General features: G+C 42.1%; 1 protein-coding gene across 1 annotated transcript; it reads right to left on the bottom strand.

Moving 5' to 3' along the window:
* Positions 1–46,615: 46,615 nt before the first annotated feature.
* Positions 46,616–71,321, bottom strand: ANXA1 (annexin A1). The gene is made up of 13 exons (XM_006137822.5): positions 71,170–71,321; positions 63,418–63,497; positions 61,855–61,948; positions 60,677–60,771; positions 59,056–59,169; positions 57,846–57,936; positions 56,889–56,968; positions 55,383–55,439; positions 53,197–53,290; positions 52,141–52,236; positions 50,258–50,316; positions 48,942–49,064; positions 46,616–47,015 (listed from the first exon to the last, which is right to left on the bottom strand). Exons 2-13 carry the CDS (start codon positions 63,481–63,483, stop codon positions 46,956–46,958), a joined length of 1,029 nt encoding a protein of 342 aa, XP_006137884.1. The 5' UTR covers positions 63,484–63,497; positions 71,170–71,321; the 3' UTR covers positions 46,616–46,955.
* Between the last annotated feature and the right edge of the window lie 768 nt (positions 71,322–72,089).

The raw sequence follows: 72,089 nt of genomic DNA, 5'->3' as shown, positions 1-72,089 counted from the left end.
CTAATATAACTGCAATAAAATTGGCTACAAGGTATAGTGACCTATCACATACTAAATGTAGGATGCAGCCTGATGCCTTGTGCTTGATGAAATTCTCCTTAAAAACCTTATCAGTGGAAATGCCAAAGAAATGCCCTAGCTCTGCTGGCTTCACTTTCTCCCGCAGCCAGTGCTGCTCTTTTTGTGGAATATACTAGCTGCTGCAGACTTCCCTGTAAGAGAGATTTTATACTTGACGGCTGTGTATAGACTGGCAAGTTTTTCCGGAAAATCAGCCGCTTTTCCGGAAAAACTTGCCAGCTGTCTACACTGGCCGCTTGAATTTCCGGAAAAGCACTGACGATCTCATGTAAGATCGTCAGTGCTTTTCCAGAAATACTATGCTGCTCCCGTTCGGGCAAAAGTCTTTTTCTGAAAGACTTTTGTGCAAAAGGGTCAGTGTAGACAGCACAGTACTGTTTTCCGCAAAAAAAGCCCCGATCGCGAAAATGGCGATCGGGGCTTTTTTGCAGAAAAGCGCGTCTAGATTGGCCACGGACGCTTTTCTGCAAAAAGTGCTTCCATTAAAAGTGCTTTCAGAAAAATCATGCCAGTGTAGACGTAGCCACCTAGAACTGCTACGGCCCTCTCCCCTACCCCAGGCAGACTGTCCATCACTGAGTTCTCTAAAAGGATTTGCATTATCAAATGCTGGCATAAACCTTGAGTGAATTCAGGGTTATATCTGAACAATACAGATGAACTTCCCTAACCCTTGCATTTTTAGAATGAAGCTCACAACACTTGACACTCTCTTCACTCCCTAACTCCTCCTAGTCTGCAAAATAGAAATAAAAGCTTAAAAAAAAAAAAGATTCAAAACCAATATCATACCAGCAGAAGAAATTTTCACCTTGAAAAGGGAGAAAGGCCAGAGACTCCATGAGTCCACCAGGGACTTGGTTGCTGCATTGATCTTACATGGAAGGTGCTCAAATATCACCGTGATGGCAGGCAATATAAAACCCTAGAAAAAAGAGTCTTATAACAGAGCTTTATAATATTCCCCATCATATGAGATAGATACCGTGGGTAACAGTGATTTTAAAGAAGGGCTGGTAGAATGGTCCAAATGGACCCCTTAAAAAACTGCTTGAACTATCGCTCCTCAATGACCATCAAATCAATCTCAAAGAACACATGTTGTGGGAGCACATTGTCACTGTGTGTGATGAAGGCAGAGGGTAGCCAGAGCAATGGCTATGCTGAAATGAGCAAGAGCCATCCCACCAACCCTTGAGCACTATGATGAGATTGACCTATTGCTGCCACCTTCATGCGGCCTGGCATGGTGGCCTCTTCTGGGTGTCTCCAGCTCACAGCTGCTTCACCTTTGTGGGGACTGGCCTTTCCTTTGATTTGGCCTTCTAGTCAGGTCACTTTAAAAGTCTCTACTTTACTAGAGCAGTTCACGCACTCAAAAAGAAAGGGGAATTAATGTGAATCAGATAAAGTAATAAGAAACAGAGGAGAATTATTGTAGACTGAATGTATTAAATCCATGTATATGCAGAATAAGAAACACTGGAAATTAAAATATGTAGGAGAATTGTAATATTAGGTTTAGTTTAATGGTGATGAGTGGTGGCAATATAATTGTGTTTTAGGTGTTTTACCCTGCTAGTCACCCTTCCTGATCAGCAGGAAGGAATGGCCTGTGCTGCTGGAAAATGTATGCTATCCGCGCTTACCCCAGTGATGAGGTGTGGAAAAGGCCAGAAAAGTCTGACTTATTATGGTCACTCTTATCCTGGGTTAATGCTTTCCTTTGTAGTTTCCGCTTGATTCTGATGAAAAATAATGTTTCTACTCTGTCATGTAGTACTATTCTGTGTGTGAGTGAGGAATGCATAGTATGCTAATAAGTAAGACACAGAAGATCCAAGTATTAAATGGTCCAGATGGCCAAGGAAGAGGAAAAGTTTAAGAGGTGCCAGTCAAACTATCAGAACACAATAATGACTGAGAAAGGGCACACTGAGGACATAGGCATACACCTCCCAAGCCAAAACAACTGATGAAAGGGCAGAACCAGATATGGCAACTCCCAGAAGCAACCATCAAAATGATGATAAAGGATGATGATGTCAGTGTGACGTAGTGTTGGTACTTTGCTGGTTGTTGGGCTTGGGCTGTGGGTGACCCCCCACTCGCTGCTGTCTGTACCACGGCCCAACGGAGTAGCTGATGGGACAGAAAGGTAACCTGTTCAAGTTACCTCCCAGGGAGAGGAACAAAGGAAGGTGGAATGCTGCCCCTGGCCGGGGGGCAGGGCTGGAGGAGAGAGGTAGTTTCTGTGTGGGAAGCGGGGGAGAAGGAGCTAGGGAGGGGGCTGAGTTGTAGGGCCCAGCCACCCCTCATCTCAAGGGGGCACTGAGGCCTCCTAGCCCCAGTTCCTGTAACCAGATTACATCTGTGCTGTGCTATATCCTGGAGAAGCAATAAACTCCCTCTATTCTACTGTATGGTAGAGTCGGTTCGTGTCACTAAGGGGGTGCAGGAGGCGGGGACCCTGATGCGCCGCCACAGTCAGTGACCTTGGAATAAACACAACTTAAGAATTAACAATCACAGCATGACATTGCAAAATCCATAGGCTCAAATAGATGTTTCCAACTACAAAATAGGGGATAGTGCCATGATTCATTGAGTTCCTTCTGCAAAACTTCAGAGCACGAGATCGTGACAAACAGAACCTAGCTACTCACCCATGTGCAATCTAACTGGCCTTTAGATTGACTCAAACCATGATAGACTGGTAACCTATAGGACCTCTGTGTATGTGAGAGAGCACCTGTGTGAATGAATGAATGAATGTTTAAATGGATTTCTAAAGCTGTATTTTCAATAAATGTGGTGCATTGCCCTTTCTCCTGAAAAAGATCCTGTGTGCTTCTTATAAGCAGAACATTATTCCCTTTCAATGAGAAACTGGTCTTCTCAACCCTCCAGGAGAAGGGTTCATGCTGTGGTTATCAGGGAAGCTCCTGCTTTCAGTCAGCCTTTGCCTCTGGGCCTGAAGGTCTATTCTCTCCCTTAATCTGCCAACAAGTGAGCTGCTCTACTCCACTTTTAAACTCCTTTCCCATCCTGTGAATGCCTTCCAGGAACATTAGAGTGGAGTTTCATGAGCCCAGAACTGCTCCTTATCATCCAGCATGGGGAATAGTATACCCTGTCACAGCACCAAACAGGACACATCTTTGTTGACATTCATTTTCTGTCTGCTGCTGGTTTGTTGCCCTCCTGCATTCCCCACTTCTTCTCACTCTCCCAGTCAACAAAAGTGTAATGCATACAGGCAAGGTTCCCAAAATTTGGCCTGTTTTTTTTTTCTGTGCTTATCTGCTTATTTAGTCACCAAATCAATGTAATTGTTCAATGACATGTTACTGGTCTCCTGTGCCAGTGGAATGGTCCTTATGAGGCAGTTCTAGCTGGCCCTATTAGAATCATCCTAAGATTTTACAGGGGCTTTTTCAGTCACCTCTGCCTCTAGCATCAAAGAGGTGGAAAGTCATACTTCCCCCTCCCGAAGTGGACTAAGCCCAATCAAGCATACCAAAGGGTTTGGCCAGCAATGGGCTCTGAGATGAGGATTCTTTTGTCTAGAATTTGATGAACATGGTGTTGCCACATAGTGGAAATCCTTTAAAGCCAAATTCTGCCAGCCTTGTTTAGTACCTTATTACACCAGAGGCCCTATTGATTTCAAAATGCCTCCTAATGGAGTACTCCAAGTACCCAGCCACACTTTTGACTCCCAGCTTTCTCCATTACAGACTATTTGAGGAAGGTGGAGGGAGAAGGCAGGTTGGCCTCTCCACTTTCATATTTAGGAGCCCAGTGTTTTTCAAAATCAGGCAGTCAGGATTGACACTTGATTTTCAGGAGGACAGCTCTTTAGGTAGATGGTTTCCTAGTGCCATTTGGTTTAGCAGTAAGAGCAGCAGGAGCAGGAGAAGTGGAATAAAATTCTTTTTCTGATTTCCCTGATGTTAGAAAAGCTGTGTGGGCTTTTACATGCAGGCTGCAGCCAATTTTCTCTTTTTGTGAAATTGGCTGCAGCCAATTTCCTCTTAGGCATAAGTCTTCTTCTTGCCCAGTCACTGAGCTTTCGTGGAAACTCAGAATCAAAAGGGCCTTTTCTTCTGTTCTTGCCCTCAACTGGTTTTAGATCAGATCAAAATATATATTGGCACAGATTAAAAAAAAAAACTCTCCCTCTTTCTTTCATACTTTTGAAGGAAGAAAGCACTGAAAAGTATTATTTGCAGTTCCTACATTTTATGAGAGTCTCTTACAGTAAAGGTGTGCCCACACTGCATCCGTAGCTCAAAAGAAGCTACGGAAATTGAGCTATGCAAATTGCATAGCTTATTTCGAGTCAATTTCAAAATAGCTTATTTTGAAATTTGGTGCTGTACACATAGCACTTATTTTGAATAAATCACTATTCAAAAACATCCCTTACTCCTTTTGGAATGAGGTTTACAGGGACGTCGGAATAGTGAGCCCATTTTATTTCAAAACAATGGACATGCTCAAAAGACAAGGAATAGCTATTTCAGGACACCAGAGCTATCCTGAAATAGCACTGCAGTGCAAATGTATCCCAAGTGATTTTTAATAGATGGAAAGTTTTTAAATATTTCTTTGGTGTTTGCTCTACATGTGTGTGTTTACTTCTTCCATTTTGTTTTGGCCTGAAAGAACAATATCAACACCTGTGTGTTGTGTTGGGGTTCAACTTTCAATTCTAATTGATAGCAGTATACAGAAAGTCATGATTGGTACATTTCATAGAGGTCACAGAGAAGAAGAGGGAAGAGAAGATTTGGGAGGGAAGATAAAGAGCAAAACATCACACACACACTTAGGGTACGTCTAAACTACATGTCTCTGTCGGCAGAGGCATGTAGATTTGTTTGTTCAGCAAAGGCAAATGAAGCCGCGATTTAAATGATTGCGGCTTCATTTACATTTACATGGCTGCCGCGCTGAGCCGACAAACAGCTAATCAGCTGTTTGTCGGCTCGCGCGCTAGTCTAGACGTTCCCCCTGTCGACATTAAAGCTCTTTGTCGGCAGCCCCGGTAAACCTCATTCCATGAGGAATAACGGGGCTGCCGACAAAGGGCTTTGATGTCGACAGGGGGAACGTCCAGACTAGCGCGCGAGCTGACAAACAGCTGATCAGCTGTTTGTCGGCTCAGCACGGCAGCCAAGTAAATGTAAATGAAGCCGCGATCATTTAAATCATGGCTTCATTTGCCTTTGCTGATCTGTCTAATCTACATGCCTCTGTCGACAGAGGCATGTAGTCTAGACACAGCCTTACATAAGACATAGATGCAGAGGTATGACACAACCCGATGTCAATGCTATTAAGGTGTATTTGTGAATCATTGTCATGGGAATGATAACTGAAGTCATGAGATCCTTCAGGGAAACAAAACAGAGAGATAAATGTAAAGAACTGAAGATAGAACCTTAAGTATCATGTTAAAGATGAAGAGCAGAAGAAGTGGGGCCAAACGAGAGAATAGAAGTGTTGCTGGTGAACAGCAGGAAGAGAATGATGGAAGCTCATGGGAGTTGAGGGAGGAGAAAGAATAAAGTAAAATGGGATGATTCACAGTGTTAAAAAAAAGACAGTGAAGGAACTGCTGAGCTGAAATAGAATGACACACACCATCCCTTTCTAACTTGTATTATGGATTGATTTTAGAGCAAACCATTCACCTTTGCTGTATAGCGCTTGTTCTTGATTCACACTCCCTCTCTTTGACAAATATCAGTACAATAGACTCAACCTTGCTGTGTTCCCACATCAAAATACCAATAAAAATGACAAGAATAGGCTCGTGCTGATAGGCATTTTGTTCATTAGGCCTGTTGGTTCCCATATATATCAGTCACTGTGCTATAAATATATAAAGCACAGTAACTGGCATTGTTCAGTGAACTCAGAATGGGAGGTGTTAATATACATCTCGAGAAATAATTGTTGCAGAAAAGAATTTATCAGAGCAGAAGAAACATTTAACGATGATGTTCAATACAAAAAGAAAAATCAACAGGTGTTCCACATGATGATCAATCTGCCCGATGTTTAAAGCCCTAAATGGTAACTATTATTATTACTATTCTCTCTCTTTTTCTAATAATTGTGTGTATGTCCCCACCCCAGAGGTATCCTCACAGAGAGGTTAATATGATATCATCTGAAAGGAGGGTCCCAACTATGGAATATTTTCCCTCCTCTTCATGCATTAAGCTTCAGAGGTCCCAGGTTTCATCCCAGCTGTTAACAGTGGGAATTTGTTGATATTACATTATCTCTAGCAGTGGTTCTGGATTTATTGATTCTTGTACCCCTTCTTGAAAAATAAGAGATGTATGAAGTGCTACCCAGAATTTTCTTCAGTTTGTGCATATTTATTTTAGAGGCTTACGTATTCATGGATGCATGGTAAAATAAGCTTATGTGGCTAGTGGAGATTGACCTTGGGGAAGTTAAAAGAAAAAAGAGTTTGGATTGATGAATTAGAGGACATAAGGTTTAGAAGCTTTAGAGGACTAGCCGAGTTAGTCTGTAACAGTAAAAACTTAAAAAACAGAATAGTAACACCTTAAAGACTAAGAAAACATGTAGATTGTATCATGAGCTTTCATGGGTGCAACCCACTTCTTCAGATGACAGGAGTATTAGAAGTCCAGACCCAAAGGAAGGAGAGGGGGGAGAGAAAAAAAAAGGAGGGAGAGAGGACAAAAAAAAAAGAGAGAGACAGTGAGTAGATGGTTCAAATAGTTACAACAGGCTGATAAGAACAATTAGCACCTTCATTGTTTAGTTGGTAGGTTAAGTCATAGGATATGGAAGGTTGTGTGCAAGCCAGCCAGCCAATGTCCTTGTCCATACCATTTGCATAAGAATTAAACTTGTAAATGAAATTAAGTTCCAATCCTTCTCTGTGTATTTGGCTTGTGGAATTGGCCTGAAACAACATGGTGACTTGGAGATCCATTAATGAGTTTCCAGGTAGATGAAAGTGTTCTCCAACAGGTTTCTGTGTGTTGCCTTTTCGGATATCTGATTTGTGTCCAATAATTCTTTCCCTTAGAGACTGTCCAGTTTGGCATTATACACGACAGTGGGGCATTGTTGGCATTTGATGGCATAGATCCCATTAGTGGATGTGAAGTTAAATGAGCCTCTGATTTGGTGGCTGAGGTGATTGGGTCCAGTGATGAAATCGCTTATGCCGTTGTGTGGGCAGAGTTGGCACTGGGACTGATTGCAGGGGTGGGTTCCTGGATGACTATGATGGAGGTGTGTTGTGTGGTTATTGGAAAGAATTTGTTTGAAGTTAGGGGGTTGTCTCTAAGCGAGGATTGGCCTTTCCCTCCCCAAGGCCTCTGAGAGTGAGGGGTCATTTTCCATGATAGGTTGTAAATTGATAAAATGAAGAAGTGGGTTGTGCCCACGAAAGCTCATGATACCATCTACATGTTTTGTTAGTCTTTAAGGTGCTACTAGTCTATTTGTAAAGTTTTATAAGGTTTAGAGGCAGTCAGGAATTTTCTTCCCCTAAATGGTTTTTCATTGGAAAATGCAATCTTGTCAGTACCAAAGTTTGTCACAGGAACATACTTGTTTTGACAAAACTTTCATTGGAAAAGGCTTAAGAGGTCCAGGATTGAATATTTGGTCAAAACCAGAGAGAAAGACTCATCCCAGACTAGTCTGCTACTGAGGGCACTCACTTGTTACCTTGGAGAGTCAGGCTGAAGTCCCTAATTGGCCTGAGACACATTGAAGTTAGTGCAGACATTAGTAAAGAACAATTCTAGAAATAGTAAAATTTGCCACAAAATAAAATCATACAAGCAAATAGTGAACATTACAGTAAAGGATTTGGGGGTGGACAGAGGTGAGTGACAGTATAGTGAAATGCTATATCATTCCAGTGTTTAAGAAGGCCATAGATGGTATTGGCTGCAGCTCCTAACCAATGTTTATATTAACCTGTGACTATTGAGACAATACACATTTTGACATTTCTCATAATATAAAATAGCTTATAAAATGGCTCAAACATCATTACCTTCAACCATCATTACAATCAACTGCATGAAATCGAGGGAAGGTCCTTGAATGACTTTCTCCCAGCTTATCATTCACTGAAGCAGACCTCAGACAATTTTTGCCCTCTGTTCAGCTTATCTTTTACTCTAACCAGGATCCTGATTTGTTACACAAGAATAACAAAATAATTCTTTGTTATTGTGGGTTTTGATATTCTCATTGTGCCAGACATCCAGGATTTTACCAGCATGCCAAGAACACAGATCAAAGATGCCCGGTGGGTTAGTTATGTTAGATGGTATTTGTCTTGTAAATTTTCTGCTCTTTCTCCACTGTAATTACACTGTCATTGCAAATTGAGAAGGGACAGCCACACCCAGAAAACGACACAGGAAGTGTTTTTACACACATGCACACTCACAGTAGTTCATTGTCTCATTGTAAACGGTTGCCCCTTCTGTTTCCAAATAATTGTGTTGTAACTGAAAATACACATTGAGTCAGATTGAGCTGCTACAGGCTCATATGCTATACCAATAATAGCATCTCCAGACTTTAGTGTTTCATTTATAACAATGGTTTTAGCTTTTTTAATTGTGAAGATAATATTGCAAATAATGAACCAATGTCGTGTTATCTTCATAACTCTATCAGACCCAATCAGAAACAATGGGTCTAATTTTCCTGTCCGTTCCAACGGTTTTACACTAATGCAATTCTTGACTTCAGTGGAGTTACTCCTGGCTTCTGTTGGTGTAAGACAGAGGAGAATTGGGACCATTGGCTTGAAAACAAAAGTAACCTGATCAATCTCCACATTTATTGCCACCATGTGTTAACACTGAAACCTACTGATGCAGTTAAAAACATATCAGTGCTCCTGCCAGTGTCACTTCTGATCATTTTAGAAGAAACATCCAGTTATTCTTGTAGAGGAATTTGGAATCGGATTGCAGGGCTGGTGACAGTCTTTACCAGGCCTTGAACAATGTGTGTGAGCGGCCGAGGAAGGGGTGTCTTCAGCTCTGGACCCCCTGGAAAGGGTAGGGCCTTGGGTGAAAGGTTCAGAACTAGGGGCAGGCAGACATCACCACCACCCAGACCCTGCTGCACCCCCCGCCTTCGCCCTTCTCCGCTCCCCCTCCCCGCCAGCCCTCAGCACCACCTAGAGCATGGTGCACAGGGTCCAAGCAGTGATTTAAAGAACACGGGGCTCTGGCCACAGCTGCTACCATGGTAGCAGCAGTCCAGAGTCCTGGGCCCTTTTAAATTGCCATGCCCCAGGGCAACTGCCCCTTTTGCCCCACCCCCATCAGAGGCCCTGATAGACAACATTTGAATAGAACATTACAGTATTTTTTCCAGCCTGAATCCTGACATATAAACACTTCGCCTCAGAAGCACACCCACTAATCAAACATGACAACACAATATTTCAACATAGCATAGTAAAAAAAAACTGATTCCTATAATTCTGTTACCCAGTGCAAAACTCAGAGAAGACCTTGATACAAATAACTGAAATGCAAATAAATGCTGCCTAGTACCTTTCAAGATGGGTTTCATTTTGAACAGACCATATTACATCAGTGTACTTTTGGACGGGGATTATTGCATACTTGGAAGAAGAGAAAATAAGCCAGTATACCTTTCTGAATTTCCTATGGACTTTGTTGGCATCCATTTGTCTTAAAACCTGATTTACAGGAACAGTGTAAGGAAGTACTAAGAAGAAGGATCTCACCCTGCTTAGAAGTAGCCCTACAGTACATCTACACAGCAGGATTAAAGTCGAATTAAACTACGCAACTTCAGCTACATCAATTGAGTAGCTAAAGTTGAAATAGCTTAATTCAGCTTTTGGCGCTGTCTACACAGCAGGAAGTTGAAGGAAGAACACTCTTCCTTCAACTTCCGTTACTCCTCATGAAATGAGGGTTACCATGAGTCAGAGTAAGAAGTCCTCCAGCTCAACATTATTTCAAAATAAAGGCAGACATGCATTATGTTATTTTGGAATAACGCTAGTTATTCCAGAATTATGCTGCTGTGTAAACGTACTCAAGAACTTATTGTTATCATTTGTAACTCAGTGCGCAGGAGACACAATGCACTGAAGATCAGGTCCATTTATGTGATCTTTCTGTAAGTAACTGCCCGCGTCTACACGCAGCAGAGAAGCGGGATTCTGAGAACCCCTTAGTTCGAATTAACTGTTACTCCTCGTGGAATGAGGTTTAACGGTTAAACCCCTTAGCTCGAATTCTCAGAATCCTGCTTCTCTGCTGTGTGTAGATGTGGGCAGTTACTATGGGCTAGTCAGTTTCCAAAATGGCGACCGGCCGGGATTATGCTAATCAAGCATGGGATATTTAAATCCCGTGCTTCATTAGCAATTTCGGTCACCCTCATTAGCCTCCCTAGGTCAAACTAGGGGACTAGTGTAGATGTACCCTAAGAGATTCACAATTTGTGATTGTTTGAAGAATCCCAGCTGGTGTTAACAATCAAGAACACCTCTATTTATCTGAGTCTGACAAGGTGTTGTCTAGCTTTTCTTTAGGATTAGACCTCACCATGGTACGTATGGCTCTGTGATTTTAGGCTAAATTGTTGCCATGCACTTCTATGTGGTGATAATTTAAAGACCATTTGAAAATTACAATGCTGAATACAGCTACCTCTGTCGAACAATGGTAGCAACAGGAAGCTTATCATAGTAATTCTCCAGTATCTTTCCATGTTTCCTATTTGTTTCCAGTTGCAATTCAAGGTATTGACTTGGAACCATCTATATGCATCCAGGTGCCCTAACCTAATTTTCAACCATTCTGGAGATGTGACCACTACTCCACTACACATGTTGAACAGTGGAGTAGTGACAAGGGGTGGGGGAGGGCAGTTGCCCCTGGGCACCATTCTAGAGGGGTGCCAATTTAGCAGCAGAGGGAAGGACAATGCTAGGAGTCCTAGGACCCCTTGGGCACCAGCCGGACAGCAGAGAGAAGGACAGTGCTAGGACCCCGCAGGCGCCAGCCACTTCTGCACCTGCAGGGAACTGAAACTGAGTGTGAAGCACCCGGCCAGGGAGGTGCACAAGGCAGAGTTTCAGGCTGAGCATGCACAGAACACAGCTGGTGCACAGGCCCCATCTGTGACTACAACCCCCACAATTCCCTTCACTGCCAGTCAGTCCAAGGCACTGCCCGTTGAGCTGAAGCATCCGGGTACTCGCCTGTTGCCCACCCTGAGAAACCACAGCTGCCAATTGGCCACAGGAAGTGGAACGGTCCCATGCACCAGAGGGAGCTTCTTGTGGCAGCGGGACAGGCAAGGGTAGGGTCTGGTGGAGGGTTGGGGGTGCAAATTTTGCCTTTTCCCCTGGGCTCATAACACCCTCTCTACGCCTCTGAGGCTGAATTAACAATCATTGGAAATGCGGGGTTTCAAGCTTACACAAACATTTATTATTATTTGCAATATGTCTTACTTAGACTCCCAAACCAAAATTATCTAGGTTTTATGTGGATTAAATTATTTTCATTCTTAATGAAGTAGGCAGGAAAAGGAAAGCAGAAAAAAAAGCAGGTATTGAACTGAGTCAGAACTAGTTTGTTTTGTCTAAAGACAATAGACAAGACAACATGGCCATTTTTGCTCCCTTTCTAGTCATTCCGAGTGGGAACAAACTGAGTTTAAAACAAGGCAAGAATGCCAATGTGTTACATTCACATTCCTCTTTTGAAGTGCAGTTGTCTGGCAGCCACAGATTTAACTTTAGAATTGGTTTATTATAACATCTGACAGTGCTTTTTAGATTCCACAATGCACACTTCACCAAGCAAAAATGGGGATCTGAATGAGCTTCAGTTAAGTAAAAGTCCACTTAGCATAAAGTGGATGACTTTGTTTTATTGTCAAGTGACTAAGTCATTGCTAAAACTTTCAAGTTGTGGTGATTTGGTTTGATTGAATTTGCAAGTATCTTACAAAAAAGTGCAAGTCAGCCAATATTTGAAAGCTTCTTATTGAAATTATATAACACAGTGGGAAGCATCTATTGTACTTGTTTTATAACCCACTCACTATACAACAAGTGTATAAGATGACATTATATGCCACCCCAAACACTTAGCCCAAGGGAAGCAGGGGCTTTACGTCATCCCCAACTCAGGCTGTTCTTCATCCTGAAGAAACCTTGAGTGTAAATTATACAGCTCTAAGAAAGTGTCTAAATTACAGTAGCCTCCTCCCAGCTAGCTAATTTATGGGCTGCAGACCCATCTGACATCCCTCCCACTTCCAACACATTCCCTTATCAGGGATGGAGGGGTCCTTGGAAGACTGTCTGCCTCAATCCCAGTACTAGGGGATCCTCCTCAGTGTGAAACTAGGGCTTTTAGAACTCTTTATGTTAGGCAAAAGAGCTAAAGTGGAGTAAAGTGCATGGAGCAGGGTGAGGATTTCACCTACAATCTTGCTATTTCAGAAACAGCTTGTTTTCACGTTATTTTGTCAGTGGGTTGTGACACCAAGGCCTGATTCAAAAGGTCTGTTATCCCTATATATTTAATTGACTTTAAGGGAAGCTGCAACTGTTCAGGTTTTAGGCTCAGGGCCTATTAAAAATATTGTAGAAAGAAAGGGGTGGGGACAATTACTTAAGGAAAGTGAAGTATTTAATCCACAATGTTTTTTCAGCGGTGTTGCAAGTAACGGTCTGTCACATTCTTTGTAATGTAACACCCCAATAATTTCTTTTTTGAAACTTTATGATCCAAGCTCACAGTTACCAAATCTACTCTGACTTCAGCAGAAGTTTTCCTATCAAGGACTGAGTCTAGATAAGCAGGGCAGAATGTGGTGCTATTTTTAAATATTAGTGTGTTATAGTTGCTGGATAATGCCCAGTGCAAAAAGGATCTATCAGTATATTTAGAAAGCAAACCCAAGTACAAAATAAGAATCAAGGAGATGAAGGAATATATTAAAGTTCCAAACCCTGGCCTCCCTCGTCACAGCATCCATTAAAGGGTTTTCTATATCCTTCAGTCCAAATGCTCGTTCTCTCCCTCTGCCCCACCAGTGGCCTAGCTCAGAAGGGATTGAGTGGCTGCTGGAATCTCATTTTATATACTGGGGAGTGAACATATTGGCCGTGTCCACACTCAGGGGTTCTTTCGAAAAAAGTAGCCTTTTTTCGAAAGAACTTCCCCTGCGTCCAGACTCAAGCCGCGTTCTTTCGAAATTAAATCGAAAGAACGCGGCTTTTCTTTCGACGGCGGTAAACCTCGTTTCACGAGGAAGAACGCCTTTTTCGAGGGAGATCCGTCGAAAGAACATGAGTCTGGACGGGGGGAGCCCTTTCTTTCGAAATTATTGGCCTCCAGGAACAAGCCCTGGTGGACAATCTGGGCCATGGGTTGCACGTCTGTGCTTCCTGGCTGCAGCCATTCCTTAAAGGGACAGGCGCACCCTCACAGCCACTTGTTGCAGACAAGGAGCCAGAGCACACGGCGACCTTGCTGCAGCATGTCACAGCCCCAAGAGCGTCCTGGCCCTTCCTCCGAGCCTTCTGGGGACCCAGCCAAGGGCTCCAAGCGCCGGGCACCATCCTGGTCCGGCGCAGAGATAAAGAGCCTGCTGGAGCTGTGGGGAGAGGAGGAGGCCTTACAGGCCCTCAAAAGCCGGCGGCGAAACGCCGACATTTATGGCCGCATGGCTGAAGCCCTGGCCCAGAAGGGCCACTACCCCCGCACCCAGGACCAGGTGCGCTCCAAAGTGAAGGAGCTGCGGCAGGGCTACGCCAAAGCCAGGGAGGAGAGCTCCCGTTCTGGGGCAGCCCCCCACTACTGCCCCTACTACTCAGAGCTGGACCAGATCCTGGGTGGCAGTGCAGAAGCACGCACACCACGGAGGTTCGTGCAGTTCGGACTGGCAGACCCGGTGGTGGACGCTCCAGAGCGGGAGCTACAGCAGTCTGGAGACGGGGACATGGGCCCAGAGGAGGAGGACACCGAGGAGATGGCGACCCTCACCCTGGAGCCAGTCACCCAGACCTCTGAGGCCTCCCAGGCGTCATCTGGCGCGGGAGAGGAAGCAGCAGGTGAGTACAGTGAGTTTGTGTCACACCCGGGGGGGGGGAGGTAGGTGGGTGGGTGCACAGTGGGTGATGCACAAGGGAAACCTGTCATGCTCAGGCTGATGCCCAGGTCTCACACACACACACACACACACACACACACACACACACACACACACACACACACACACAGTGTGACCTTCAGAATGTCTGCTTCCCCTGTCTCAAGGGAGAGGGCATGCCCTTTTGGACAGCTGTTGCACACATGACTGATTGTGACAGAAATGTAGCCGTGTTACTCTGATCTGAGGAAGTGGGTCTGGCCCTGGAAAGCTCATCCCCTAATAAACCATCCTGTTAGTATTGTAAGTGCTACAGAGTCCAGTTTATAGGACTGATTGTGTCTTCTTCTTTTCCTCCACAGCCGGACCAGCCGTGGAAGAGGGCCGCAGCACCCCAGCCCCACCTCCATCTCCATCTCCACCTCGGAGACATGGGAGCCGCAGACACAGGCGTGTCTACGCCGACATCCTCCGGCAGCACGTCGAGGCTGTGCAGGAGCAGAACGCCATCCTGCTACAGAGGGCGGAGGCAGAGGAGCGGTGGCGTGATCGGCTCATGAATGAGCTGGTCCTGCAGCGCACGGTGCTGTACGCCACCCTGAGGGAGGTCAGCGGCTTGCCTGCTGCTGTGCCTGGTCCTGCTCCTCCAGCACCCCATGACCCCACCCCACCAAACCCCCCTTCCACAACAGCAGCCCTTTCCCCCCTTGGACCTCCCTCTCCCCCAGCCCCCCCAGCTCCCCAGCCCCTCTCTCCCCCTGGCCCTCCTCTCCCCCAGGCTTCCACGTCCCAAGAGCCCCCCAGCAGCCAGCCAACCGACAGGTGCATCACCCGATCCCGTAGCCGGGGAGCACCCCAAACACGAGGCCCAGCCAGGAAAGGGAAATCTGCCAAGCCCCGTTCAACTTGATCCCCTTCCCCCCTCCAGGTTTCCAGTCCCCTTCCCCCCTCCAGGTTTCAATCACCCCCATCACCCCAGTTAAAGCACAAACAAAGGGTTAAAGGAACTGTTTGTTTATTGTATATAGTTTGGCAACAACAAAAATGAAAAAAAATTTTGTTATGTTTGCCACATTTTGATAATATGTACAAAATTATAAATAAGTAAAGAGAACATTTTATTTTGAAACACACCCTGGTGTAAGTGATGTGTCCAAACTGGGTCAGGAGATGGGTTGTGGAGGGAAGCTTCTATTGGGGGCCAGGGCCCAGTCCCCAGGCAGAAGCCCCTCAGTGCACTCAGTGGCCTCCACTGGAGAATTGGTCCCGGAGGGCCTCCCGGATGCCAACTGCAGACCAGTGAGCCTGGCGGATGGCAGCTGTCCGGGGCTGGGCAAAGAGCCTCTCCTGGGCATCAGCAGCTCTCCCCCACCCTGGTAGGAAGGCCTCCCCTTTCCTCTCCATGAGGTTATGGAGGACGCAACACGCGGCCACCACCTCGGGGATGTTGGTCTCCCCCATGTCGAGGAGTGTGAGCAAGCACCGGAATCTGCCCTTTAAACGGCCAAACGCACATTCGACCTGGTTGCGAGCCCGGTTAAGGCGAGCATTAAACTGCTCCTTGCTCGCATCCAGCTGGCCGGTGTAGGGCTTCATCAGCCACGGCATCAGGGGATAGGCGGCATCAGCCACTATGCACACCGGCATGTGCACATCCCCAACCGCAAACTGGCGATGGGGGAAAAATGTTCCTGCCTGAAGCCTCCGGTACAGGTACGAGTTCCTGAAGATGCGGGCATCGTGTGCCCACCCTGACCACCCAACACAAATGTCCGAAAACTGTCCACGATGGTCGACCAGGGCCTGGAGGACCATAGAAAAGTAGCCCTTTCGATTGATGAATTGGGCTGCTCGATGGGGCGGTGCATGGATGGCAATGTGTGTCCCATCGAGCGCTCCTCCGCAATTGGGGAAGCCGAGGGCAGCAAAGCCGGCCATGACGCTGTCCAGATCCGGTAGACAGATGAGCCTGTTGAGCAACTCCGAATTGATGGCCCTCACCACCTGCAGAACGAGACAGACAACAAAGTGTTAGAAGGGGTGCCTTATGTCTTAGGAGGAGAACCCACCGCACACCTTCCCTCTCAAACAAACAGCCCGGGAATCCCCTCCTCAGAACCCCCCCCCACACACAATTCAGGGTGAGTGGAGGAGCTCCCTCCCACTCCCACTCCACTCGGCCCTTCCTGACAGTCTCCCTTCCCCCCACCCCAAACTGTGACTGTCCCCAGACAATGACTTACCTCCATCAAGACGGCCCCGACAGTAGATCTCCCCACGCCAAATTGGTGTCCCACAGAGCGGTAGCTGTCGGGGGTTGCCAGCTTCCAGAGGGCAATGGCGACCCTCTTTTCCAGGGGGATGGCGGGCCGCAGGTGGGTGTCTTGCCATTGCAGAGCAGGGGCGAGCCAGGTACACAGCTCCTGGAAAGTGGTCTTTCTCATGCGGAAGTTCCGTAGCCAGTCTTGGTCATCCCAGATCTCCATCACGAGCCGGTCCCACCAGTCAGAGCTGGTGTCAAACCTCCAAACACGCCTGTCCACGAAAAAGTTCGGAGGCAAGGGCAGTGTGGCTGCCGGACGGGGGAACCCCTCGTCCCTCTGGTCTGGGTCCAGCTCGGGAAGGAGCCTCATGATTGTCTCACGAAGATGCAGCAACAGCTGCAGTATGGTGGTGTGGGGCCATCGCCTGCCCAGGGGCAGCTCTGGCTCCATGCCACAAATAAGGGTCTGCAAGCAGAAAAACCTCAAAAGAAAAAAGCTGCTGGGGTGTCCCAGGAAGCTGAGCACTCCAAAGCAGCACTGCAATGGCTTGCAAAATTCCTCAAGGGACAGCAAAGGCAGCTGCAGGAGCAGAGCAACGGGTGTTCAGGAGTGTCCCTCTCACCACGCGTCTCTGCAAAGGGCAGGCAGGCAGCACCCGGAAGGAAATGCTGCCCCCATGCCCTGGCAGAAGCAGTTCCGGGTGGCTTTCAATTTTGAAAGAGCGTCCGGCAGTCTGGACGCTCTTTTTCGAAATAGCGGATCGATCTTTCGATCCGCGCATTGTAGTCTAGACGCGCTCTTTCGAAAGAGCCTCTTTCGAAAGATGCTTTCGAAAGAGGCTCTTTCGAAAGAAGCCTGCAGTCTAGACACAGCCATTGTGAATTCCGCAGGGTTACTGCTGCTACTGCAACAGCATCAGCTGGAAGTCTATTTCCTCCTGAAGATCACACTCCACAGCTAGGTGATGATAGGAACTTCTGCCCCACAGCTGAACTTTTAAAAAGAACCCAAGGAAGTTAACCACTCCATCGCCACTTCAATTCAGTGGCAGCTGGGACTAGAGCACTTAGGTGCCTTTGAATATCCTAGATCATGCGATTGTCTTATGGAGGAGAGGGTTGGGCCAGTGGGGTTCGTTGTGCACTGATGACACTAAAGACCAAGATGGAGAACTGCATCAGAATAAAAGGGCAAAGAAGGGATTAGTGCAATGTTCCTCTACTTTTTTCTATGTGTACCAAGGCATATGAGGATGTGTGCCACCAGAAGAAATACATACTGCCACCGGGGGGAATGTGGACATTCTGCTCATGAGGGGTACATCTACACTGCATGCTTATTTAAAAAAAAAAAAAAAAAAAAAGCGCAATTCTGGAATAGATATTCTGAAACAGCTTATTTTGAAATAACAAGTCTATACCGCAGGGAAGCCTCAAAATTGGTCAAAGGCAGACTTCCCTAATGTAGACGTGCTATCTCAATTTAGAGCCCCAGGAGGCACTGGGGAGGAATAACTTAGAATGGCCCTGATGAGGGGCTATTTCAAAATAGCAGCAGTGGAGCATCTACATGTGCCTTATTTTGAAATAGCTATTTCAGAATAGGCGTTATTCCTCATAGATGTTTACAGATTTTGGAATAAGCTGTGTAGCTGGAATCGTTATTTTGGAATAATGCTAGTTCTCTCGAAATAATGGTGCAGTGCAGATGCACCCCAACTGAGCAGCATGTGAATCCCTTGGCCACCCAAGTACTCAGCTTACAGGGAACACTGGACTGGAGAACAAAAAAGGAAAGAAGGGGAGATCAGAGTACTCATTGTGAGAGTTGAGAGAACTAAGCCTGGGGAATAAATTGACTTGGTTAAATAATATTTGTCAAGAAATTAATGAATTTTAGATCTCTTTTGGCTCAAAAATTATTTGTAGGCCATTCTATACTAATGTATTTTTTTAAGAATGCACTGAATTTCTGTTAAGGTACTTTTTTAAAAAATGCACTGAATAGTTATGCAAGTAATTGTCTCTATTAATATAACTCACAAACAGTTTACCATACATATTTGAGGTCTATGATTTATCATCTGTTATTGTTTCTGTTCTCAGGTTGCATGGCTGAATTTAAAAAGGAGGACTGTGAATAGTGAATGATGAGTAACAAACAAACAGTGATAATAGTGCAACCAGCAAGTAAGTACACAATTCTAGTACAAATTCATGACATTTGCCAATGCAAACGCTATTTTCTGAATAATCAAAGAATGAAGCACTGTATGACACACACCCCAAAAGCAGCAAACTGATTTTGGGTTGTTTATTTACAAATTACATGTTTTTTCAGTATTTAAACTGCTCAAGAAACAAGATTACTGGGATTGCTGAGAAACTGAATACATAAATTTCACTGAAAGTGACTTAAATGATTAATTCCGTGAAAAAGCCAGAAGAACCTGAAATAACGTATTGATCTTAAGAAAAAGCATCATTATTTTTCATTGGAACTCTGCAAGAGTGAATTTCATTCCGGATTAGAGGTCCGTACATATACTCAAGAAGTACCAATTAAATCTTCCATTACAGAAGAAGCAGCAAGAAATCCCAGATAAATCTGAATAGATTGTACCTGCTCTGAAGGAGCCTCAAATTAACAGCATTTCTGTGTTTTTACCTCCACTAAGATTAAATGAGATATAAGTAGTATACTAAAGTGGTCATGAAAGAGTTAACTGGATTATCCAGAGTATCGTGGAAGAAGTCATGCTCTAATCCCTCCCTTACTTCCTGTTTAATTAATTGGTGTTTTCCCCTAATTCTGTTGTGTTGTCATAGTTAATACCAAGCTTGAAGTCTTGTGAGTAGACTTGTTGCACTGAACAGTCCGTTTACAAAAATCTAGTGTGGGAGGCTTAGTGTTTGAACTGGGCATAGGATCAGCTTTTACCTGACGTGAATATTCCTTAATGTCTGCATATCAACTTTTCTATGTAAATATTTCAAAATGAATTTAGTGTCAAAGAAAGCGGTCAAAAGTGTGACCTATGCATCAGTTTATCTACCAAATCTGATACAGCACAGGAAATGGAGGTGAAAATGTCTCCCACCTGAATAGGGACTATGACTGGGAGAAAGGAATGGGTGTGGTATTTATACATCTCTGGGGTCCCTGCTTCACAAATGGTTCATGATAATCTAGGACAGTGTTTCCCAATTTTATTTGGCCATGAAACCCTTTTAAACTCAAAAGAATTTTGTGGAACCCCTAATAAGTCTTATATATGGAGCTAAAAAGTAGACCACAAATAAGGATAATAATAAACAAATGCTAAACAAGAGCATGAAATCAACGCAAATGAAAATTGTTTTCAATAAAATTCATAAATACTTAAATATTAATGATTTTTTTAATAATAAAATGTTATTGTAATGGAATTTTCTTGAAGAACCCTTATTTTCACTTCCCGGAACCCCAGGAAGGCCACATTTGGAAAATTCGCCCCTCACAATATTTGCCACTATACAAAACATGTTTTAGGAAAAAATAGATGCCAAATTCCTATTTGAGTCATTACCTCTTAATTTGTCAGCTCTAGTTACTTCTTGCATGTGGCTCGTTCATCCTGATTATGAAGTGAAAGGAATATGTCAATCCAAGGTAGAAATTGGTAACAGAAAGAAAAAAAATAGTATGTCATATTGTAAAGCAAATTAAAAATGATTTAAAGAACAACAGTTCAAATGCATGCAAGCTTATCTATGCAGTATCATTCCTATCTGTCACTGGTAGCATGGAAGTGTGAGCTGTGCACATTTTTCATAACCTGAAAGCAAGCAAAACTCACTGATCATATCTTGTTACAAATCTTGTTACAAACCTGAACCAAGATTTGTTTATGAATCTGTGTCTGTTGATGCTTGGAGGCAGAGACTGTGGATTATAATTTGAATCATGGTAGTGTAGAGAAAACCCAGTCATAGACCACAGCTCCCCCAATCATTTATTTTGATCCTCTTCAACAGCTTGGAAAGCTCCCAGTGTTGTGTGATTTATTTAACATACCTCTCAAGATAATCCAGTTTTATTGCACTAAAGTGTAATCTCTGCTTGATACTGGTCTTGATTCCTATGTCCTTGAACCAATACTCCATAGAAATTTTTTTCTGGCATCTTAATGATGTGTCCAAACCAGCGTAGTTGGGCTTTTATCAGTATAGGCTTGATGCTTGCAGCATTTAACTTTTGGACAACCTCCAAGTTGGTAATTTTGTCCTGCCAGTAGATCCCCACAATCGCATAAGAAAGGTCTATACTATTCTATATGCCATTTGTATGGAGTCCACGTCTCAGAGATGTAGAGAAGAGATGCGAGCAGAAAAGCATCATATTGTTTAATTTTTTTGAGGGGGTTATGTTGTGGGATTTGAAGACTTTGTTACATAGCAGAAAGACTGAACAGGATACAGAAAGCTTTCTTAACCCAGAAGCTAAGAGATCCATCATTGGAGATATAGCTTCCAAGACAGGTAAAAACTGTCAACTTCTTTAGTAGGATTCCACTAATGGATACGCTAGGACAGTGGTTCCCAAACTTTTCGGCATCACTCCCCCTTTTTGATTTGTGAGAAACCCTCATGCCCCCCCCCCCCCAGCATAACTTCTGTTGAGCAAAAGAAAAAAAAACACCACTGACCGGGGCCAAAAAACAAAAATAGCAGCACAACTTGGGGGGGAGGGGAATTGATGGGGGAGGCTGGGTTGTCTCACGCCCCCCTGGAATTTCTTCACGCCCCCCCAGGTCCCCAGTTTGGGAACCTATGGGCTAGGGGATATGACACAGATTGGTGAAGATGATTGATGCAACACCATAGTTTGGCCTCACAACTCACCTGGAGAAAACAGTTTTGATGCTTCAGTGAAGCAATCTACAATGCACTGGAGATGTCCCTCTGTGTGTGCTAGGAGGGCACAAACTGCAGAGTGTGCTACTCTCTTTAGTAGTTCTGTTACTTTTAGTTTTTGCTTTAAGCCTTGTAAGACTGATGACTGAGCTGCCATGTTTGTATCTGATGTGTAGGCATCTGTTGAGCCCATTGGTAGCATGGTTGAGAACTTGGATGAAGAAGAGATTGAACTTTACAAGCACACAGCCTTGTTTGACTCCATTTGAAATGAGAATGGAGTCCGCGAGACCTCCATTAAAAAGTACCTGGTCTTTACCAGTTTCGGTGTGCTACCAAGTTTCCTGAGGACCACCTACAATCCTTCTCTATTGACTATCAGATCCTTTTGGGAGATCAATGAGTGAAGACACTAAACCTTCAAAGAGATATAAGTTTTGTTCAATATACTTTTCTTGTGTTTGCCTGTTACAGTACTGAAAATCATGTCTATGGTGCTACCGCCAGGTCTGATTCCACACTGAGTCTCAGTGGATGGATTTCCAAGACAAATGAGATCAGTTGGTTCAGGAGGACACTAGTAAAGATGTTTTCAGAAAGAGATGCAATTGATCTCTTGTGGTAATAGAGACAAGTTGCAGCCTTTATTTATTTAAAAATAAAGGAGTTGTGGCATCTCTGAACTCTTATAGCATTTCTTTGTTGTCCCAGATATCAATAAAGATCTTCAGAAGTGCTGTTGCCAATTTCTAGGTTTCTGCCAGTCTTGATTCCTTTGTCCTCATCTCTGAGGACTTTCCTGAGCTCATCATGCTGACTGCCTTTTCTATTTTGTCAGGTGTGGGTGGTATCTAATTAGTGGCACCTGTTTCAGTTGAGCCTGGCCTGTTCAGTACTTGACTAAAATGTTCTGCCCATCTCTGTTCCATGCCACATTTGTCTTTGGTGATTGTCCTGCCATCAGCCATCATGAGTAACCTTGTGCCCTCCTTTGAAGGTCCATAGATTAGTTGCCATGAATCAAAGGACTTCTTTGTTTCCGCATAGATATCAATGTCTTCTCCCACCATTTATGTTGTATTAAATGTAGTTGTCTTTGAGCCTTGCTTTGTAGGAGTTTGAATCAGACTTTCTTTGGATTATCATTTTTTCTTTCAAGATTACTGTGATCTCCCCATCCTCATGATTTTCATCAAACCAGTCACAGTGAGCCCTTTACTTCCATCTGAGGACATCAGTTGTAGTTTTTTGTACTGTGTCTGAGTTCCTCCTATGCAACAGTGTTATCACCAGGGTTGGTTTCTAATGCATTTTGTAGCTGGTCTCAATAGGATGCATGGCTTATCTTAGCAATATCAGGGGGCATCTTGATTTTGGGGGCTCTCAGGCATGTGGGTACAGTGCATAGATTCAGTATAGATTCAGATCATTGAGTGATCTGTCCAACATTCTGGTCCATGCATGGCCCTGGTAATCCTGATATCCCTTGTGTCACATTGTTGGACAATGATGTAATCTATTATATGCCATTGTTTGGATCTGAGATGCATCCATGTAATTTTATATTTGCCTGCCTGTGTGAAAATATTTGTAATTGTCACACTACATCCGGCACACTTGCTTAGGAGTAGAAGACTATTTTCATTTATTTTTCCAATGCAATTTTTTCCAATGATACCTTGCCTGCTGTGATTTTAAATCAACCTAAAAGAGTTCAGTGCAAGAGTTTGTCACTTTGTGGTGATGACTTGATAAGAGAGTCGAGAGTAGAATAGAACCATTCCTTAGCACAGTCCTTTAAAAAGGGCTGCTATCACCTGGGTGTTGCCAAGCTTCTCTTCTGCTCTTGGCTCAGAGTTGGGGGACCAATATTCCAGTCAGCCTGTGGGTTAGGGTTTTGCAGGCTTGTGGCTATGACTGCCAGTAATCACTGTCACCTATCTGTTTGCCTCTCCCCCAGGACTTTTGTAGAGAGAGGTGCATGAATGACATGGGCATGAGGTTGATTAAAATGGGACAGTCATGGCACTGGGACAATCACATCCTCTTGGCAGCTGAAGGTTAGCCCAATGGCATAAAGGCTATCACAACTGGAGGCTTCACAATCTGGAGTGACTTCTCCGGTGCCCCATCAAACCTTTCATCTTCCACGATACATTGCTGCACTGCTTTTCAAGTTGATGGGCTAATATATGGTCTCTGGTGGCCAAGACATAAGAACATCCTTCATATGCTTGGCAGGGAAACCCATAAATCACTGTCAGTTTCTACACTTCTAGTTACCCTCACCTGGTTTAGCCCATCTACTGAGGCATTTTACCAGGGTGTGGCTGCTGTTGCACACTTACAACTGCTCAGAGCCACAAGTAAGAGATGGGTATTCAGTGAGGACCACAGAGAAAAAGAACCATTCACAGGGTGCACTCTATGCACAGACATGGAACTAAATGATAGTCATTGCCCCAAAGATCTTACAATCTAAGTATAACAGTAAAATAAGTCAACAGATGGATACACACAGACTGGTGATGAGTGCAAGGCAATAAGAAGACAATATTAAATCAACATGATAGGCCATGGTTGCTTTGCACACTGGCTGCCTAACTATTTCATTTCTACTTAACTAGCTGCCTCATTTTTGTGAGGTTCTATCTTAAGAACTTAAATGTTATTGTGGCAAGTTCCTTCGTGATTTTTCCCTTTACAAAGATGTTACATTTAATTTCATTATGGTCACTGAGTGGTTCAGCTATATTCCTCAGATCCTGTGTTCTAGTAAATTAAGAATTACCTCTCCTCTTTTTGGTTCCAGGACAAGCTGCTCCAAGAAACTGTCACTTAAATGGGTTCAGAAATTTTATCTCTATATCCCTTCCTGAGGTGACAACTCAATCAGTATGAGGGTAGTTGAAATCTTCCATTACTATTGCCTTTATTTTCTGCCTTTGTAGTCTCTCTAATCTCTCTGAGCATTCCACAGTCAAACTCACCATCCTGCTCAATATTCCTACTGCTATACTCTTATTTTCCAAGTATGGAATTTTACCCATAAAGATTCAATGGCACAGTTTGATTCGTTTATGTTTTTGACACATTTGAGTCTATGCTTTCTTCCATATTTATTGCCATTCTTCTATCAGTGCGACCAACTCTGTCACTAATTTTTTGTACTCTGGTATTATTGCCCCCTTATCCTCATTCCACCAAGTTTTCGTGAGGCCCGTTTCACATTGAACCTCCCTAGTCCAGCACCCCAGGAACCTGACTGTTCCCAAACCAGGGAATTTGCCAGACCAGTGGAGGTCAAAACTGGCCCTTTTGTTCCCAGCTACTCACCAGCAGATCCACTCCACTAGCTAGCTGGGGCTTAGCTCCTCTCCCATCTACTCCTCCAGATGGCTGGAGCTGTTCTGCTGGTCCCAGAGTACCAGGGTCTGCTCACAGCTGCTGACCCCTTGCTCTCCCTGTCCTGGCCCCCAACCTATTGGTTTTTCCCCATGAGTGCTCCAGCCCCAGAGCACCCACTGGGTCACTGACTATGCCAGACCAGGGACATACAGATTAGGGAGGTTGAACCTGTATTTCAAGGTCCTCATTTAACTGGTTCATCTCTCCTAGTATTTAATATTCTACCCAGATAGAAGCCAGGTTGAAGGAGATGTGGGTGAGAACTAGTATAGAAGAACTCCAACAAAAGTTCCATAAGGAGTAGAGACTGAGTGGAGAAGGAAGCTATCTCTGAAGTTGGAGAGAAGCATAGGCAGGATGAATTTTTGTTAAAATGGGAGAGACTATGGCACTTTCATATGTGAGGGAAAAGAGCTAGAAAAGACGGAGAGGTTATAGAGAAGAGTAAAGGAAGGAAGGAAAATGGGCATAATAAATGGGATCAGAACACTGGGACTGAGGGAGAGTACATGAGAGATTTTGGTGTCTGTTAAGGAAGGCAGGTATTTAGAGAAGGGTAGGCAAGCTGAGGGGAGAGGAAGATTACATGATCTTTAATCAGTTTTCTCTTTGAATAAATTGGCAAGATCCTGTGCTGAGAGAAGTCAGGTAGAAGGTTTGAGGAATAATTCAGATCTGGTAAATTGGAAAGTAGGATAGGAGCATGGACTCAGTTCAGATGGAGAAATAGAGTTGTTTAGCCAGGAAGCTGGCAGAACAAAGAGAATGAATTTGTAGTTGAGGAAGTCAACCTGAGAGATTTCTACCAAGGACTGTGCAGCTTGAGAGCAGGAAAAGCATAATCAGATATTAGGCCTCGGAGTGGGTATGCAGAATCTTGTAAAGCACCTATAGTGAAGGAAAGTGAAACATGGAGAGAATCAACAACTGTATCAACCAAAGGAAAGGAAGTGGATAGGGGTGAGATCAGAAAAGAAGTCATCTGCAGGTCTATGAATGGAAAGAGAGGCTAGATGGGTGATGCTGAGAGAGACCAAGTGGTAATCAGAGCAGAGGAACTCACAAAGGAGCCTGGTGAAGATCACGTTGAGTGAATATTTTTGGTTGAGCGTGTGAACTTCACCAGAGCTGCAGGACTCAGATGTCAAAGTAAGCAGCTGTGCCCAAGTGCACAGCTCTGGCAACAACTGGCTGAGCTGGGACAAAAGCCATCAAGAAGCTATTCAAAAAGCTGCCCGGGACCTGGTTTTCAATAGAACAGTACCTGTAAGAAATTGTAAGTTACTTTCACTGCTGCTGTAGGTCAAATGAGGCAGTAAAACTGAGGAAACTTGCAGCTAAGGAACTGGAAGCTGAAGTCATCAAAGATAAGTGTGGGAGATTGTGATGAAGGGACAAGAGACAGGGGATGGTGAAATGAGAGAGGAAGGCTGTAGGGGTGGAGAGAAGAAAGAAGAGGCATATGCTATAGTGCTGTTCAAATGAGGAGAACAGAAAACTAAGTATCTATAAGAAGAGGGAGTAGGAGCAAAGAACCCCAACACACCCATCACAAACTGAGCCAGGACAGGGAGTGAGAGAGGAGAGGCATCCATGAGAGAGTGGTGCTGTGAGGTAATGTCAAATGCAGCAAACCAAGTCTCTGAAAGCCAAGACCTGCAGGGAACAAGATATGAAAAGGTTGTGGGTAGCTGTGATTTTTGGAATTCCAACCTCATTTCTCATGAGACAGCAGGAGAGAAGGAAGCTGGGGAAGGAAGAGGTGAGGTGAGGTGAGGAATGAAGGTAACAGAGGTGGAGATGGGAATGGGATATTGCATGGGGTAGAGCATGTGCAGTCAGAGAGAATGCCCCAATTGTCTCAGACATCTCCAGAGGAGTGTAAGTGGATCCTGGATTTGTGCTGGGGGAAGAGGGACAACAGAGAGGGAGCCAGGAAAAGGAGCAGATAGAGTTGATGTGGACTGTTGGAGATGTGGTAATGAGGTGGGAAGATGGAACCAGTGAGGGCAGATGGGGGAATGGAGGTGGAGGTTTGAAGCTATGATGCAGAAAAGGAGTGAGGTGAAAGTCCTCCATGAAAGGCAGATAGGCATGATTTACAAATTTGGCAATGGAACGATCAATGGGAATCGATAGCAATGAGCTGACAAGCAAACAAGCTATGAGGTAAGTCTTAGAAGACAGAACTGTGATAAACAGAGATACAGGAAGTAACTAAACTAGTGGTGAGTGCTCAGTAAAAGCAAGAGCTCAACAAAATCAGCCATTTCAATGGGTATTTCTTGGAGCTGGGGACTCACAAAAAGAGACAGATATTAGTGCAGGCCTGCTGATAAAGGGGAGGGAACAAAAAAATGGAAATTGCCCTGGGGCCCAGAGACTCAAAGGAGCCTGGAGCTCCTGGTCTCCGCCACCATTACTACTGCCACCGTAGTAGTGGCCTGAGCCCGTGTGCCCTTTTTTGCCTCTGGACCACTGTTCTGCCACTCCATATGGCTCTGAGGGCTGTGGAAGAGGTTGAGTCATGGTCTAGGTGATGCCAAGGGCTAACTGCCCTTTGCCTCACCCCTTCTAAGCACAGAGTCAACCCCTCACCCCAGGGCCTACAGTAGCTGTTGGCCACACTGTGTCTTTATCGCCCTTTTCAAATGTTTCTGTTTTATTTACTATCCCCCAAGGTCAGGACCTTCTAACCGTGATGCAGTGGTACGACTCTTTGGCTAGGCAGCTAGAGAGAGCTGCTGAATCCCAGAAAAAGGTGAAGATGGCAGATGGACTTGTGTAACTCATGTTTAAAATAGATGGTCTGGAGATTAATTTTACTTTGAAATCTGAGGTTTGCCATAGCAAAGCTCCCAGGACCAAGTTTCGATCTAATTTACACCCTTTCAATTCTACTGACTTAGCTGAAAAAAATTGACTTCGAACAGAATATGGACCAGGATTTGTGTAACAGCAACCAGAGTGAATACATATTCACCTTGATCATGTGATGAGGTATTAATCATTGTAACCCAGACTCAGGTCAGGAGACTGGGGACAAAAATGAATGAAATTAATTTACTAGGAGCATACCTACGCACAACACCTTCTGCTAATAAAACTGGAAAAAAGATTTCTACTGAAGAAAAACTGCCAATCTTCACACATATGTAACAGTAAACATTTGTAAATATGCCAGAATCATTATCCTTGTCAATGATCCAGCATTAATGCAATGTATGTTAGCTTTTTACTTTATAGTAGTCTTTTTTCTGTCTGTTAGAATCAACCCATCTCGCTACTGTTCTCAGGTCAGCCTTAACATATGAAAACAAACAAACAAAAAAGCATTATTCATCCACCATCTTGTTCATTCTCCGTCTCTTTCTTTCTATGTAAATTTGAGCATTTTATGTTCCCATACATCATGGCAACAGCTGAGTCTAGATGTATGTACATACAAATATACTTCATCATAGCCATCATGAGGTCAACAGCGAAATGATACACAAACAACTTCATTTTTTTTCTAAGAAATTTCACACTTTTAAATGTGTTCTAAAAGTTACACTATTGTAACAAAATATATTTAAAAACAGAGGACCACTATTAAGTTTTTAATTTTTGCTACAGTTGCCATAATTGGGAAAAAAATTAAAAGGAAATATGATACAACGTCAGTCTTTTTAGAAGTGTATTTCCCACTAATAACATGGCACTGAACATGGGCACATTTGTAGATCACTCTGTAACAAATAAAATTTCATGGCATATTTAAATCCTGTTCTGGAAACATTCTCTGATTTGCTGCCAGATAGTCATTGAATTCAGTTATCTAGACAGATTACCATAGGGCTTCTATTTTTAGGGATCCGTCTGGTATTGTGGCAATTGCAGCTGATCGGATTACGGCTATATCCTAGCCATGTAAAATGCATTGATGCTGCAACAGAAACCGGCACTACACTACTGTAGTTACAATGTCAGGCTGATAGCTGGAAACTTATATCCTAATTTATTTTGGAACACCATTGCATTGGACTTCATAATTAATTCATGAGAACTCGTGTCAGGCTTAAGTTTTGCACTTTACTTTTTGACAGCCGGTTTTGTTTTTTTATTGGGAGGGGAGACTGGTAAATGCTGGTTGAGTGATTTACTTAGGAACATTATGGAGCCCCTCACACAATCCCTGAAACCTTGCTGAGAAAAAAAAAGTGTTTCTGGTAGCAAAAAGACTCTCCCACAAGTGTCAACAGCTACATCTAGTGGGGATAGATCATAAAAACAGTTTTTCTCCTAGAACCAGCTGGCTCTTAACAAATCCTTGTATAGGAAAACACTATTTACCACGCTAAGAGGAAAGGTCGAAATACTTTCCAAGGCTGAAGGACCAATCTTGCTTCTTTGATGAATTATCAATCTGCTGTAAAGCTTAATCGTATGCTTGAGTGCTCAGGTGTCATAGGGCCTTATTGTCTTTGCATATATGTTTCATGTGCTTGGACATGTGTATTTCTCTTATTAAAAACTATCAAACACTGTCATATGAAAAAGTATGGTATGATAATTACAAATTTTAAAAATTAAATTCTAGCCATTGGAGATTAGATGATGTAACTATGGCATGATTTAGAGTTTTTTTCTTTTTATGCAAGATTAGTTATGTTAGTTTCTATGCTGTCACCTGCAAATAAAGGTTAAAGTTACTAATTTAGGTACTTGGAACACTAAGGCTCATTGAAAGTCAGAGGGATTTTAAACTCGGGAGACTTAGGCCACACCTCCACTTGTCACCTTGGAGATTAATCTTCTTGTTTTCCAGTATAGTAAGGAACCACTAAATTGAATTGTGAGGGTGCCCTTGGTCAGTGCTGGTGCTCATACTCCTCTGAGGAGTAAGGGAAGCAAACAGGAGTGTTTGCTCCTCATCAACCTCCCACTGTGGAGACGGCCCCAAGCTCAGCTTAAGGTCTATTTGGTTCCAGCTATGTTATTTATGTACCTTAAAGCCAACCTTCCGGGTCTAGTATAGACCTGGTCTTAGACACATATGGATCCCAAGGATGATTTAGGCTTCTAAAACACTTTGAGGCTCTTAATTTTATCTATAGTCAGGAAGTAGTAAATGAGGTCACAGTCCTGCAATCGTGTTGCAAATTAGATTGCTCCTGACCTCTATGCAAGGTACCACTACATTCAACGGAACAGCAACACACAAGAGTTGTCACACCTCTTTGGAGTTCAGGGGCCTAAATTTGTAAACATGCATCAGTGTAAATACATAAACTCTGGATTAAGGTTACAGAAAGGAACCTCTCTGTAGAGTATAAATACTATACACAGCAAACAGATTTTTACTTGTAAAAATGGAATAATTCCTAAAAACTTCTGTACTGATTTGTATCTAAATTTATTTTGTACTCATTGATTAATTACATAATCATCATTATGAATACTACCATGAAATAGTTCCTAAAATGCCATTCATGGATCAGAGCCCCAAAGTACTAAATGATATTTAGAAAGGTCCTTGCCCCAGAATATTTGCATTCTAAGGATGAAATCCTTACCCACTGAAACATATCAAAGCCTTGTTACTGGTGTTGATAAAGCTAGAACTGGACACCACAGATCAGACAGGACATGGCAGATGGATTAAACAGGGTTTGGTCCTCCAGGAGGAGGAGGAAGAAACAACATAAACAGAAAATAGTAGCATAAAATGTTAAGTCTTCTGTCCGTGCCTAAATAATGTGGGACAATAATGATTTGTAGTATCATATCAAAGGTGATTTTTAAGGGGAGGAATTTAAAGCATGACAAAATGGTGACTTTCTCCTTTTCATGAGATGTGGCATGAAATCAAGCAGGGTGTTCTTCATAAATTTGCATTAAAGTTTATTACTCTAGAGATATGTCAGACCACTTCCGGATTGCACTAAGACTATATCCGTTTTATAACCAGTCTCATTTTAAAGGCAAATAATTATTTCGTAATAATAATTTGTTACTCTCTGCATGCCTTCATAAAAATAAACTAAGAACATTTCTGAAAATCACTGGGCATTCTGCCAGAAGGCAGCCCAGTGTGAGAATCAAACTTACAAGGAAAAACGAAGACTCATCACAAACATTAGGATCTGATACTGCTGCTCCTTTTATTTCCTAAGCATCTGGCCCCAAAACTAGAAAGGAACCAGAAGTTCTTTGGTCCTGAGATGCAGAATGCTACCTATACACTTCAGCACAGGGATTTCTAGAGCCACAGGCCACCATCAGAACAGCTTCTACCTCCCATTTTCAGAAAACTGGAATGTAGGATGTCTAGCAGTTCCAATACCACTCAGTTGTCACAATGGGATAGATTGTCACGCAACGAGCAGAGCCTCAGGCATTCAGGTCTTGTATTATTTTAAATATTACTAATAAGACGTGAATCACATTCTCTGGATCATAGGTAGCTGGTGCAAAGCATGGTCATTGGAGAATAGTCCTGCTGCCACGTTCTCTGATCATTGTTGCTGCTTAAATAGTTCTTTTGGTCTGAAAATATTTTCAACAAGATTTAAAGAACATGTTTCTGACAAACTGGTTTCTACATTTCGTTATAAGCTCTATGCGGTTTTTTCCCTCACCAAAGATATATACATAATTTATTTGTGCCTAGTCACCAGCATTGAAAGCAAAAAGCACTAGGGCAAATACAACCCAAGGAGAAGAATGAAACTTTCAAATAACCCAGAGAATAAGATAATTCAATTTAACCATCCAGAAGCAAATACCATAATTTTGGTAACAAACTCTGATAAAAGAATTCTGCTGAAAACTATGAACCAAAATGGCATGTATTAAAAATATAACAATTTGTACTAGTACAGATTGTCCTCTAGGAAAGAGGAAGTTAAGAAACATTAAATATATCCCAAATTTGGATAATTACTTTAACATATGGTGAAATTTAGCTGAAATGATCATTAAAAATAGAATTCTAAACCACCAAATCAACACCACATGATACGGACAAACCAGCATGACTTCTGCAAAGGATCTATCAGTAAAATAGATGAAAGAGAAACAACTTACATAATGTATTTGAGCTTCCTAAAAGTCTATCACATGGTCAATTTTAAAGGCTATTAAAGAAGCTACATTGTAATAAAGTGAGGACTATAGTTCTGTCAAGAATTAGAAAATGTCTAAGAACACATCTGCTCTTCCTCAAATAAACGCAGAAGTGCAAAGACGGTCCCTGGATGCAGTGGAGTTTTTTCAGAGTTTTTTTCCACAGTCTAGATGTACTATGGGACAGAAACATATGTAGGAATAAATGCTCAATTTCAGTATAGATAAAAATTAATATCAAGGGATCTTAAGTTTCTTCACTGGGACTACAGTCCTTTAGCTTATTCAGCAATGATCTTGAAAAATGAAGTGGCCACATTTGTAAATTACTCAAATATTTAAGAAATTTAAGGAGAGATGACTTTGAGGCATTTCAGATAGACATGGCAAATCTATGTGAATGGACAGCACAACTGAAGATGCAATTAATTGTGAATCAATTTAAAGAAATTCACATTGAATTGTTCAAATGATTCACTTCCCACATATAAGGTAGGTAATAGACAATAATGTCTGAAAATATATCTTGGCAATACTGAAAACTTCTACTACGGAGTACAAAAAATAAAACCCAGCAGGCACAAGGCCTCATTCCTACAACGTGTTATTCACAGGCAGATGTATAAACAGACTGTCCACTCACAGCTCATTGCATGACTGGGGCCCATATGTTAAGATGCAGAAAGAGTGGGACATAAAATAGTGCTGAAAATACAATGACATCCACCCTTATTTGGAATACTATGTCAAGTTCAGGTCACTTTCAGGCAAGGTGGGCAAACTATGGCCCACCAGCCATTTTAATCTGGCCTTCAAGCTCTCACTGTGGAGCAGTCTCTGGGGCTTGGTCCACTCTGGCACTCCAGCTGAGGAGTGGGGTCAGGAGTTTACCCTGCTCCATGTGGTTCCCAGAAGCAGCAGCAGCATGCTTCCCATCTACTTCTTGGCTACGTCTACACTGGCCCCTTTTCCGGAAGGGGCATGTAAATTTCAGCAGTCGTCGTAGGGAAATCCGCGGGGGATTTAAATATCCCCCGCGGCATTTAAATAAAAATGTCCGCCGCTTTTTTCGGCTTTTAAAAAAGCCGGAAAAGAGCGTCTAGACTGGCCCCGATCCTCCGGAAAAAGCGCCCTTTTCCGGAGGATCTTATTCCTACTTCAAAGTAGGAATAAGAGCCTCCGGAAAAGGGCACTTTTTCCGGAGGATCGGGGCCAGTCTAGACGCTCTTTTCCGGCTTTTTTAAAAGCCGGAAAAAAGCGGCGGACATTTTTATTTAAATGCCGCGGGGGATATTTAAATCCCCCGCGGATTTCCCTACGACGACTGCTGAAATTTACATGCCCCTTCCGGAAAAGGGGCCAGTGTAGACGTAGCCCTTATGTATAGAGGCAGCCAGAGGGCTCTGTGCACTGCCGTGGCCAATGGAAGCTTCAGCTGCCATGGCCAATGGTGCCTGCAGATGGGGAAATGAGAACATCCACCACTATAGTAAAAAGGAGAAAACTGTAAGTAAACCTTCATGCTGGTGCAGGGAAAAAACTAGCCACCAGTTGCTATGGTTTAGATAGAAACTTTACCAATACCCAAATTATTCTATACATGTCTCTCTGCATAGTTTTTTCTATTTTCTTCTAAAGCTTCTGGTACTGGCTTCTGCCGGAGACAGAAGAATGTTCTATGGGGACCACTAGTCTGACCTAGTCTGTTCCTACATACTTACTGTTCCCCAATTATTAGACATGACTGCCCCCACAACAATTTCATACTTTCTCCTATTAATCCTTTAAATCCATCAAGTTCAGTTTTTCACCACAGAAGCCAAATACCATGTCACCTGAAAGTACAACCCAGTTGACAGATGTTCCCTAGACAGCTCTTGGCTGAGGACTAGAGTATTGGGGAAGCAAGGCAGAGAGTCAGGAAGTTTTAATCAGCTTCATGAAAGCTTTCCCCTCTGCCGTGGAGACTTCTCCCCATTGGGGAACCTCCATTTGGGAGAGATGCTGACAGTTTATGCTCCTTTTGCACCTCATGAGCAACACAAAGTGAGCAAAAGCAAGATCATGGGTTTTTCCTTATGGCCAGATAGATTTTGGGTTCTCAGTGAAAATTCTCCTGAGCCATCATAGATTTAAGCTGGGTTTTGTCATAATTTAACCATTTTTTCCCTGAGCCATTTTCCTTTTTCTTCAGAAGTCCTCCTATTTTCACACTAAGTGCAACACTGTGCAGTACAACATTATATGGTTTACTTAGCTGAACACATTTTCTATTTTATATAGAAAACCGGTCTGGGAAGTAAAAGTTTCCAGCCCACACCCAAAAAAATAATACTCATCTAAGGTAGGAAAGGGAAGACTAGGCCCTTTAAGGATGGCCTGAATTGTTATATTTCCCTCAGAAAAATATTGTGGAACCATATGGCACCTGGTGGATACAAAAAGGCAATATTCGAAAAAAAATTCCTCACAATTATATTGCTAATGCAGGGGTGGGCACGGAGGAGATTTTGTTTCCAGAAAGGCCTTGATCTCCATTCATGCACTCAGCACAGATACATAACCATAACATGACTATTTTGTCAACTTTCTATTCTGTTAATTATTCAAAATTAACTCTCCGCCTACCCCCATTCCTCTTAGCTGAAATTCTAGTTTCAGCTATCTGCACACTCCTCTTTAAAACCACCAAGTTATTATGGGATGAGCTTATCTCCCAAATGCACACATACCACATATCCATCTCTAATATCTTCTGTGCCCCATGTGACTGAAGATACTCTCCATTTAATTACAGTGCCAAATTCAGCCCTGGTGTGAGCACAGCTCTACTAATCTAGTTGAGATACTCCAGGGCATATTTTGTCCCACAATAATTTATCTGTAATTTTCATGGCAGTTATTTCTCTTTCCAACCATAATTGGGCACTGGCTAGATTATCTAGTACTGTTCACATTTTTCTTCCTTCCTATTAAAATCCACAGCTATAAGAAAAAAAATTGAAAATAATAAAAATCACAACTTCTACAATAAGTTAAATATTTTAGTTGAGTATCTCATTAAGATTGTCTTCTGTACAAGCAGTGTCTGATACTCAGGTCTCCACCAGCACTCTGACTTTTAAAACATGTGTATTTGAATGTCTGCTGAAATACAGCATTTTCTTTTCTTATTATGAAGTCACTCCACGAGGTGGCAGTACAGTGCAAAAAATGGGGAACGCCTACTTGGAAAACCTGGGCCTGATTTTCTGTTGACCTTGCCCTGCCTTTGCCCAGTCATTTACAAGAGTGAAAAGTGAGTACTACAGTTCCTTTCCACTAGAGCAGGCATGTCAAATTCGAAGGCTACTGCGGGCCACACAAACAAAAACTGATAGCTTTCAGGGCCACTAAAGAAAATGTACTTTATCAGAAAGTCACAATTATTTATTATTATAGATTATGTTTTAGGTATATTTAATAATATTTTTGCAGATCTTGTTTTAATATAACAACAATTTTACACATCAAATTATTGTATTTGCTCATAAAATATTTTTTAATTTAAATATAAATTTGAAGGACTTTTAAATTTTGTATAGGATACATAACTTGTTTTGTTGATTAATCAAATAGAACGTGTCTGAAAATTTCAGAAACTTTGTAAGTTTGAGATTTTGCATAAACATATAATTATTTGTGCAATTACAAAAAATGGACATTTATTGATATCAAATTAATATGCATTTTGTGATTTTATTTGGGAATAAATAAATAAATAATAACCCCCTCTGCTCCCCCAGAGCCAGGCACCTCCAGTCTAATGCCTCCCTCCTCCCCCAGAGCCAGGCACCCCAACCTAATGCCTCCCCCCCTCCCCACCCCCACTCCCACTCCCGAGCCAGGCACTCCCAGCCTGGGGTGGCGTGAGAACAGCGGCGAGCTGTAAGTGCATGCTGGGTGCCATGCACAGAGCGGCCTGGCTGACTGTGAGCGCATGCACAGAGCACCCAGCGCAGAGCAGCCCAGCCGGCTGTGAGCACACTGTGGTGCAGAGGAGCCCGGCCGGCTGTGAGCTGCACTCAGCCATGTGTTCCGAGTGGCCAGGGGGCCGCACTTTATTCCTTTATAAAAATGTACTGGCAGGCTGCAAAAAATTTCAATTGGGCCATATGCGGCCCACGAAATGCCAGTTTGACATGCCTGCACTGGAGTTTTGTGCTTACATCATGCTGGTGAAAATGATTATTCAAAGTGCAAATCAGTAGAAAAAAAATCAGGCCCATTGAGGCCATACAATAACTTAGCCGTACCTAACAGATTAAATAGAAACATGCATTTCTTTATCACTGTTGTTGGTCAATAAGTAATGAATGAGAGATATTCCAAGACATTTTTCTACCCCAAAAATTATCAATAACTTTTTTATTCTATTTATTCAAAAATTCCATTTCCTAAACATAGCTTTCCTTCTCCTGCAGTCACCTTAGACAAAATAGTTGCCTTCCTTCATATATATATGGTTGCTTTGGAGCCGGGACAGCTTTTATGCATCTTTTCATTCTTAGATTAAAAATTTGCACTGATGAATGCAGACTGAGATACCTTGATTTCTTTTGCTCCTTTCCCTGCCCCCCTTGCTAGTGGTTAGCCTCCTTAGTTGATCCTCAAATCTCCTCCTCCTCTTTGTTGCTTCATTCTATTTTTTCCCCCTCTGCTCACCTTATTCACCTCCTTTTAACTCCCAAATACCAATGGTAATTTCCCTTCTTTTCTGGATCCCTCAGCATAACAATATCCCTTCCAAATTCGGGGGATGTTGTGGTGCCCCTTGTTCATGGATTGTGGCAAAGCCATGATTGCATCTTCAGTATATTCAATCTTAGACAAGGTTCACACTGGGAAAGTTTGGCAACAAAAGTTCTGTGACATGCAAAAGTCACCAAAAGCAAAAAAAATGGTAACCACTTTTTGTGTCTCCCATTGTTGAGATTTCATGGTCACATTGCAAGCACCCTGTCAACAGATAGAGCAAAACAATGTGGGTAAGCATCCCACAGTGTAGCACTGTGGAAAGACAGCGCTGATCCCTGCACTTTTGGAATTCCCTTCAAGTTCTCCCACAGCATTCTTAGGGACTGAGAGTGGCATTATGAGTAGCAATCCATGCTGAGGAATGTCAAAGCAGCACAGCAGTCTCCCCAGCCCTCCCCCTGCAGCAGCAATCTACCTGCTGCTGTGTTGCTAGTGTGTGTGTGTCGTGGGGAGGACGGATGGCACAGTGGGGAGTTCCAGCTCCAGCAGAGTTTCTCTGCCCCAGGGGCCGGGGAGCTCTAGCCTGGCCATGGACCTCTGGCCCCGGCCAGGGCGCTTTGGCCCTGTCCCTGGCTGCAGAACTCTGGCCACTTTCTGGCTCCAGAGGCCAGTGAACTCCAGTCCCAGCAGCACCCAGGGAGCTCTGGCCCCATTCCTCCACCCCGGCTGCAGAACTCTGGCCCTAGCCACGGAGCCAGATGGCTGCAGAGCTCTGTCCACTGCGGAGCTCTGGCTGTGAAGCTCCAGCCCCAGCAAAGTTGGGGAGAGCCCCAGGCAGCAACGGGAGCAGGCTGGACCCCTAACCCAGTGGCAGCACAGCCGGGAGGGACTTTGCCTGGTCTGGCAAATCCACTCATTCGGTATCAGTCAGGTCCCAAGGGTGCTGAACTAGTGAGGTCCAACCCACGCACACATTTCCAAGAGAGAATAACCACTTTAAACCAGGATTTCTTTTCTTCCTATCACCCCCTGGATGTCTCCTTCTCCTCCACATCCAGCGCTGGGTTTAAAGTTCAATGAAATTAGTGTAATTTTTGCTTTCTTTATTCTGTTATAAAAGACTTGCCACCACATCATGCCATGCGGGGAGGGGAGAAGGGAAGCTGATGAGATCTTTCCCATAAGGCCAGCCAAAAATAAGGAAGATCCAGATGGCATGGTTAGCCTGTGACTCTCAGCAAGCATGACACCACTACATAGTTTGACAGCCTTAGCCGAAGGGAGATAAGAAAATATGTGCAGTTTATTTTTGTGACATTTTATAACAGCTTCCCTCTTGTTGCTGATCTTAGTGCTAATATCATAAAATGGATGGGGAAACTTTTCAGAAAAATGCCTTTACATATAGAGGTATGTGAAGTACATGTGCTGAAAGTGAGGCACAAACTTGAACATCTTGCTGGATCAGGGCTGTGACAGTCTGAAAATTTCCTGCAAGGTTTTCAGTGAACTAAGTTAAACTTTATTGAAATAGGGGAATACCTTTGGGGTCCATTGTATCAAAATGTATTTCCAGAGCTATATGTATTTCCATAAGAAAAGTAAACTGGAGAACAGCTGTGAGTGATTAGGCACATTCACTCTGGTTATAACATCTCCTGAGCAGACACCACTCTCCCCCCCGGAAAAGTTTGCATCAATTACTTCAGACTGGAGATTTTCCATGGACTGACAGGCAAAGAAACAGTTTTTGGATAAGTAACCTGGTTTTAAACTCTCATGTGTTCTTCCTGATCCAGCAAATGGACAGTACCTATGGTCCACAGAAGACTCCAGTCCTTAGGGTAGGTCTGAAAGCCTGGATCTGCCAGAATCCGGCTACGTCTACACTGGCCCCTTTTCCGGAAGGGGCATGTAAATTTCAGCAGTTGTTGTAGGGAAATCCGCGGGGGATTTAGATATCCCCCGCGGCATTTAAATAAAAATGTCCGCCACTTTTTTCCGGCTTTTAAAAAAGCCGGAAAAGACCGTCTACACTGGCCCCGATCCTCCGGGAAAAGTGCCCTTTTCCGGAGGGTCTTATTCCTACTTCAAAAGGGCACTTTTCCTGGAGGATCGGGGCCAGTGTAGACGCTCTTTTCCGGCTTTTCTAAAAGCCGGAAAAAAGCGGCGGACATTTTTATTTAAATGCCGCGGGGGATATTTAAATCCCCCGCGGATTTCCCTACAACGACTGCTGAAATTTACATGCCCCTTCCAGAAAAGGGGCCAGTGTAGACGTAGCCCATGTTTGGACTGGGGTTAATTCTGACATGCAGGTTCCTTTCCTGTTTTTAATGTATTTTCTCCATAACAACTTTTACCTTAAGGATAAAGGAGGTTTGCATAGGAAGTGCTGCATAGTAACTTGTAACTGTTCACAATCATTCTGTTATCAGTCTCTGAAGAGAAAGCAAGGAGGTGTCCTTGGATAATTCATCTGTGCTGGGAATATACACAGTGAAGTCAGGGAGTTGTGCAGCCTAGAAATACTTCACTCAACAGGGAGAGACAGACATGGGTCTCCAACCAGAGAGGCAACTGCTGGGGAGCTGGAAGCAGAGAATTTGTAAATGCAGTTGCCATTGCCCTGTACCACAGCAAAGGCTTAAGATATTAGCCATACAAAGTCATTGGCAGTGAACAAAAAGAGGAGTCAAAGCAACAGCACTTCCTTTTAGCAGATGGAAAGATGGGAGCAAATGGGATTTGAAGTTACTTTGGTTTGCTTCAAGTTAAAGATTCCCTAGCAACAATGATTGCCTTAAGAAAGTTCCTTTTAAAAATCCACTGATGTCATGGATCATGTTAATTTGTACAGAGAATTCTGTATTTCTTTGCCCTTCCCTTATCTTAAGCTACTTGTATCTCTGTACATCTGAGAGAGCAAGGATTGTCCCATCTCATATCAGGAAAGCATCTAGTAAATCAAGGATGCCACCCAAATAAAAGCACTAATGCATTGTATTAGGAATGGCCCCAGCTTTCCTAGCAAAATAAACTTTTGAGAGGATTATAATTTCCATTTCACTAGACAGTTATATAGTAGTCATTTTACTGTTTCCACCATGTTCTAATCTACAGCATTTCAAATTTACCTGACATGTCACTATAATCCTTCAAATCTTTTAGTGAAGAAAGATAGACATGTAATAATATTGCAAACGCTAATCTGATGGGATTGGGAATTTACCCCACTAGAATATATTTCTCTTTTAGCAATGAGCATAGTTACTGAGACATACATCAGTAGGTCTAGTGACCCCTTTATGATATGCACATTTCCCCCCCCCCCCTCACCCCCTTCTCAGAATCTGCAGGTTTATGACAGAAGTGGAAGATTGGGAGAAACAACTAGAGACTAGCAAGAAACAATTAGAAACTACCAAGAATCAACCCAGGACTTTTAAGCCATCTGTATATGACCCTTCATACTTTTCACTTCTCTGGGGCCTTGAGCAACTTCTCCTGTGCCATGTTGATAATGAGGTGATAGTTGCCAAAAACAAGAGCAGCCATTTAATGTATATTAAAACAACAGAAAACAGACACAAATAGGGTTAACTCCATGTTCGCCCACTCTAGTCACTGAGTTGGGTCAATACAAAATTCTGCCATGTCGTCTTATATTTAGGAAGGGTGTTTTAAAGCAAAAGATCTACTTTAACAGCCTCCATATTTGCAAAACCTCCACTCATGTGAGAAATCCTTATTCATTTGACTATCCCAATTGACTTCACAAGCCACCTTCTTATAATTATGCTTTATAATAAATCTGTTTTAACCTGTATTTTTGTTTCAAAGTTGACTCATCTTATGTGTCCCTCAATGAAACAAGGTATTTTTGGCTGTTAATGGTTGCGCTAGATAAGTTTATTTTGACACCTGAGCATACATTAATAGTTATTGAGAGAGAAGCTAGTTTGGATAAAATAAAAATAAGACCTAACTTTGGTGCCAATCCTGGAGCCTAATTTGAAATGAGCTTTTATGAACTTGACAAATGTTTTCTTAACATTTTGGTTTTGTTAATTTTTGTGCAATGCTGTACCCCAAGATTTCACAGTGACCACAAATGTTGTAATCAGGTTCCTTTCCCCACAGACCTCATCGGCCCACAACATATAGACTGGGTTGTGCTGCGCCTTGGTTCTCAAAATTTAGGCCTGCTGGTGTAATTTCACTTTTCAGGCATCAAGAAACAACACAGGTTTCAACTCTGAATACAAGCCTCTATTGTAGGGATGGCTTTGATAAGGGGTGTTTGGGGACATCTGTAGCAATAAGTAACACTATAACTCATGCTAACTTAGCTGGCCAAATAGTACAAATTTTGTTTGGCAATAGAGGAAGTTTGAGGAGCCTAACAAAAGGGGAGGAAAAAAACCACCAGAATGCCATCTTTATTTCTTCATATTCATTAATCAAAACATGTCCTTCACATAACCCTATCCTTTGCTGTCACATGCAAGATGTGTCACCTGCTGTAGGTCTTCTGAAGTATTTGAGCAGTTGATGTTTGAATGATGGCGTCTTCTACTGAACAGGCAACTTTGCAAACACACACTTATACATGCACAGACTTTCTATGGGGACTTCCACTTGTTCCAATGGGATTTTCATGTGTAGCTTCCATCCCCTGCATATACAAGGTGTTGGAAAATATTCTGTATTTGTTCCCCAAACTATTCTAACCCAAATCTTCCTACCTACCTACCCAGAAAAGAGAAGGTTCACCCAGTGAGTGAAATACTGGCTTCTCTGCAGCCTAGGAAATCAGTTTCAAACACATTTATTGAACAGTGTCACACAGGTTAGTCCTATCAGGAGTCAGGCATCCAGCCTTCCTGTAACAGGCTCTGCTAAGGAGAACACTCCATCCCAGATTTATTTGTGAATAGTAAATGGATAAGTGGGGGGTGTGGTAACTAATTATTTAAGCCAGAGAGAGACTATGAAGGTTTCCAGGCAGGTAGGCCAAGAGGTACTCTAAATTAACAGAGCGGTTCAGGCAGAGAGAGATTAGAGGTACTCTGAGACTACAGAGCTCTGGGCAGCAGAAAAGCTGCACAGAAGAATAGCAGAAGACTTATTTACCTGCCACATTTGGCAATTGATTAAATAAACTAGACCCTGGTAGTAGTATTTTTCACTGCACGCAACCTCATAGAAAGTACTACAATCCCATTAAAGGTAAGGGAACCCAAGGCAGCAACTTAACTGTGGCTTCACACTGGGCCAAAAGAGGGTGAGGGCTCACTTAGACAGACATCAGCATGGTTGAATTCATGGCACCACTGAGTTGTCTTGGATCCTGAGGCCAAGATTTCATCTTATATGTTTCTCGTTGTACGTAATTCACCCTTTCCTGAAATCCAGTACCATTATACAATTTAATTCCTGTATAATATTCTAACGGTATTGACTCACCTCGTGGCACCTCCAGCAGGAATTCTCTCTGCCTGTTAGCACTCCTCCTGCTGTGTGTTTTACTTGTCATCAATCCACACACCTGTCTCCATCCTCTGGCTCTCTAGACCCACATCACCCACTTCAGGACACTGCCCTCCAGCAGTCCTCACCACTCCATTCTCTCCCCTTTCTGTGAGCTGGGGGTATCAGCTGTCTCTAGTTCACACTCCTACCTGAGCAGCCAACTAAAGTCCCAAATGTCAGGTGCAAGAGGCAGTCCCCAAAGACCATGTTCCATGATTACTAGGTACAGTGCCAGGGGGACCCAGGTCCACCCACTTCTCCAGGTCCCAATCCACAGACCCTCTATAGCCAGCCATTTCCTGCCCCCCCTTGTCTTCCCTCACCTCTCAATGTTCCCTGGGCCACTTCCTCAGGACCCTTGCACTTTCTCAGACCTTTTATTAAGCCCTGACTGGCAGGAGCTTCTCTCCAGCTCCCTAGCACTATTCTATGCTGTGCCTTTACTGCTGAGAACCAGTCCTTCACCCTCACTGGTCAAGGTAAGTATAAGAACCTTTTTGCCCTGCAGCCTTTTTATAGGGCCCAGCCTGACCCTGATTGGTTGTCTCTAGCTGTACCCTGAATGGCTGAGTTTGCACAGGCTTCCTCTGGCCTTCATTTAATCCTTCTGTTGCCAGAGTGGAGCAGCAGCTCCTCTACAAATACTAATATACTTGTGACAGTGACTTTGAAACATTGCATAGAAGGAATGACTCATCATGGGTTTTTTTTTATTTACAGTACTATTTGTACCTTTTCTAAACCACAACAGGAAGCACCCCTTCTGCCTCACCAGGAGCCAACATCAGCTTGTTAGAGGCAATGTCTACATTTCCACACCCAAATTCATAATAGTCACCCTGTAATGAGTGCTAATTGCTATGACAATTCAGAAACATGTATTTGGATTGCTCAAGTTAACAAGCATGGACTTGAAAGTGAAAACTGAGGAGTAGCTATTCATAACTAAAGTTTGAGGTTTTAAACAGGGTGTATATAAACTGTAAGAATGAGCATAGCATTCGCAACCACTTAAGGTTATTGCTGGCCACGGTGTGGGTGCCAAAGTGAGCAAGAGGGCTCTTCTTCCCCCTGCTCCTTCAAATAATGTTGGGGTCCCTGCATGTGGGGGGGATTGCGTGGACTCTCCTTCTTATCATTGGCAGGGAGGGACACAAAGGAAGTGGTGATGAGGAAGGTAAATCGGCTTTGCCCTTCCTTGCACTGACTCATGGACCAAGCTGGGGCATTCATCTTACCTCCCAGAGTATTCTAGGAAAGCTCATTTTTCCAGAGGTGTTATCCCTAGAGTTCTGCCTTCAGATTCAGCCGATGTTCTGCAAAGTCAGAAATCACTGTTCTCAATGCATGACTTGGTTTGACCTTGTTACACGAGGGGGCCTGGAATGGATTCACAGGTGGCTTTTGTTCACTACAACAGGCTATTTAGGACAAACTAATAGGGAAATGACATCATTTCCAGTCTGGGAGAGTTGGCAACCCTACAAACTAGGAGCTCTATATTTTTCACTTTGGGGAAACTCCAAAATATTACCTCTGCATTTATCATTTTTCCTTCCCATTTTTTTTCTGCTGGCTGTTTACTCCTGACATTTCTTGAGAGGCTGAGCTTAGTTGGCATGCTTGGTTCAGCTGAGGGGAGAGAGATGCAAAGGTGCTTATTTACATATCCTGGGCTTAAACGTATGCCATAAGGCTGTTAGGAACTGAGTTAAATAACTGTAACGAAAAGCTTTTTAGAGTAATCTTATTTACATAGTTGCACAATTCTTACCAAAATGGAAGCAAACCTTTGAAGTCTTGTTTTTTCAGCAAACTATGTGAATTAAAATGTTTTGCTATTGGGGATACTGAAAATGCAGACTACATTTTGCACTTGTCTTCACATTGCTTGGCTGAGATTGGTCACAGGTTATCAATTCTGTTTTCAGATTAGCTAATCCTATTCCACACGACATGGAAGGCCAATAGAAGTAAGTTGGACTAATTGTCAACAACATGGAGTAGCAGCATCAAGACATTACCTTTAGGATGCTGGCTGCTATAGTTAATAAGGGAAGGCTGCCTATATCTCCAGCAAGTCAGCCAATATTTTAAATAAGCCACTGACCACTGCTATCCCTGAAGACACCAGATGTGAGAACGGTATGCCCTCCAAAGATTTTGGAAGACAGAAGCAGGTCAGTCTTCCCTCTACAAAATATAATATCAGATGAGTTTGAAGGGTTATTGTCCTACTCACAAACAGGGCTACAAAACTTAAAGGGTTCTTCAATAGGTTTGGATTATTATTCAGTCTCTGAACACTTTGAAGTTACCCATCACTAAATTGATATAGAGGTTAAATTATGTTCAGGCTGATATGTAGTTAGCTATGGCATTGCTAGTCTATTTCATTTTTGCTTTCAGCTATAGTGATTTGGTATACATTGTGCTTTTAATTTTATAATTCAACCATGATAATATAACCATGCTGGGATTTGCATAGTATTTATATTAGTCTCCTTGCAGTCACAATGTTTAGGCGGTGATGCTTTGCGGATAGAATTGGTAAAGCTGTGATTTGACAGTGATGAGAAATATTGAAAGAAACCAGACTGGCTTACATGTGGACATACCAAAGTAACTAAGAAAGGGCCATAAATCTCTTAACCTACTACCTCTGGATTTTCTGAGGTTCAGAACTGGATAAAAGCCAATGATTCAAGGAGTGCAGCTTGACCAAACTGGAGAATCCAATCTTAGTAGTTTATTCCCCCATTGTATTTAGAGCTGTGATGGAGTGTCAGTATCTTGCTGGTTGCTGTGCTTGGGCGGTGGAGGACCCCTACTGGCCTCTATCTGTAAGCACTGTCCAGCGGGGGGCATCTTGAGGGCCATGACAGTGACCGAACCAGTTCTACTAGTTAAGGGAAGGGATGGAACAAAAGTAGTGAGTGTTGGGGGAAGGGTGGTTGCTGGCTGGGAAACATGAAGGGAACAACCTGAGCTGAGGGACTAGGGGTGATGGACCCTAACCCAAGAGATCTGAGGCATCCTGGCCCTGAATCCTGTAACCACATTACATCTATGTTGTGCGGTATCCTGGAGAAGCAACAAACCCTCTATTCTACTGGCTGGCAGTGTCTGTTCTTGCTGCTACGGGGTGCAGCGTCAGGGGAACCCCGATGTGTTGTCCCAAGAGGGTCCCCAATCACTTAACTGAGGTATCCCAGTTAGACCATGTAGGTTTGGTCCTTAAGGGGAGGGGTGGGGGGGAATACTGACTTCCAAAGGCTTAAATGGCTTCTAGTGGTCCTAAAAGATATCTTCTGCAGCACAAAGTGTCTGACCATTGGTTTCTTGAGCCTGAAATCTCTGTAGCCCCTGAGGCCAATTTCATTAAATGTTTTCATACTGACAGGTATATGAAGAAGTGTCAAATCTGTCCTGCACAACCAGCTATGCTAAGCTACTGCTAGACTCGAGTGTCTGTAGCTGTGAAGCACGGCCTGCAATGAGAGAGGCGTTTTGGTGGTGAGAGAAGCAATCAAGCCCACCAATTTAAATTTTGTGTTTATTATTATTTAGATTAGAAGTCACAGATCCTCAGAGGTAATTAGGTGCCTATCTTTCATTGATTTGGATTTGTTAGGCATGTAAATACCTTTGTGGATCTACATATTTCATATGTTTGTAAAGTGCCTAACAGAATGTGCCTAAAATAATAACGATAAATAAAATGTTTCACAACTGCATTGTTTTGCTAGTAAAACTGGTTTAACACAATGAAACATCAGGACATTCATGGTGGGTTTTGTGTTCAGCCTTGTGAGTTAGATACAACAATACCTCAGAATTCTGGTCACCTCAGGAATGGCAGCTGGAACATGGTAGTTGTCACCACCACAAAGCCACCAGAATGATTTGTCAGTTTCAGAGGTTACCAAACTTTTCAGCTGCTGCCTGATTGCATATTTCTGGATCAAAATTAGATGTGCATTTGACTGGTCGGTTTTTACTCCAGTATTCGTAAGTCTGAGGTTTTACTATAGTTGTTTACATGTGAAAACTTTGCTCAGAGCACAGTTCGATGTTCATTCTAAATTTTGAAAAAGTCTAAATCTCATTCCCCATGCACAGCCTTTGCCATGGTGATAGCAAGACAGAACCAGCATTAGACCTTCTTGATGCTGTTTTATCGTTCATTTTAAAAAAAATACATTACATTGCTAGATAACTTTGTGATCTGCTTCTGAGACTGATTTATATCTGTTTTATCTAAGTTGTGGATTTAACTGTGCTGCCAGAAGCTGTTAAATTCTCCTCTTTGTTTTAAATTCTCATTCAAGCTCACACACGATAATCAACCACAGCAGGTATAAAATGTAGGGAAGCCACAAAAAACATGAGACCTTTTCACAGGTTAATTTTATTTGTAAAGTTATACTTGCCTTACTCACTGAAAAAGCTACCTTGCATATGTTTAATTCTTTTTAAAGCAAAAAGAATCTAAGTACACTTTGGCTTTGGATAAATAGAAAAATAAAGGATTAATAAGGACACAGAATAATATGAAATTACATGTTCCAGGCTACAAAATAGATATTTTCCAGATAGCATGGGTCTGGACCTTTGTCCAAACCAGAGATCCATCTCTGTTTAAAGCCTGTGTTATATTTTGTAAACAGCTCAGACAAAGGGAATAACCACCACAGTGACAAGGTTGGAATTCATCCGAAGAGCATGAAGCTTAGTTGTCACCACAACACAAAGCCACCAGAATGGTTTCATAATCTCCTTTGGTTTCATCCTGTCAATTTAAGAACAGTAAAAATTATTACAGTTTTGACTAAAGATCAAGACCCCACTGTGCTAGACACTGGATATATACCTCATAAGAGAGACTGTCCCTGTCTCAAACTAACCCCACTATCCTGCAAAGGTTTTATACACATGATTAACTCAGTATGGCTGATCCCACTAAGTTAATGTGAGTAATCAGAGTGCATAACATGAAACCCGTGTGAAAGATTTAAGGACCATAGTACATACAGACTAGATAGACAGTTGTGGAACCAGAATGGATTCATGGTACTGATGGAGCACAAAGACATTAAGTGATTTGCCTAAGTTCATACACTTATTAACATGTGCCTTAACATCCCTACCATGGACGAAATGGAATATCGCCCTTGACCAGTGAACATGAATGTTTATTTAAACTATAATAAACACAACATTGGGCTATTCCTAACTTGTATTAGAGGGTTCTTTTGAAGTGATTTAAAATGTAATGATATGCCATTTCCACAAGCATCTAATTTATTAAGTGGAATGTTTCCACAAGTGTGACTATGCCTTGCCTGATTCAGATGGCATTCACTCTATTAGATTCAATTTTCTACCATAGTCATGTACTTTTGCATCGAGATGAGATGCAGAGCACAATCATGTGATGTCGTGTAAGAAAGTATAACGTATATATTAACATACTTGTAACTTGCATAGCTGTGTTATGTACAGTATTTTAAATGTGAAATGGCAGATAGTAGTAAAGATTAATGTGTTTTAATTCACGTTCCCTCTAAACCCTCTATATTTATTATTATAAGTACTCAGTAGCCTTCAAAAAGTTATTTGGCAGTGGTACATTCAGTGAGATACTGGAATGAGTTTAAATTTTCCATAGTACATGCTAGTTTTTGCCTTTAAAAAAATATACGCCTAAAGACACAGGGGCAGATCTGTAGCTGGTGTAAGCTGGCATTGCTTAGTGATTTATACCAGCTAAGGGGCTCACCCCCTCTGAATTCTGCTGAGAATATCTTTCTATTCTATATTAATTTGTCTTATTTACAGGGTTTTTTTAAAAAAATAGTAGTTTAATTAGAGAGAAGCTGGATGAGGTAATCTGTTATTGTAACAACTTCAGTTGGTAAGAGGGACAAGGTTTCTAGCCACACCTTTCTTTTTTGGGGGTCACAAGGACTCAGTGGCTAGAAAGCTTGTCCCTCTCACCAACAGAAGTTGGTCCAATAAAAGATGCTGCCTTGCTCAGCTTGTGTCTCTAATACCTTAGGACCAACAGTACTACCACTACATAACAGAGCAGTAATTAGTCATGGAAAAGTGCCATATGGACAGAAGGCTCCAGTCTTCAGGGCTGCCCATCTCCAGAATCCTTACAGCAAGAACAGGGGTGGTGCAAGCATTCCTGCCCTGCCCTGCCATTGTCTCTCATATGGCAGCACCACTAAGCAGGAGTAGTTCAGTCTATATCCATACAATCTTGTGGCCTCCAGGCTGAAACTATTAAAGAGTGCTATGTATTGCTATTTGCAGGAGTGGCCTGAGGCTGGCTGTAGCAGCTGGCGCCCTAGGTGGGGCGGCACAATTGGCACCCCTGCCTGCACAGCTGTCAATGGCCGTGACATCATCACAGGGCGCCTGGCCCAGTGGCGCCCTAGGGAGCTGCCTAACTCACCTAGGCTCGGCCTCTGGCTATTTCCAATGGCTTTTGTGACACATGCTCGTTCACCAGGAAAGGACTCAGCCCTAAAACCACTTTCATGTGGGTCACTGAAGAAACAGCAGCTAGTAACTATTTTTCATCTCCACCTGAATTAAAATTGCTGACCTAACAGATAGCTAGATAGCCTGCCACCAGCCTTCCGAGCCAACCAATTACAACAACATTCAATAGTTAATATAGCTTCATCAGAAAGGGAAAACATACCAAGATGGCCTGGCAGAGAGATTTTCCATACAGCTTATTATAGTAGCCCTTGATCTCACTCATGTCAACCTCAGAGCGTGAAACCATGACTCTGTTCAGTATTTTCTGGCGTGTCCCAGAGCCCTGTTGAAAATAAATCATGAGTACATGGGCACACAACGTTATTCTTAAATCAGTGTGGCACATGTTTATTTTTGACAACCTGTAGGATTTTAACAGCAAAAGGAATTTCATGTTAAATAATGTGGAAAAATTAACTGTTGGAACAGAAGTCAAAAATAGCCATGGATACATGTGCTGCTTGAATGAAGCCCAGACCTGCATTGCCTCTAATGCCCTTTTCGGACCCCTGAAAATCTGGGGACAGGCTAATAATGCTTCTTTTGCCATCTGCTGTCCCTGAACTGCATTATTAGCCTGTCCCCAGATTTTAAGGGTTCACTAGAGTAGCAGATTTCTCTCTCAAGCGTGGAGGCACAGGTGAAATCTGACTTGTTTTCAACGCCAGCGAAAGCACAGGCTCTATTTACATTTAATAAAAAGCATGAGGATGTGTCTTCTCATATTGATGCACCTGGGTTTCCAGGCATAGAGCCTATTAATGCTAATGGGAGTTATTTGAGTCATCTCCTAAACACTGGAATGGGGAAACATCCTCCTAACGGTGGCCCTGATGGTTTCATGTGATCCCCAAAATTCTACAATTATAAGGCCATGTACGTTACTAAATACAGATGACATTGACATGCTCTTAAATTTCATTCCAGGTGCAGACACATTATGGTTACGCCTACGCAGAGGAGTTATTTCAAAATAATGTGAAAATACTGTCAAGCAAGAGGACTTTTTACTCTAAGTCCTGTAATCCTCATTGCATGAGGAGTAAGGGAAGTTGGAGGAAGAGTACTCAATTTCAAATAAGTGCTGTGTAGACACTCCCAATCTCAAAATAAGCTACGCAATTGACGCAGCTCAATTTGCGTAGCTTATTTTGAGTTAGGCTGTGTCTACACAGCAGGGCTTATCAGTTCTAGCAGTAATCCCCATTTTATAGCATAACAAACAACATTAATTTTTAAGTGTGTCCATTGTATGTAGGTAGATGCAGATGTGTTCCTTTAGAGGGGGAAAAACAACCACCCCAAATCTGACCCAGTTATACCAGACAGGAAAGTGTATGGAAACTACTGAATTCTCTTCCTTCTGACTATCTCCTGAGGGGTTTTCCATGGCAGGATACTCTGACCCAATTTGTTATCATCCTATATTTTAAAAAGTTCTCCCTCCCCAAACAAAATTTTTTCATCATCATCTACCTTCATTGACAAGTAGAGCTTTTCTGCAAAGAATGCTGGTTTGCTTGTGGCACACTTCACTGCAATGAAACAGAATGCGACAGAGTTAAATATGACACAGAAATAAAGCGCACTTGCAAAATGTGTAAAGATATCACTTTTAAAAAGCAAAAGCAACCTACTCCTATCATGTGTAGAGTGCCTCCATCACCAGCATCTTTTATTTGTTTACTATTTTTCCGTCTCCCTTCAGAAACCTATGATGGAATTATCAGTTGCTTTTGCACTCACTAAATTCATACAGATGTAGAGTCTCACTGAAAGAAGGGTAGCGTAGTTGGTTCCAAGTTGGATTTTTCAGCATGAAGTTAAGAAAGTTGCTGCAATTTCTAAGGTGGCAAAGTGAAGTAAAATGTTCACTGTATAATAAAGTTTATATGACATGACCCCTAGACAGAAGAAATGAACTATACCAACCATATGCCTAATGTGATATATTTGAGAGTGTGCTGGTGGTAACTTTGCCATTTTTTGTGCCCAAACGAAACATAACAAAGGAATAAATCTAATTGTTGTGTTACATTTGCCCCAAACACTAAAAGCTGGGTTGGAGTGCAGTTATATTTCACATCTATGCAACAATTTGCATCCCTAAGGTTGCGTCTACACAGCACCCTAAATTTTAAATAAGATATGCAATTTGCACTACGCATATTGCATATCTTATTTCAATTCTATTTCAAAATATCTTATTTTGAAATGTGGTGCATCTACATAGTGCCAAATTTCAAAATAACGCACTATTTTGAGACATCCTTTAATCCTCGTGGAATGAGGGTTACAAGGATGCCAAAACAGCAAGCCCATTGTTTAGAAAATATTTCAAAATAATGGGTGGCTTGTTAAGATTCAGGGTATCTATTTTGGGATACCTCTGCCATCCTGAAATAGCCACGCTCTCTGGTGCACAAGTGACAGGCCAATTTCATCACACCATAGGGAGAATGCAGTTCCTCTATATCACTGGCCAGATCCACTAGCTGGTGTATGGGAAGAAAACATGTTTCTGTTTCCTCTCTCCCTCCTTGGAAATGCCATGTGGAGTTGTTAGAAGAAAGAGTCTTGTCTATCAGCAATTTGCCCAAAGTTACACAGAGTCAGTGGCAAATTTAGAAATAGAATCCGGACCTGTTCATGCTCAGGCCACTGAGATGTGGTGTTTCAAGTGAGGATTCTTCAGTCATAGGGTAGTCCCCCACAATGTAGCTAGACCCAGTCTCCCATAATTTATACTGTTCATAATTAATAGGGAGGTTAAAGGACATAACAGGCACGTGGAAATAAGCATCTGCCTTGAATCACAAAAATATTCTCCTGAGCAAAGTCTTAGTTGGATAATTTATAATATTTTATCAAAATGCAATGTAAATCCGGGTGGAGAATGAAAACTTTACGGACCTAAATTTATTTACACTAGAGCAATTTCATACCAACTCAGGCAAAGAACCTTAAAGTGAGTTTAAATTACTTTTTATGCTTACTCTATGGGCCTTTTGCACTGCCACAAGGTATAAAGCAATTATAGAACAAATGAGAATCAGAGTCAATAGATGGACTTCAACAAAAACATCTGTTTATGAAATCTGTATTTTCACACATTAATTTATATTTTATTGATTGGGAAGAACTCCTGCATACTCCATTTTGTTCCAGTTGGACCAACTAAAGTGCCAAATACCAACCTATCATGTACAGTACCTATACTAGCTTTTAATGAAGCCAGTAGAAGACTAGGATTCCTTCTCATTGAGGCTGTGAAAGAATTTACTTCTGACATTTATAGAGTTAATATGGAAAGAAGCATAGTTTAGAAGCTGAGTTACTCAGTATGGAGGGGTACATACCAATCGCTGTCAGGCAGCTCTCAATGTCACCTTTCAGTTCCAGGTCCAGTGCCTTGTTCATGTCATGTTTGCTGTATTTGGTGTATTTCTGAAAGACTAAAATATCGATAAAAAGCTTAGTGAAAATTGAGAAAATACAGTGTTCTTGCTCATTTTTCTCTCTCTATATAAAAAAGTTTTTCTTGACACACGACAGAGTGACGTCATCAGACTCTCTGGCTGCAAAAATGGCCAGATGGGGAGGGGGGTTGCCAAGCACAGTCAGCAGAGCACGGACCCCTAGTATTTTGTTAATATTAGACAGTTCTTTTATGTCCACTATATAGAGTAGACAATTTGCTAAGGGTTTGAGTTCTTCAGATTAGCAAGAGCTATGCAGTATGGCAAATAGGGTAGAGCTTGAGTTTTCAACTGCAGACACAAGTATGGCTGTCTCAGATCAGATGATGGAAAGTGTTATGTAGTTGGCTCATTTAGCATAACAGCCTGTTTCTGACAGTGCTCATTCTCAGATATTTCAGAGAAAATGACAAGAAACCCCATTATAGTTCATTATATGATAACCTGCCCAGATGGGGAATTTTCTTCCTAACTTCAGTCAGTTCATTGGATTGTTTCCTGAAACACAAAGTGTCCATCAAGAAGTTAAGACAGATAACTGATTTTATTCTAGAAGATCCTCCAAATGTGATACAGTTCAACCTATAGTGTGAAATGTCAACTTCACATATACTGCCATCTAAAATGTGTGTATTGAGAATATATTTCATAAGAGTAACTTACTCCAAGCCTTTGCTGAAATAAGCAGGGCCCATAAGCTTTTTCAGGTGTATGTTTCGGATTGGATTATTTAGTATCTATTTACACCAATATACCACCTGATTTTAGAAACCTCTAAAACATCTTTTAAAGTCAATGGAAAAAATGTATGTTTTCAGTGAGCACTGGTTCACATCCTTAGCTGTTTCAGTACTTCTGGCACCTATTACTCAGGCATACGAGAGGTGTATTTTAAAAATACAATTCTCCTGAGGCAGACAGCTTCATTTAACCTACCCCTTCGAAGATGTGGAAAGCTTCTCACAGTAAGGATGTTAATGAATGTAGCGACATCTGTTCCTTTTCTTTTCTCTCCTGCTTCGTATAAGGCCTATTACAAACCACCGACATTTATACATTATTTTTTATAATGGAGACAGCTTGGAATACTATGCATCTAATGTGGTCACACTTAGTCAAACAAAATCGTCTTCATCAAGGTCTGAGGACATTTCATACATAATATACAATACTCGCATTCCTACAAACTTGTCCAGGGGACTGTTATTCTTAACTTTCCCAATTGTTACTGCATTTTGGTTAAAGTCATAATAGTCTCACAAAGCACCAGACATCCTGCACTTGCCTTTTACAAACATTTTTTAACAGGACCATTCCTGAGAGATGTATTCTGCTGTCAGGGTAGAAAGTACAAAACTGACTCATTTTCTGTTCCGGGACCCAAAGGTGAAATTATCTCAGATAAGAATTCCATAGAAATGTAATACAGGAAAATACACATCAGGTCATGTTTTCTTTCCATGAGAGCTATTAATGGAAAACCAAAAAAAAAATCCATCCAGCAAAGAAACTGGCAATAGTACTCCCTTCAGAGCCCAACACTGATGTCCTTTAGTTGACCTATAAAGATTCTAATGGGTAGTGTAGTGTACGCCTTCCATTTTAAGGGATGAATGTGCTGTCCTCTCAGATATGCATGTTTGAAAGTGAACATGTGTGCTAGGAAACTGAACTCAGATATTACAGGAGCTTTACAGTGAAGCCAACCAACTGGCTTTTATATTGATTTTGAAGCTCTTAATGGGTATGTCTACACTTGCACCCTACTTTGAACTAGGGATACAAATGTAGGCATTCGAAATAGTCAATGAAGCGAGGATTTAAATATCCCACGCTTCATTAGCATGATCTTGCCGGCACGTTACTACAATCAACAGCTGTTTCGAAAGTGAAAGTGCCCCGGGATGCGTTAGTTTGAACCAAACCCCTTGGTTTGAACTAACATTACTCCCCATTTTTGGGAGGTTTAGTTCGAACTTACATGCCCCAGGCATGCACTTTCACTTTCAAAACAGCTATTGATCGGAGTAACATGCCAGTGAGATCATGCTAATGAAGCGTGAGATATTTAAATCCCCGCTTCATTGACTATTTCGAATGCCTACATTTGCATCCCTAGTTCGAACTAGGGTTCAAGTGTAGACATACCCAATTAGAGTAGTGATGACATGAGTATATCTACAGGCATAAAAGCTCAGGATAGGCTTCTATTTCAGTATTGTTAGCCAGTGGAGTTCCCCATAATAATTATTACTAAAATAACACTAATCTAAAAGCTGTACTTTGGGAAATTTGTGGTATTTAAAGTTTCATTAGAGAGATTCTAAAATCTAAAGTCATAACTTACTAATAACCATCAAGGAATCTTGAAGGGCCTATCATTCCAAAGCTGACGCTACAGCTAGAAAGGAATGCTACAGAGTTTTCTTTGGCTTGGATAGTGCAGGTGGTTTTTCCCATCCATGCGTGCTTCCTTCCCAGAGATTGGTAGATGTATTGTTTTTTATAAATGAAAGGAAGAGGTCCTGGGTAATTTCTCAATCACGTTAACAGACCTTTGCTTGCTCATCTACTAAGCATTTTCCAAGAAAAGAGGATCAGTCAACCGCTAACTAATATAAGATCTTGAGGGAGATAAGGAGAACTGCAGTAGAATAAATTATCTAGGCTACATCTAGACTGCAAGCCTCTTTCGAAAGAGCCTTTTTCAAAAGATACTTTCGAAAAAGCCTCTTTCAAAAAAGAGCATCTAGACTACAGCCAGTTCTTTCGAAAAAGCAAGCCACAGTCTGGATGCTCTTTCGAAAAAGCACAGTTTGCATTACATAGCGCTTTTTTCAAAAGAGCATTTTTGAAAAAAGGTATTATTCCTTGTAAAACAAGGTTTACTGTGGTCGAAAAAACTGCCAGTCTTTCGATTTACTTTCGAAAGAATGCAGCAGCAGTCTAGATGCAGGTAAAGTTTTTTCCAAAAATGGCTACTTTTTTTGAAGAAAGCCTGCAGTCTAGACACACCCATAATGTCCTCAGCTAGAGATTTTACGCAGGTTACAATCTTTGTTGAGCATGGAAATAAATGTTTTTCCAAGTCTGGTTTATCTATGTTTAGAGTATTTTCTTACCCTTGCATCATTGTCAGCAAGCTCTTCATTTACTCGTCCATCTTCATTTCGTTCACCCTAAAAAAAAATTTTTTTTCATATTGCCATTTTGATTATAGGAATCCATTTCCCCTTAAGCCATTTTAGCATGACGTTTTAGAGCACAAAAGTGCAGTTCCAATGGATAAATCAATCACCCTAGGAATGAAATTTGAGCACCAATCAGATTTCCTTTATTCCTTTGAGTAGTGCCTTGCTACTGGAATAATCATATGAACTTGAGTCAAATTGCTTTTGAAGTAACATTTTATTCAACATAAAATAAGGGGTGTCAGAATCTAACCATTAAGTAAAAACTGATAAAATGGAACCCACGTTAAAGTTAGACTTTTAATAAATTTTATTCTGATAAAGGATTTTGTCTCAAGATGATATTTGAAATCTCAATCAGACATTTTGGGGGAAAATGTCACACAGGTTGTGATAGCTTGAAATCCCTGAATCATGGAGTCAGATATCTATTGAGTTACAGAACTATTGTATATATCATGCCCATTAATATTTTATCTAATCCGCTTTTGAATATCTGCATATAGGGCAATTTGTCCATCTCCCACACACTCTGGGTTTAGCCAGTTATTACTATTTAAAAATGTTTCACAATATCTAGTTGGAAGTTTTCTTCCCTATTTCTTGGCATTGCTTTTTAGTGCTATCTTGAGAGCCTGAAAAATTTCTACCACTTCTTTTATTACCTTCAAAGTACATTTAAATAGTGATCATGTGAAAAAGTTTAAAAGAAAACAGATGCCTGTAAAAAATAGATTTTTCTTGTAACTTCAAGTAGGAAGAAAACATTATTCTAAATTATTCTTATTTAAAGAGAGATTTTGCTTCACATAGATTACTTTTAGGGATTATTTTTACTATAGACTTATAAGCAATAAGCAAGCCCCCATGCTTTTCTGGCTGATACACACATACCATCTAATTCAGTGGTCCCCAACGCTGCGTGGCTGCCGGGCGCCCGGGCGCGGGGCCACGCACGAGCCGCGTGCCCGGGGGCGGGGCCACACATGAGCCGCGTGCCCGGGGGCGGGGCGGGCGCGCCCGGGGCGGGGCCACACACGAGCCGCGCGCCCGGGGGCGGGGCCGGCAACGCACCCCGGGCCGGCACCGCGCATGGGCCGCGCACCCGGAGCCGCCCACTAGCCACGTGCCCCAGGCCGGCACCACACATGTGCCCTGGGGCTGGAGCCGCCCACGCGCCCCGGGCCGGCCCTGCGCATGTGCCGCGCGCCCAGGGGAGGGGCCGCCCATGCGTCCCGGGCCTGGAGCCGGCACCATGCGTGTGCCGCGCACCGGGGGCGGGGCCAACCCAGATGTTCCAGCGGACGCCCAGAAATCCCCCGGCGGGCACCATGGCGCCCGTGGGCACCGCGTTGGGGACCACGGATCTCATTCAACCAACACTATTAACTCTTTCTTAAAAATAAAGTTTGCTATAAGTATTTGAACATGGCATACCTTGGCTAGAGCAAGCAAAGCCTTTTGGAAGTCTCCAGATGTATCTGAGGCAATGTCTTTTAAAAGATCTCTCTTAAACTCTACAATAAAATAACAAAACTTTAGCCAAAAAACTTTTGATTAAAAAAAATTAAAAAATTTAAAAAAAAAATTCTCCTTTATAGAAATCTTCCCTCCATTTCCAAATCTCCCACTTAACTATGTATATTTATTAATATAATATTTATTTTTATTTGGTCCCCACTGTTATCTTTGTTGGAAGCTGTCTTTGAATAATTTTATGTTCCTTCTCTAATATATTTACGAATAAATTGAAATGAACTGTGAAGTTTGGATACAAATCCAGTGCGCCCTTCCTCCTCTCCCCCCCCCCCCCCACACACACACAATAGGCCTAGGAGGAGGAGACAGAGAGGGGCATGGGCCACACATAGAACCCTGATGGGCTGCATGTGGCCTGTGGGTCACAGGTAGCCCACCACTAGTTTTGGTCCATCTCTTTTCATTTATTACTTGAATGACATTTACCGTAAGAAGCCTGATGTTTTCAGTGGAAGTAGCTGGTGACAGTAAGATAATGCCTGCCATTTTGGAGTGAATCGTTTTATGCCAAAAAAATAAATTTCAAATTAAATTTTAAGCCATGGATGCTTCAAAATCACCAACACTTAGGAGTGAAATGGCTTGACAGAAGACGTCTTTATTCTTTCCACAAGGACATGTCCCCAATGGCTATTAGCCAGGATGGGTAGGAATGGTGGCCCTAGCCTCTGTTTGTCTGGAAATAGATGACAGGAGAGAGATCATGTGAGAATCACCTGTTGTGATCCCTCCCTCTGGAGCATCTGGCACTGGCCACTGTTGGAAGACAGGCTACTGGGCTAGATGGACCTTTGGTCTAATTCAGTGTAGCTGTTCTTATGTCCTATTCATACAATTTTACAACCCAGGAATTACCTTCCTTGTAGACTCTTTGGATTTCTTTCAATTCCCTATTGTTCCTTGAAGCCAGAATCTCAATTAAGGTATCTTCATCAGTTCCAAGCCCCTGTTGGAAAATGATTGAACAAATTTTTTCTGACTTTATGTAGCTAGGGAAACAATATCTAGAAGCTCAGAACCACATGTGATAACTATAAAATCAATGTCCTTGATTACGGAGGTATAGGTTTCTGGAAGATTATTGCAGCTAGAAAGCACTAATGCAGTAACCAAGCTTCCTAGTAAATACAAAACAAACATTTTACACCATGCTATAAATTATCTTTACTATAGTTCTTCCTTGTCAGACCTAATTCTACTAAAGCTTGAGAGAAGTATGACAAAGACTGAGCAGCTTATAGGTAGGCCTTGCTGAGAAAACTGGCTAGAAGGAAATTTTTTTTAAAACATAGTAATTTAGTAAGTGTTATAGGAAAATGACGAAGGTGAAAGAGCACCATTTGTTCAACAATTGTCAAGGGCTGCATTTGCCAGCTGAACTTTTGCTTATGGGTTATATTTCCCTATGTGTAGTATTAAATAAGTTCTCTCCATCAGGACTGTTACTTGACCTGACTATAACTTTAGCTTTGAAGCATTAGCCCATTCTACTGATCTATGGTGGTGGTGGTATTTTTTTTTTTTAAACAGAAGGGCCATTTGTGCTCCTTCTGATTCACCTGGGGCAATTCAGAAAGCTTTTTACTACATTGAATTGGCCTTGATTAGTCTAGAAAACGAACTGCTCAAGAACAAAGTATTCAAGATGACAGTGCACATCAAAGTGATGCAAGAAAAAAAAAATCAGATACTTCACCCAGCTCGTTAACAATTATAGTCACGAAGCAAAACAAAAGGACATTATTTAGCAGGCACAAATCAATATCTTGGGATTTTTTGCACCATGGTATTAAATAATCCTATATGCAGAGAGTGAAACTGGAACTATTCATGCCTCATAATTTTAACTGATAGGCACTTGCAAGCTATGAATGCATCTTCACAAACTTTGAAATAAAACACAGACTATTTTTGACTGCTATGTTGAATTTATTGGTGTTCTTATTTGGCACTGCAAACAATATTAGAATGTGAATATAATTGCAGAATATAAGCAAGGATAGCAGCAGAGGAGGGCTTGTTTGTTTTTTAAGCCGAGAGTTGTGCTGAAATTTTATTACCATACCTTCATAGCGGCCCTGAGCTCCTCAGCATCAAACTGGGCTGGAGTTTTCAACAGACCCAAGACAACATCTTCAAGAGGACTTTTGAGGGCTTTTCTTAAAGCTTCTTCCAGAGACTACCAGGAAAAATATACAGCTGTAAGCCAGAAAGCTTTGAAGTCTCACAGTTCAGAAATACCCAGAAAATGAATAAGCAATACTATTCTATCTTTCATGAGTATCTTACGGGGGGGGGGGGGGAGAGGGGGCAGGAAAGGAAGGGGGTGAATCACCTTCCATACTAGAGAATCACATTTTAAGCTTTGGGATTTGGTTTACTTTTTATTCATGTTGCTGACTCTCTAACTAGCTATTACAAAGTGTTCAGAAGTGCTCTCTCTCTGTCTCTCGCATACTGCACTGGAGACAAAATAAAACCAAAGTAAACTTTCCAGTTCTTATAAAAATCTAATATGATGAATGTGATCATGATTTTCTTACAAGTGCATTTGTGTAGGTTGGGTGGAAGGTGGCTTTTGCGTTTGCCTGGTTAGGGGTAAAGAAATTGGAAACTATCCTATTAAAATGGAGATTATTCCAACAGTTCTGTACTGGGAAGTGAGAGATGTTGCAAATTTAGGATAAGTAGTAGGGTTTGTGAAGATCCATGTATCAACTCTTCCTACTTTAAATATTGTTCTTGATATTTCAATGTGGGCAAAAATGATAGCTCTATGCCTCTGCATACAATTGTAGAGCTGGAAGAGACCTCAGAAAGTCATCAAGTCCAGTCCCCCGCTCTAGGCAGGACTAATGCCAACTAAATCAACCCAGCCAGGGCTTTGTCAAGCCGAGACTTAAACACCTCTAGGGATGGAGACTCCTAGATAGTAGCACCCATTCCAATGCTTCACTACCCTCCTAGTGAAATAGTTTTTCCTAATATCCAACCTGGACCTCTCCCACCACAACTTGAGACCATTGCTCCTTGTTCTGCCATCTGTCACTACTGAGAACAGCCCTTCTCCATCCTCTTTGGAACCTCCCTTCAGGAAGTTGAAGGCTGCTATCAAATCCTCCCCCCACTCCCACCCCACTCTTCGCCTCTGCAGATTAAACAGCCTTGCAAAACAAGGCTCTTAAATTGTTTTAAGAGCCTCTCACCTCTTTATGGATACACCAAGCAGTAGTACTCTGTTTTACAATTTAGGGCCTCCTAAATCAGTGGGATTGCTAAGGGGGCACTAGATTCAGTATCTGCTGAATTATGCTTAGGTTCTGATGCTCCATCAGCCACTAGGGCACATAGATCCTCAGGGAATATACTTATAGCATCTTAAGCATCTTTCTTGTTGTCAAAGTTAAAATTTTAGCATTAAAAAGGGATGAGTTGGATCCTAACTATTTAAAGCACCAGGCTCTTTGTGACAGTGTTTTAACATAGGCCTTATTTTATTAAGAGCATTGTAAAACTAGGGCTTCCTCTCTGGGCTGGGGGTAGGCGGTGTAAACCACAGTGAGGTCTGCTGAACAGGAAGACAGGAAACCTCAAACAAACAAACAAAAAGCTGCATCTTATTAGAACTGTTTTCTTAGTGGTTCCCTGCAAGTTGCATATGCAAGGCAGCCTTGTTGTTATTGTACCTTTCCTTTAGACTGCTGGTATGCAGCCTTGATCTGCTGGCGTTGTGCATTGGTTCTTTTAGTCAGGATATCAATGATAGTTGCTTCATCCACACCTGAAAGTGATGGAAAACAAATCTTTGTAAATCATTTTAATAACCCCTCCATTTTGCTTGCCAGTATTTCTAAATTATGTAATCAAATCATGATTTGTATAATTGTTTTGTTTACGCAGCTAGACGCATTCAAGCCATGTCCACACAGCAGGGCTAATGGCTTCGCTTAAGTCGAAATAGCTTATATTGGCTTTTGGCGCTGTCTAAACAGCAGGGAGTCCGAGTTAGAGCTCTCTTCCTCCGACTTCCCATACTCTTCGTAAAATGAGGATTACAGAAGTCAGAGTAAGAAGTCCTCCAGCTCACGATTATTTTGACATTATGTCAAAATAACTGCTGTGTAGATGTAGACTATGTTATTCTGAAATAACGCTCCTGTATAGACATAGCCTCACGTTTATCCAAGGAAGAAAATTAGTAAATTGTGATTATAGCCAAGAAAGGAGATAAATAGTTTCCTTAAAGGTTGTTGAAATCCATGCTAGCTGTAATGTTGCAGAGAGTCACTGAAATGTTCTGAGTTCATTGGGATATAGCTGAACAGAATAAGTGCTATAAACTAGCATGCTCATGTTCAAATTCAGAAAGTCTAATTGAAAAAAAAGATATCATTTTCTGGGCGGTGTGCCCAATGTGAAATTCATTAAAGCCAAAACAGTAATTGAAACAGCACATAGCACAGTATCAGCAAATTCACGTCGCCTTAATCTCGGGGACATTTTATGGAAATCAAATCAAAATCATTAACTTAGCATGTAATACTCTCCTTCAGTTCGCCAAAGAGAAAATGTATAACATTGGTACCCTTTGTGCGATAAATGCAAGGATGGTTAATACAGCGTGGTACAGTCTGAAATTGAAATACAAAGTTAAGAAATCAAAATGTTCAGGTTTTCCTCCATTTGGCACATTCAGAATGCAATAGTTTTGATAGCTAAAAGACTAGTGAGTTATGTATGAATTTTCTCTGCTAAATGCTGTTACATCTAGTTCTGTCATTTTATTTAAGGTTAATCATTCTCAACTTCCCTTGGGGAAAAATCCTAATTCTGTACCTGAGTGTCCTATTTTTACTTCTCTTACCCTTAGCAGTTATCGCTTTGTCCAATGCAGCAGCATCAGATGATGGATTGAAGTTAGGGTAGGTCTGGACAGCAGATCCAGCTTTTGAATTTTTCTAAAAGAAACAGTATTTGGTTATTTCACAGAGACTCATTTTATGCCAAAAAAGCAGCGTATAGGAGTTTCCTAATTTGGAGAACTGTACTAGTCTCTACCATTATCAAGAAAGGGAATGTTGTCCTTTTGTGACTCCATTATAAAAGTAGGAAAAGATTAGAGCACAAGACTATTTAGTTATATAATTACCACCCCTACCAGTGACTGGTTGTGTAACCTTGGGAAAGTCACATAGGATTTGTTTCTGGTCCAACACCACCAGTGCTCCAGGAGCAACTCCATTAAAGTGTGTTACCATCGGTGTAAGAGAGCTAAAATAATAGCACCTAATCATTCTATACCTTAGCAGTTACCTAACTCAGAGGTGTCGTGAAGCTTCATTAATGAATGAATGTAAAATGCTTTGAAAGCACAGAATGAAATAAAATATAAAAGTGTAAACTACTGGTATTAAAAATCAGGTTGGATGTAAGCTATGATAGAACAGTCCATTAACTCAAGTGCTAATATCTGAATTTTTATAGAGTTAATTATCTGTTCTCTGTATCTTTTTGAATCGCTGGGCCCTGGGATAGTTGCTCTCTTTGGGCACACCCCCTTTTGGAGGCCCTGCTCACTGCTGTATCACTTTATATTTACTGACACTAAAAAACATTTCCCAGTACCCTAATCAGCATCAGTATCTTTAAGATTCTCCACATCCTCCTTGCTAGGTCAACAATCTTTCATATCTCTGTATCATCAGAATATTTTTAAATGATGCAGCATGTTTCATTTTTTCCTTATCTTTCTGATAGCATTGATGAGAGTAGGTCCCAGTACTCATTTTTGGAGATCCCATTTGTTACAGTATTTAGTGACCCTTCCCATCCTAATCATTTTAATCCAAACTATACTATAACAAAGAACTGATTTTGATTTAATAAGTTCCTCCGTCACATTATTAGTCTCAGATTTGGCTTCCCATGTTTGCTTGGTTTTATTTTCATAGTACTCTGACCTAAAAGTGCCTGAATCCTCTTAAAATATCTTTCATCCTGGTAGTCTTAGGTGTCCACATTTTCTTGTGTGGCAGATGAACTCATTTTAGCCTTGCTTCTTATAGTATCAATGGCTGGCTAAAGAGAGTGGCATTGCATTACAGTAACTGAAATGATATCCAAAACCTCTTTGGGATAACTAACTGGTGACTAGATGTTACTGTGTGTAAATAAGAATAATATCTTTTATGGATACTGAACTTGAAATCATAGATTTTACCCAGTGTAAAATCCTCACCCCATGAAAGTTAATAAGAATTTTGCGATGATTTCATACCTTAAGTATATAACAAAATACAAATTGATTCCAGCATTTTGGCAATCTGTGCTGCTGTTTTAACTTTAAAGCTGTTTTAACTGTTTAAAAAAATTTTAAAAAAATTATTTGTATGTGAAAGTTATGCTCTTGAAAGATTGCAGTACTTACAATGCAATCCTGCTCCTCATTGTCCATGAACCAGGCCTGCTTCAGAAATGCTTGTACCATCGACATGTTGACTCAAGTTTCTGGAGAGAGAAAATGAAACAATAGAAAACATAGTTGAGTTTTCATAATCATCTCTCTCATGAAATCCCAAAGGGTTCTGCATGATGGAGTGGTTATACACCTATTGACTTCAGTGGGAGTCTGCAAGTTCAGACACAGTGGCTGCGTCTAGACTGGCAAGTTCTTTCACAAAAGCAGACGCTTTTGCGGGAAAACTTGCCAGCTGTCTACACTGGCCACTTGAATTTGCGCAAGAACACTGATGATCTAATGTAAGATTGTCAGTGTTCTTGCGCAAATGCTATGCTGCTCCCATTCGGGAAAAAGCCCTCTTGAGCAAATGTATTTGCGCAAGAGGGCCAGTGTAGACAGCCAAAAACTGTTTTGTGCAAAAAAGCCCTGATGGCGAAAATGGCGATCGGGGCTTTCTTGCACAAAACTGCGTCTAGATTGGCACGGACGCTTTTCCGCAAAAAGTGCTTTTGCGCAAAAGCGTCCGTGCCAATCTAGACGTTCTTTTCCACAAATGCTTTTAACGGAAAAGTTTTTCCCGTTAAAAGCATTTTCGGAAAATCATGCCAGTCTAGACGTAGCCAGTGAGTTGATGAGTGAATGTGTATGGCCATCGTGTTCAACCAGTCCTGAAGCAATAGCCACTATGGCTACTATCATCATTTTGCGAGTTACCCACACGCAACTGGCCAAATAGACACATATGGCTAGGGGCTAATGTGTTGGACACCCCAGATGTAAGGTAAGCACAATGTGGTGCTCATGGTATCAAGCAATTGCTTGTATATTGAAACATGTTTTAGGAAGAGGAAATCAGATCATTGGTCAAACTAGCTTGGTCTCCTGTTTAAGGGTACGTCTACACTGCACTCTTATTTTGGAATAAGCTATTCCGGAAGATATATTCCAAAATAGCTTATTTCAAAATAGAGCATACACACTACAGGGAAGCCTCAAAATTAGTCCGAGGCAGGCTCCCCTAAAGTGGATGCGCTATCTTGATTTAGAGCTCCAGGAAGCACTGGGAAGAAATTACTTAGAATTGCCCTGGTGAGAAGCTATTTCGAAATAGCAGCAGTGGAACAACCACACTGCAGCTATTTCGAAATAGCTATTTTGGAAGAGGAGTTATTTTTCGTGGGATGAGGTTTACAGAAGTTGGAATAAGTCGCCAGTTATTTTGATATTATTTTGAAATAATGGAATTACTGTATAGACACTTGCATTGTTATTTCATAATAATGCTAGTTATTCCTAAGTAACGGTGCAGTGTAGACGCACCCTTATAAGAGTGGTTACCAGTTTCAAAGAAATAGCAAGAAACCTTCAGAAAATTTTCTTCCTCGATCCCTCCCCCTTAGAGGTTGGCTTAAGCTGTGAAGCATGAGGGTTTGTAGTCTTTCAAAATGTTACTTTTATGATGCTGGCTTCTTTATATTCATATAAACATCCATTTTTTATGAATTCTGCTAAGCTCTTATATTCTATGCAAAAATTATTCTTTTAGAAGCTTCAAATTTTCTATCTTTCAATTTTACTCAATGTCTCCTTGCTCTTCTGTTATAAGAAGGTGAATTCAGTGCCTGATCTACTTTGTCCATTCCATTACTCACTATGAATATTTCAGTCGTGTCCCCTCTTATTCAACCCTCCAGTTTTTTTATTAACACAAGTGATTATTTTCCACAACAGAAGAATAAAATGGAAAAATATTAAATCTCATCTATTCTTTTTCCTCAATGGAAAATTTGTTGGGCCAGAAAGAATGTGTGAGTACATTCAGGATTCCCTTTTATTTGGCCTTGGAGTATATTAGAACTGGGTTTGTTATAGATTGTGTGTGATTGATTGTTGTTTATCAGATTTCCTAAATAAAAATAAATAAATAAATATATATATAAATGAGAGAGAAAGAGAGAGATTTTACAAATTGATAGGATTTCAAGAAAAGAATAAAATAAAATGAATGTTCTGAATTAGCCTCCTTCCCCCAAATATGGAATTAAAAACTTGAAGTTTCATTCTTAAGACGAGATAATTGTGCCTATAGAGATTCATTGGTTGAATCCTGCTTTAAGTAAATAGAGACAAATGACCATTTCAGAATCTGCTTACAATCAGAGTAATTAGTGTGTAGAAATTGCTAAAAACACAGCACTTAAAAGATAGATTATAAAGTAGGAGATGGGTATGTAAGTCATACCTATCTATCTTCCTTTTAGCTCAGACTGTTGCAATTAAATAAAGGGTTTGATCAGACCCTACTGTAGCACAGTAAGAAAGGTTCTAAGTAAAGTAACCTGTAGACTTATGTTAGCAAAACTAATCAGATTGGAGGATGTCTGAAAATACAACTTTTGAAAGAACATATAATGTTGAAACTGAAGATTTTATTTTAACTAAAATCCTCATCACCAAGATCACATTTATGTCATTGCATTTCGTGGTATAACGTTGAGGCTCCAACATTGATGTCAAATACTTAAAAGGGCTGAGTGGCAATGTGTGATTTTGGTATGTAGGGAATTCTAAGAGAGCTGATCAAAAATAGGAATTTTCATCTTGTGTGAAATTCCAAAATTTTGAAAATTCAATTTAAAAAAATCAAAATTTTTCATGGAATGGAAAAAGTTCAGAAATATGTCTATTTGAAAATGTGAGCACCTTTGTTTTAGCCTTATTTGATATTAAAATGTGTCTGCCCCAGCTGGAATGGTATGTCATAGGAGCTGTAGTGTGGGTGCCTCAGACATCTGTTCTCCTGTATGGGCTGGACTTGCTTCCTGGCCAGATGACATCTCTTATGAGGCATTAGTGTAATGTATCTCTCCTGGTTTCCAGTGACAGTGCAACCAAAATCAAGACTCTAGGGCATCATAAGAGAGGATGTTCAGCCTAGAGAGCCAGCTCATAAATGGGCGCACGCACCTGAAGGAGAACTCTCTTGAGATGCCATAGCAGTCTAGGGAGACACAGATGAACGTTAAACTGACATGGAAGTAAATGTTTCAATTTGATTCAAGAAACTGAAGTCTTTTGATTTGGGACCTAAAACAAAATAATTATTTTTAAATTTTCCTGGTGGGAAATTATAGTTTATCACGGAAAATACTAATTTTGCAGCCGTTCCATTGGGAAAAAACACACACACACACACACACACACACACACCTTTTTTTCAGAATAGAACACGAGAACAGCCATACTGGGTCAGACCAAAGGTCCATGTAGCCCAGTATCCTGTCTTCCAACAGTTGCCAATACCAGGTGCCCCAGGGGGAACGAATAGAACAGGTAATTATAGAAGTGATCCATCCCGTTATCTATTTTCAGCTTCTGGCAAACTGACACCATCCCCACTCATTCTGGTTAGTAGCCATTAATAGCCCTATCCTCCATAAATTTATCTAATTCCTTTTTTAACCCTGTTACAGTCTTGACCTTCACAAAATACAGGCAGTCCCCGGGTTACGTACAAGATAGGGACTGTAGGTTTGTTCTTAAGTTGAATCTGTATGTAAGTCGGAACTGGCGTCCAGATTCAGCCGCTGCTGAAAATGACCGCCAGTTCTGACTTACATACAGATTCAACTTAAGAACCCCAAGCTTCCCCAAGTCAGCTGCTGCTGAAACTGATCAGCGCTGATTCCAGGAAGCCTGGGGCAGAGCAACTCTGCCTCAGGCTTCCTGTAGTCAGCGCTGGTCAGTTTCAGCAGCGGCTGACTTGGGGACGCCTGGGGCAGAGCAGCTGGGGTGCTGCCGGGTTGGTCCAGTAGTGCCCAGAGGGCGCTGCAGGACCAATCGGCAGCACCCCAGCTGCTCTGCTCCAGGGTACAAAACAAAAGCCTGGTCTGCTGGGGGGGGCACACTAGCCGCGCACCCCCCCCCCCCCCCCAGCAGACCAGGGATACGGGAGCAGAACCACAGCGGCAGCTTTGGTGCCTGCCAAAGCAAAGTCTCAGAAGCGCGGGGAACCGCAGCGGCTGCCGCTTCAGTCGCGGTGCCTGTGGTCTGCTGGGGACGGTCCCCAGCAGACCACAGGCACCGCGACTGAAGCGGCAGGAGCGGGCGGGTTCCCCCGCTTCTGAGGCTTTGCCAAAGCAAAGTCTCAGAAGCGCGGGAAACCGCAGCTGCTGCCGCTTCAGTCGCGGTGCCTGTGGTCTGCTGGGGACCGTCCCCAGCAGACCACAGGCACCGCGACTGAAGCGGCAGCAGCGGCGGGTTCCCGCGCTTCTGAGGCTTTGCTCTGGCAAAGCCTCAGAAGCGCGGGAACCCACCCGGTGTCCCTGGTCTGCTGGAGGCGGTCTCCAGCAGACCAGGGGCACCGGAGCAGCTTACGAACGGGGCTCTCTCGCCCCGGAGCTCGCAGGTAGCAATCCACTACCTCGACCTCCGGGGCGAGAAAGCCCCGTTCATAAGTGCGGATCCGACGGAAGTCGGATCCGCGTAAGTTGGGGACTGCCTGTACTGAGCAGATCAGAATATTTATAAGCAGAACTAATTTTAAGCACTTATAATATCTAGTGGCTTACGGATTGTGTATTAGCTTTGCATTTGGATTATTGTCTCTAAGCAGTATCTAATAGTGTTAGCATCATGTATCAAGCCTAGGGCTGCATTCTTGTTATGGAGGTCTGCTTGACTCACTTTTATTCCAGTAGGGCTGCGTCTAGACTGGCAAGTTTTTCCGCAAAAGCACGTGCTTTTGCGCAAAAACTTGCCAGCTGTCTACACTGGCCACTTGATTTTGCACAAAAGCACTGACGTTCCACTGTCTGAAATCAGTGCTTCTTGCACAAATGCTTTGACGCTCCCATTCGGGCAAAAGCCTTTTTCCGGAAATGTTTGTGCGCAAGAGGGCCAGTGTAGACAGCTAAAAGCTGTTTTGTGCAAAAAAGCCCCGATGGTGAAAATGGCAATCGGGGCTTTCGTGTGCAAAACCGCGTCTAGATTGGCAAGGACGCTTTTCCACCAAAAGTGCTTTTGCGGAAAAGCGTCCGTGCCAATCTAGACGTTCTTTTCCGCAAATGCTTTTAACGGAAAAACTTTTCAGTTAAAAGCATTTGCGGAAAATCATGCCAGTCTAGAGGTAGCCTAGGAGTCTTGGGTGATGGAACAAGCAAAAGGCTACTCTACAGTTGGTGAAAGCAACACACACACACACACACACACACTTTTGGTTCAGTGAAAAAAACAGGCCTATTTCAATGTCCAAATACCTGATTGGATACTCTCAAAGGAAACTTAGTTTTCAGCCATAAAGACCCTGTGTGGTTGAAAGACATTGGTCCCAGGCCTCAGTTCTACCTGAAGATTTTTAAATTTATGCAACCCTCACCCTAGTTGAGAAGCAACAGAGCAATCGTAATGTTGATATTAAGGACTACTACCACTAATAAATAGAGAGGCTGCCATGGCTCTTATGCCATCCCCCATCCTTGCTGCTCAAATATGGGGCGTGGGTAGTAAAAGGTTGTAGCTGGTGGGTCCCAGATGCTGTCTCAGCTTCTCAGATGACTGCCCTCTGCATTGCAAGCCCATGTTCAAGAAAGTGCAAAGGTAACTTAAACCCACTTTTGCAGTACCACTCTTGAGTTGCATGAGCAAGTTAAAAAACAACAACATTAACTACAGTTAGAAGTTTTTGAGCTGAATCCTCCTTCCTAGTTCCTGACACACTGCTTCTTGAGAGGCACGTAGGGCCTGGAATCTCATACTGTAGTGAACATAATGTTGGGGGTAATGGCTCCTATGCTAACCACTCCCCTCTTCACAACAATCATATACACACCTACACAGGTTTTGAGGTTATGATGCAGGTGAAGAGGAGCCAAGTAGAGCATAGCTGTGCTCTGTAAACGCCTAGGCTGCTCTAATTTACATTCAGACTGAGTTGACACGTCATGAGTTTCAGGTAGCTGTAAGTCATTCTTTATGGTCCCTCCCTCCTTTGTTAAGCAGCTCTTGGTGCAAGGAAAAGTCTTGTTTCTCATTTCCCTTTTCCACACAGACATTTTGGCAAACAAATCCATCCATTTTATTCGAATAACCTATTATTGGAGTTTTTAAAGACAATTCTACAAGGTAAACAACACTCTGGCTGGGTTAAATATCTTACTCTGATTGCTCTTTGGTTTGTTCTGTTGATTCAGAGAGTTAAGAAATAAGTAATCCTACCTGATGAAATTTCTTATCAGCCCAGTTTAAACAAAGTATGTTGACTGGAGCAACATGATAGTTTACTATCACAGATAATAAAAGACTGTAAGAGTGCAGGAAGATACCTCTGGGGTCTAGGAGGGCGCCCTTGAGAGTGAGAAGCAAAGTTTAGTATTAGGAGAGGTGGGTAAGAGAGGAAAAGCAGAAAGAGGATTTCAATTTGCTATGAAGAGAAATAGGAAAGCTGGCTGGGCTCCTGCCAGGATTACTAAAAGGTGGCACCTAAACTTCCCTCCACTCCAAAGCTCAGGCTTGGGCACTACTGTATATAGAAATGACCAAGGGAGAAAAAGTGGCCTAGCTGCAAATACCATAGCAGAAGAGAGACAGTTCTTCCTGCTTCTAATAAATCCTTGAAAAGTTAGTTGGCTGAGTATCGGAAGTATGGGTAGAATGTATCCCACTATTCAAAACTAGTAATATTAAACAGCAGATATATACTTTTATATTTTTGTCTTTGAAAGGAAAGCAAGAAATTTAACTTGATCTTACATTATTTTTTAAACTCCATTGACTTTAGTGGGATTAATCGTGATGTATGCCATTGTGAAATTGGAATCAAGCCAAACCTTTGCATACCACATTTCATATTGGGGTTTGCCTCACCAGGAAATGCTAGTATGAGGGGTGGTGTGGACACATTAAGAGGGCCTTGAAAGAAAGTCTAATAACACTGTTAAACCCCATTAGCAAAACGTTTTCATAGTGTAGACACCAGAGGTTTTTAGATGTGCCTTCTGTCTATGCCTCTTGTACATTCTTGCTAACACCCAGGAAATATTTCTTCACTTGGATGGATACAAAAAAAAAAACTTGAAAAACCTGTCCTCAGGGGACACACAAAGAATGGCAGCACTGAGAGAAACAGCCTCACCCTTGGGTAAAAAATTAATGGAAAGTCTGAGCTGACCGAGAACCAAATTCTGGAGTCCTTACTCATACGCAGTTTCTCTTACATCAGTGTTTAAAAAACAGATTTTTTTCAGAGCCACCTCATTAAAAATACTGGGAGTTTTTTTTCCTGGCTTACATTTACAGCTGAAGTCTGTGAAGCAATGAATACTGTTTTTAAGCAATTATTGTCAAAGTAAAAGCAGCTTTCACATATCATTTCCTTATAAGGTATGTTAGTTTCCTGTTACTCATAGTTTTGCTGTAAAAATAGCTTTCCAGAGCAGCCATTAAAAAACAGAAACTAGCTAATTCCAAGTAAATTAGCTCTCCAATCCTTAGTATTTCCTCAAGATTTCTTGTGCACTTCAAGCAAAGAAGAACAGGGACAGTTCCAACCCCAGAATGTAAATGCAATAATTTAAAAAGGAAGAAATGACCACACCCATCTCTGCCTGTGCCAATCAACACAATCAACAGACAGCTGCACAAAATCACTTGGTAAGTAGTGCATATTTATTAAAGTTTGCTAAATCAACAGAGACCCACAAAGAACAAAAAAGTGCATACCTTTTGTTTCACACAGCTCAGAAAGTGTTACTTCTCTGGAAGCTGCAGCCTGGAACAGGAAAGCCTAAGGCTGGTGATTTTTATAAAGCCGTTGGGTGACCACACCTAGCAACCACAGAATATTTCTACAACTCCAGTGATTGGCTCATATTTGCCTGAGGACTAAATGTGGGTTCTATCCAAAAGCACAGGCACACACACACACACAAATGCCTTGCAAAATTATTCACTGGAGTTAACTAAGGGCAGATTTCAGTGTGAAAGAAAGAAAGAGAGAAATGTTTTTGGACTTTTTTTTAAACCTATCTGGACTTACATCCTCTGCTGGTGTAAACTGGCATAGGTTTGTTCAAGTGAATACATTTTAAAGCAGTGTGAGATAACAAATAAAGCTCAATGCTGAATAAAATCTTAGCCCTTTCATTTTTTGACTCATCTCATTGTACATTTAAAAAAAAAATCAAGACAGAAAGCAGCAGCACTTTAGTGCTGTAGGGAGGCCGAGACCAGAAAAGAACAGTCTATGTCTTCAGTGCAAATTGGTGGTCAATGACCTTGCTCTCACTGGGGTTGATCTTGGAGCAGAAATCGGCCAATACCCATGGATAATTTTTTTTTTTTTCATCTCACACAAGATTGGGCAAAGAAAAGGAGACCGGCCATGATCATTGCAGAGAACCAAGATGTGAAAATAGGCAGGTTTAATAGATGTGCCACTTAAACATACAAGTGGGCCTGCCCTGCAACATTCAGATTTAGCTTTCAGTCCTGAAGGAATCCTGCAATTGTTAAATCTGGAATTCCCCTAGAACTGAGATTTGCAATTCAAATGGTGAGAGATTTGATTCCAGACAGAGGAACCAGCTACAATGGATAGGCAATTGGTGTGCTGCAACTACTGCCTATTTTGCTGACCAGTA

Source organism: Pelodiscus sinensis, chromosome 6 (genome assembly GCF_052426305.1).
Source record: "Pelodiscus sinensis isolate ZL-2025 chromosome 6, ASM5242630v1, whole genome shotgun sequence".
In the NCBI taxonomy this organism is placed as follows: domain Eukaryota; kingdom Metazoa; phylum Chordata; order Testudines; family Trionychidae; genus Pelodiscus; species Pelodiscus sinensis.
The sequence above is the reverse complement of the archived record's forward strand: the minus strand, read 5'-3'. Positions and strand labels throughout refer to the sequence as shown.

Excerpts from the sequence above, each read along its gene's own strand:
- ANXA1 (XM_006137822.5), bottom strand. The coding sequence starts at position 63,483 with ATGTCGATGGTACAAGCATTTCTGAAGCAGGCCTGGTTCATGGACAAT. Across the intron at positions 59,170-60,676 it reads ACCAGCAGTCTAAAGGAAAG|TCTCTGGAAGAAGCTTTAAG; the intron begins GTACAATAACAA and ends TTTTCCTGGTAG. Across the intron at positions 53,291-55,382 it reads TTGCTGACAATGATGCAAGG|GCCTTATACGAAGCAGGAGA; the intron begins GTAAGAAAATAC and ends GGTTTGTAATAG.